At 33.6% G+C, this 72,089-nt stretch overlaps 7 protein-coding genes and 3 pseudogenes across 7 annotated transcripts in view; 3 read left to right on the plus strand and 7 right to left on the minus strand.

Annotated features, from left to right (window-relative positions):
- Positions 1–2,086: 2,086 nt before the first annotated feature.
- LOC149056867 (uncharacterized) lies at positions 2,087–4,449 on the minus strand. The gene is made up of 2 exons (XM_089223211.1): positions 4,299–4,449; positions 2,087–3,462 (listed from the first exon to the last, which is right to left on the minus strand). Exons 1-2 carry the CDS (start codon positions 4,447–4,449, stop codon positions 2,087–2,089), a joined length of 1,527 nt encoding a protein of 508 aa, XP_089079337.1.
- Positions 4,450–4,651: 202 nt separating this feature from the next.
- On the minus strand, positions 4,652–9,955 carry LOC149056868 (uncharacterized). Its single transcript, XM_089223212.1, has one exon. It carries the CDS (start codon positions 9,953–9,955, stop codon positions 4,652–4,654), a length of 5,304 nt encoding a protein of 1,767 aa, XP_089079338.1.
- A 1,269-nt stretch (positions 9,956–11,224) lies between these two features.
- On the minus strand, positions 11,225–15,163 carry LOC149056869 (uncharacterized). Its single transcript, XM_089223213.1, has one exon. The coding sequence runs from the start codon at positions 15,161–15,163 to the stop codon at positions 11,225–11,227; it is 3,939 nt and encodes a 1,312-aa protein (XP_089079339.1).
- An 18,882-nt stretch (positions 15,164–34,045) lies between these two features.
- On the minus strand, positions 34,046–36,855 carry LOC149056870 (uncharacterized; annotated as a pseudogene).
- Positions 36,856–38,874: 2,019 nt separating this feature from the next.
- On the minus strand, positions 38,875–39,896 carry LOC107167544 (uncharacterized). Its single transcript, XM_015516637.2, has 3 exons — positions 39,569–39,896; positions 39,409–39,513; positions 38,875–39,353 (listed from the first exon to the last, which is right to left on the minus strand). Exons 1-3 carry the CDS (start codon positions 39,810–39,812, stop codon positions 38,875–38,877), a joined length of 828 nt encoding a protein of 275 aa, XP_015372123.2. The 5' UTR covers positions 39,813–39,896.
- Positions 39,897–39,898: 2 nt separating this feature from the next.
- LOC149056871 (uncharacterized) lies at positions 39,899–40,574 on the minus strand (annotated as a pseudogene).
- Positions 40,575–40,653: 79 nt separating this feature from the next.
- Positions 40,654–43,437, minus strand: LOC149056872 (uncharacterized; annotated as a pseudogene).
- Positions 43,438–50,457: 7,020 nt separating this feature from the next.
- LOC107167543 (cationic amino acid transporter 2-like) lies at positions 50,458–52,622 on the plus strand. Its single transcript, XM_089223321.1, has 5 exons — positions 50,458–50,743; positions 50,855–50,995; positions 51,355–51,586; positions 52,146–52,274; positions 52,403–52,622. Exons 3-5 carry the CDS (start codon positions 51,361–51,363, stop codon positions 52,585–52,587), a joined length of 540 nt encoding a protein of 179 aa, XP_089079447.1. The 5' UTR covers positions 50,458–50,743; positions 50,855–50,995; positions 51,355–51,360; the 3' UTR covers positions 52,588–52,622.
- A 5,827-nt stretch (positions 52,623–58,449) lies between these two features.
- On the plus strand, positions 58,450–58,924 carry LOC149056873 (52 kDa repressor of the inhibitor of the protein kinase-like; the record flags this gene model as incomplete). The annotated part of the gene is made up of 1 exon (XM_089223214.1): positions 58,450–58,924. A coding segment is annotated over one exon (468 nt), but the record flags the coding sequence as incomplete, so codon positions are not given.
- A 12,840-nt stretch (positions 58,925–71,764) lies between these two features.
- The window catches only part of LOC149056874 (uncharacterized), a 715-nt gene continuing 390 nt past the window's right edge, over positions 71,765–72,089 (plus strand). The window contains exon 1 of the mRNA XM_089223215.1: positions 71,765–72,089. This exon is cut by the window's right edge and continues 390 nt beyond it. Within this exon, the coding sequence (XP_089079341.1) occupies positions 71,862–72,089 (228 nt within the window). The 5' untranslated portion in view covers positions 71,765–71,861.

The following is a 72,089-nucleotide window of genomic DNA, read 5'->3' on the forward strand; positions in this document are numbered from 1 at the left end:
TCTATCCTAATTATTTTGTTTCGAAATTTATATTCTACCGAAAACCTTGAAAATTCATTGCAAAAATTTCAAAATAATCACTAGATTTTCCACTTTAATCATAACATATTATGATGAATATTTTATAATTATAAAATATATAATAAATTTATTTATTATTATCGGGTATTCTCTGTCTATTATAGTATTCCGTAAGTTGATTTAATTTTAAATAATTATTTAATTTTACACAATTTATATTAATATGCATCTTAAATATATTTAAAGTTTAATCTTATTTTTATATTATATCCAACATGATTGAAATAAGTACCTAGTGTGATTTTTTTGTTGTTGAATAACTGCATTCAATTTTCCGAGTGTCTAAAAAAAAAAAACTGTTAGTTATAATCCATTATAATTAAATATTAACCTTAAACTACGTGTTTATAAATTATAATGTTTAATTCTATGCAAGGCCTGATAGTAAAGACATATAAGTATGAATATGTTGTAACTTGTAACTAAGAACTCTACTTCAAATTAAGTTCAAATTATTTTTCTACCCTAATTATTATATTTCGAAATTTATATTCTACCGAAATCCTTGAAAATTCATTCCAAACTTTTCAAGTAAATTACTTGTTTTTCTAGTTTAATAATAACATTTGATGAATATTTTATAGTTATAAAATATAATATACACTTATTAATTATTATCGGATATTCTCTGTCGAATTAGGACTACGTAAGCTGATTTAATTTTAAATAATTATTTAATTTTACACGATTTATAATATGCATCTTAAATATGTATTAAGTTTAATCATATGTTTATATTATATCCAACATGATTTAAATAAGTAGTATGATTTTTTTTTTAAATCACTACATTCAATTTTCCGAGTGTCTAAAAAAAAAGGCTGTTAGTTATACTCTATTATAATTAAATATTAACTGTGCGCGCCCATACGGGAGCTGGGCAAAATGAAGGACCACTCGGTAATGCCCGAGAACAATTATTTGAAAAGCGACTCCTATTAAAAGTCGAATAGGCAACCAAATGTGACAACTCCTGATTCTGAGTGGGTCGGCAACCAAAGATACACGACGACGACGATGTCAGGACGGGAACTTGCCTATCATGGGAGGTAGGATGATGCAATTTAGTTTTGGGGGAGGGGGTCTCTGTGATCGATCCGGTCTGGTGCAATGATCACAGAGCTCACAACAAAAAACGGGACAAACTTAAAATTATCTTAACGTAGTGAGGTCTTGAGGGGGTGGCTGGACGCAGTACTCAGCAATTGTTGAACCTGGACGACCGGGGCGGCCTCACACACAACACAATGTTGCTGGCGGACTTACGCGGATCGCAATTGATCTGGACGACCGGGGCGGCCTCACACACAACACAGTGTTGCTGGCGGACTTACGCGGATCGCAATTGATCTGGACGACCGGGGCGGCCTCACACACAACACAATGTTGCTGGCGGACTTACGCGGACCCGTTTGCAGCAATTGTGACCACTCGCAGTATTGCCGAGTGTACTGAGTCATAGGAGTTATATAAAATGACAAACTTACTACGGTGTTTCAAGGTAATGAAGATTGTCCATATATTGTTGAAAATTATGTGTACACTGTGCATCCAAATGATAATAGGCACAACCGATTTATTTTTTTAATACACAATTTAGAAGTGAGACTAAATGTGGTCGCTTTAATAGCTGACCGGAACAAAACAAAATAAAAATGTCGCTGTAATAGCGGAAAAAAAAGGTAACAACTATATTTGGTGCCGAACGACCAGACAAGACGTCGTCGACAACAAGTGATAACAAAAAAGAATAATAATTCATAACAAGGGCGTTGGCCGAGCAAAGACAGTATAAAGAACAAATCACAAAGAGAACATACAATAACTCGGCGAACCCATAATAATAATAATTATAATAATTAACATAATTAAACAATACATTGACTGAGGTGATTAGGAGTGATACGGAACAAAAACGGTCGTCGTCGCCGTACAACGTTGCGTAACATGATAACGGTTTATTGCTTGGCGCGAACATCACCGCCCACGTTGAAGGAATATCCCTTCAAGATATTGGGAGTGGACAGAGCTTGACAGCTGGGCGTGTCAACGGTCCAGAATTAGTTTCTAAAGTGGCCACTCTGGACGTCCCATCGGAGCCAGGATGGAGTTCACGTATTCGTCCAATCCGCCAACGAAGAGGATGCGTCGCTTCTTTCACGAGGACAAGGTCACCAACGCGTAATGCTTGACCTGGGTCCGTCCATTTTCGACGAAGTTGAAGACTACTGAGGTACTCGTTCTTCCATCTGGACCAGAAATGGCGATGTAAATCAGTAATGAGGCGCCATCGCTGATACCTTGACATAGGTTGATTGACAAGATTTGGTTCTGGAAGTGAGGTGGAAGGTTCAAGAGTCAAAAAATGACTGGGCGTCAACGCTTCTAAGTCACCAGGATCATTGCTGAGAGCACACAATGGACGAGAATTCAGTGTTGCCTCTATTTGAGTGAGAAGTGTCAAAAATTCCTCGCTCGTCAATTTATGCAATCCAATGGACCGAAGAATTAATGACTTTGTGGATTTCACTCCGGCTTCCCACAGACCCCCAAAATGGGGAGATGCGGGAGGATTGAAGTGCCAAGTTATTTGGTGTTCAGCAAGGTGATGATGAACACTATCTTGAAAGCTTTTTGAATGAGTGAATTCATGTAGGGGGGTCAATAATCGTGACGCTCCGACGAAGTTAGTCCCGCAGTCGCTGTGTAGTTCCTTGATGGGTCCGCGTCTGGCGGAGAATCGAGTAAATGCCATAAAAAAACATTCTGTGGACAAATCCGAACTCAGCTCTAAATGGAGCGCTTTTGTTGCGGTACAGACGAACAAGCAAATGTAAGCTGTCTTTGGAACTGATCTTCGTCCACGTGCTTCTTTCAACGTGACTGGTCCAGCATAATCCACTCCGGTTATTGAAAACGGTTTCACTTGCTGCACCCGAAAACTCGGCAGACTGGCCATCTTCGGCTGAACTGCACGCGGCCTGGTGCGGAAACAGGATATACAGAGCCGTATCCGAGATCGAATAATCTTCTGGACAGACGGTATCCAAAATTCACGTTGTAGATATGCTTGAAGGGAGACGCATCCGGGGTGCTTCAGTCGCTGATGATGATAGTCAATGAGTAACAACGTTAATCGATGTTGGCATGGCAAGAGAAGTGGATGTTTGTGAGAGTACGGGAGATCAGCATTTGTGAGACGCCCACCCACTCTAAGAAGTCCATTTTCATCAATGAAAGGATCTAATTTCCGAATGGCAGGAGAGCAACGCAATCCGTTTTTTAACGAGGATATGTCTTCGGAATATGATGTTTGTTGGACGGTGTGCGGCTGCGGATTCCCCTGATGGCACGTGAATGGCGCGGGATATTGCCGGCAACCTGTAAGGCCGGATAATTACAAGGTGGTGGATGGATTTGTAAGGAAAAAGACTCGGATATTATAATTTTAGTGGACTGTATTGAAACTAAAGATTATTACTAAATTTACAGATAACGGGACGGGGGGGGTCCTTAAATCTAAGACTATATTAACAGAATGAATTTTACAAAACATCGATATTTTTAATAATGACATAAATACAAAATGAACATCACCGGATTTATCCCTGGTTGACCTGACGATGTCCGACGATGTAGTTCATGAATAAGCATGGAGAGCAGGCGGCGAGGGCACACACGAGACGCGAGTACAAATGGCGACGGGCCGTGGACGTCGGTGACGGCGAGTGGCGCACACACGACGATAGTACAAAACGGCGATGGGCCGTGGACGTCGGTGACGGCGAGTGGCGCACACACGACGGTAGTACAAACGGCGATGGGCCGTGGACGTCGATGGCGGCGATGGCGCACACACGACGTGAATACAAACGGCGATGGGCCGTGGACGTCGGTGGCGGCGAATGGCGCACACACGACGTGAATACAAACGGCGATGGGCCGTGGACGTCGGTGGCGGCGAATGGCGCACACACGACGATAGTAAACGCGACGTTTTTAATAATACGACAACGCGAGGTCGATGGCGGCGAGGGCACACATTACGACGACAGTAAACGCGACGTTTTTAATAATACGACAACGCGAGGTCGATGGCGAAAACGTAAAACGAAAATTAAAAAGTAACGTTTCACATTTTAACAACAGAAAAAAACACGAGAGCGAACGAACGCACACACGAAAAACAAAAACGATATCTTATCATAAGATAAGACTATTGTTAAGAAGAGGCAACGCCGGGTGCACGGTAATGATCAACGGGTGAAACGACGTAAGCGCGACCGGTTCGTTGACATAAACATCGCGGGGCGGGATCACAAGTTCACCGCGACACTCGTCAAGCGCTGATATTACCGTACCCAACATTTCTCCCCCAGTTGGAAGACCCAGCAACGTCTTCCAAAAGGAAAGTAGATGGCTAGAAGCTTCGTCTCGTCCTGGTGATCAAATTAAACAAACAACAAAAAAAATAACCTAGATGACAACAAATTTAAAAATAACAAATCGTGAAGAAAAAAGAAAGAAAAGTGAAAAGGAAAAGGTTTGCGTTTCATGAGTATGTTTGGACTTAAGATGAGACGGGAAGCCGGACTAGTTTTACCACTGGGCGTTTGAGGAATCCATCCTGGGTGCGCACGGTAACGACTCGTACTATCTCGTCCTGTCCCGGATGGACCATTGTAACTCGACCCATACGCCAGTCGGAGGGTTGAAGAGCAGGAGCATCAACAAGAACCATATCTCCTATCTTCAAGTTTGTGTCTGGTTTCGACCACTTTTGACGGCCTTGTAACGTGGTGAGGTATTCGCGTGTCCATCTTTTCCAAAAAGATTGATGCAACTGTTTGATCAGTTGCCACCTCGTCAAACGGTTGATCGGTGTAGCAGTGATGTCCACCTCTGGAATGCTGAGAATTGGCTGGCCAATTATAAAATGTCCTGGTGTTAGCGCTTCAAGATCGTGTGGATCCGTTGATGCGGGTGTTAGAGGTCGAGAATTTAAGACTCCCTCAATCCGTGTAGTTAAGGTCTGGAACTCTTCATAAGTTAGCAACTGTGTACCAATTACCCGTTTAAGGTGGAATTTCACACTTTTGATGGCGGCTTCCCACAAACCACCAAAGTGTGGTGCTGCGGGCGGGTTAAAATGCCACTTACAGGGGAACCGTGAGGAGACTAGGTTCCGGGTGCCTTCATTCTGGAACAATAACTTTAGTTGACGAGCAGCGCCCACGTAATTTGTACCATTGTCCGAGAACACGCTCTCAGGGATGCCACGGCGAGCGACAAATCGATCGAAGGCGGCAAGGAAGGCACTAGCTGTTAAATCCGACACAATATCAATGTGAACAGCCTTGGTGGCCATGCAAATAAATAGAGCAATATATACTTTGGTCGTTTTTGTGTTGCGTCTCTTGCATTCCTTCACCAGATAAGGTCCACCATAGTCCATGCCAATTTGGGAAAACACACGGTGATTTTGAACGCGAGATACCGGCAGATTACCCATGATGGGTGTTGGATGTTGGGCCCTGTATCGAGTACATGTGACGCATGAGAAAATACTGCGGCGAATCGCATCACGAGCCGAAACAATCCAAAACCTCTGTCGAATCATAGAAATAATGAGTTTGGGCCCGGCATGCAAGAATGTCAGATGGTAATATCTTATTATTAATGCTGTCAAGTGCGATGATTTGGGCAAGAGTAACGGGTTTTTAGTCTCTTCATTTAATAGGGAGGTTTTGAGGCGACCTCCTACACGAATGAACCCCTTCGGATCCAGAAACGGAGCCAGCTGAGCCATTGTTGGTGGCGTTATAATACAATTCTCTCTCGACAATTGTCTGAGTAAATTGGGGAAATGTGATTTTTGAGTCAGACGAACAGCAAACATTGTGGCTCGATTTCGTTCAGCTAACGTGAGTGAACCTGTGATACCCGATTGGTTTAGAAAGGTAGCGTAGACAAAACGAAGCGCGTACCCAAGTGACCGTTGCATATGAGACCATGTTGAAAATCGGTTCAAAACATAATCTTCAGCTAGAAATTTCTGAGCTGCGAGGGCATTGATGTTTATTGGTTTGACTTCGGGTAAGTCACCTGGTTGAATGGTAGTGAAATTCGATACAGGCCAATCAGTCTCAGGAAGATGAAGGAAAGCAGGACCGTCCCAATGTAATGAACACGCTATCAAAGCAACTGGCAGTAATCCACGAGACGACGGATCGGCAGGGTTCTCATTCGTTGATATATGTGACCAAATGCAAGTAGGGATTAAGGCACGTATTTTTGCAATACGGTTGGTGACAAAAATCTTAAAGAATTTCTGATCGGTGGTGAGCCATGACAATACTATGGACGAATCGGTCCAAGCTTGCATTTTCGTGATATTGACGATGGGTGAGATTACGGAATGAATATTATGCATTAGCTGTGCCAACAACAATGCCGCACATAGTTCAAGACGCGGTATCGTTAGTGAAGCGTCCGTGGCACTGATTTTAAGTGGTGCTACTTTGGTTTTACAGGTCAATAAATACGTTTGGATTACACCTGATGAACGAATGACACGGAGATAAACTGTTCCCGCATACCCTTTCTGTGACGCATCACAAAAACCAAGTAGCTGTACCTCCTTGTAATCGCAAACGTTTATGTGACGGACAAATTGAATTTGGTTTAGTGATGGCATCTCAGAGACATAATTGTTCCACATTGTCGCAAGTTCAGTAGGGAGTTGAGTGTCCCAATCCAATTGGTTTTGCCATAATCGCTGCATGAGGACCTTAGCGTACAGGAGCGTGGGTCCAAGAGTGCCGATTGGATCGAACAGTTTAGCAATAGCAGATAATATGCCTCGTTTAGTGGGCCTAGAGTTGTCGGTGCCTGTGTGGTAACCGAATGTGTCTGTGTGAGGGTCCCAATGGAGACCTAGAATTTTCAGAGAAGGTTCATCCTTTGGGTCGAATGAAAGGCAGTTAGCTCGGTCCTCAAGAGGCACGCTGTCTATTATTTTTTCACTGTTGCTACTCCACTTCTTGAGCACGCAACCTGCGGACTTAAGAAGACCAACGATATCTTCCTTCATGCTGAATAATTCTTCCTCTGTATTGCTGCCAACAAGTATGTCATCCACATATGTGTGGTGTTTAAGAATTCCCTTTGCAGCGGGAAATTGCGGCTCGGAGACAGCATCCAAGGCATGCAACACACGTATCGCAAGAAACGGTGCAGAATTGAGTCCGTAGGTAACTGTCAGTAATTCGAACTCTTGTACCTCATGGTCAGGCGACCGACGCCACAAAATGTGTTGATAAATGCAATCTTCATCCCGAACAGAAATCTGTCGATACATCTTGACAATATCGGCAATGAAGATGAATTTGTATAAGCGGCAAGTCAGTAGTAGTTCACCTATCTCCGTTTGCAATTTTGGTCCAATGCACAAGGAATCGTTAAGAGAAGTACCGGAGGATGATTTTGCCGAAGCGTCGAAGACCACTCGCAACTTCGATACATCACCATCACGTTTTACTACCGCATGATGAGGTATGAAATACTTTCCTGGTCGTGTCGCAATCTTCATATGGCCCAATGACACGTATTCGTCCATGAATGACCGGTAAGCATCGTATAGAGCCTGGTCTTTACTCAGTCGTTGTTCCAAATTAAATAACCGTTTGAGGGCCATCGATCGTGAGGAGCCGAGCCCATGGGACGACGACAAGTCGGAGACGGTAGTGACAGGCTGTGAACCTGTCTCGGCAAAGACGACGTCTCGGAAGGGTAATGCAACGCAAAACCTACCCGACGCGTTCCGCGATACAGTCTGCTTAAACCATTTTTCACAAAGTTCGTCCTCTGTGGTAGGGATGGATGGCGTTGCAGGCTCTTCGACGGACCAAAATCGGTGCAACAATGTATCCAGAGATGGATTTAACGTGATCGATAAGGAATTGGATGAAGCCAAATTACCGCTTGATGAAGAATTGACCACTGTACCAACCAAAACCCAACCAAGATATGTATCTAACGCTGACGGTAAGCTATCTGAATGTATGATTTTCGAACAAGGGCGAATTAAATAAGGAAAAACATCACAACCAAGAAGCATGTCGATCCGGGCAGGTCTATCAAAGTCCGGATCCGCGAATTGGAGGTTTTGATACTGCGCACGTACGCTTAATGGTAAAGGTCTGGCTGGCATGAATGATGTAATTCGTGGAAGGACCAACACTTCCTTGCAACTGATAACTGGTTCCATGGATTGACCTGGAATGAACGAGCATTCAGTTCGACCCTTGACCGGTATGACTTGATTCTGGCCTAGGCCTGATATCTCAGTGTGACATTTTTGACGACCCAAGCCGATACGGTTGGCACACTCAGAAGTTATGGCTGATATCTGTGATCCACTGTCTAATAATACTCTCACCGAATGATAGCTACCGCAGCGGTCCTGAATACGGACACACGCCGTCCCGAGTACGACAGTATTATTAGTGTAAGACGTGCCAGCAAACTGAGTTTTTGGTTCGATGGAATCGGATTGATTCGTTGTGATCACATGATTCGACGACGGACCAGGCTGAGAATGCTTGTTTTCAGATTTTAAATGCAGAAGGGTGTTGTGACGTTCACCACAAGTCTTGCAGTTATACTTTGACGTGCAGACTGACACCGAGTGCGAGGGATTCATGCATGAGAAGCAAAGTTTATTTGACGATACAAATTCACGTCGTTTGACTACCGTAAGTTTCGAAAAAGCTTGACATCGATAAATGACATGATCCTGTTTGCAATACGCACAACTGCGTTGAAACTTTCGTCCTTGATTAGGCTCGGAAACGGTACCCGGCGACGTAACATTCGCGTTAGCAATAGTCAACACCGCACGAGAACTTGGGTTGTATTTGATTTTTGTTGAGTGGGTAACCAATCTTTCCGAACTTCTAATATTTTCCAATACCTTACACCGTTGTTGTACAAATTTAAGCAATACATCAAATACGGGAATGGAATCTTGTGACACGGTGCTCTCAAAAAGATTACGGGTGACGGGGTCTAACGCGCGAGAACCGATAAAAAATAACATAAATCCCGCAAGATCATTCACTCCGAGAACTTTGATAGCTGCGATGTTCTCTTGAAAAGTGCTCACAAACGCTGAAAGTGAAGAAAGGGACTCCGTACTAATTGGACGAAAGGAGAATAACTTCTCTAAATGGGCAGTAGCCAGTAAGCGCTGATTATCATAACGGTCAATTAGAGCCTCCCATGCAATGTCATAATTGGCCGCAGATAAAGGTATGGCCTTGACGACAGTAAGCGCTGAACCGGAAACACAAATCAATAAATAATGGAACTTTTCTAACTTTCCAATATTTAAGTTGTCGTGTACCAAAGAAATAAACGTGTCCCGAAATGATATCCAGTTAATTAGAATGCCGTCAAATTTTGGTAAGTCAATCTTGGGAAGTTGTATGTTTGAGCTACTGTTAATGTTGGATTCGATCGTGGAAGAGGACGTAGGTGACTCATTAAGAACGGCGTCAGCGATAGCCATAATACTAAAATAAAGTTCCGACATGCTGTTTGCAATGGGCACATGAACGTTGTCATACTCTTCTTCGCGTAGGAGTTGTATGAGTATGTCAAAAATAGCATCCTGCTCAACATGAAATTGTGTACGGAGAGAACCGATGTCCTTTTTACGAGCGCGGAACAATGGAAGGACCTCACTATTCACTTCCAGCTTTTTAGATAGATCGCAGAGAAATTGCATTTGTGACACTAACGAGTCGCGTTTTGCGATTGTACGTTTAAGCAATCGCTCCGCCCGTTCCTTTTCTGCGCTCCCCAGGGTCATTATTGTGATAAAAAGGTTGTGGAGAGGACTTACATCCGGCCCGAAGGACCAAATGTGCGGCTGCGGATTCCCCTGATGGCACGTGAATGGCGCGGGATATTGCCGGCAACCTGTAAGGCCGGATAATTACAAGGTGGTGGATGGATTTGTAAGGAAAAAGACTCGGATATTATAATTTTAGTGGACTGTATTGAAACTAAAGATTATTACTAAATTTACAGATAACGGGACGGGGGGGGTCCTTAAATCTAAGACTATATTAACAGAATGAATTTTACAAAACATCGATATTTTTAATAATGACATAAATACAAAATGAACATCACCGGATTTATCCCTGGTTGACCTGACGATGTCCGACGATGTAGTTCATGAATAAGCATGGAGAGCAGGCGGCGAGGGCACACACGAGACGCGAGTACAAATGGCGACGGGCCGTGGACGTCGGTGACGGCGAGTGGCGCACACACGACGATAGTACAAAACGGCGATGGGCCGTGGACGTCGGTGACGGCGAGTGGCGCACACACGACGGTAGTACAAACGGCGATGGGCCGTGGACGTCGATGGCGGCGATGGCGCACACACGACGTGAATACAAACGGCGATGGGCCGTGGACGTCGGTGGCGGCGAATGGCGCACACACGACGTGAATACAAACGGCGATGGGCCGTGGACGTCGGTGGCGGCGAATGGCGCACACACGACGTGAATACAAACGGCGATGGGCCGTGGACGTCGGTGGCGGCGAATGGCGCACACACGACGTGAATACAAACGGCGATGGGCCGTGGACGTCGGTGGCGGCGAATGGCGCACACACGACGATAGTAAACGCGACGTTTTTAATAATACGACAACGCGAGGTCGATGGCGGCGAGGGCACACATTACGACGACAGTAAACGCGACGTTTTTAATAATACGACAACGCGAGGTCGATGGCGGCGAGGGCACACATTACGACGACAGTAAACGCGACGTTTTTAATAATACGACAACGCGAGGTCGATGGCGAAAACGTAAAACGAAAATTAAAAAGTAACGTTTCACATTTTAACAACAGAAAAAAACACGAGAGCGAACGAACGCACACACGAAAAACAAAAACGATATCTTATCATAAGATAAGACTATTGTTAAGAAGAGGCAACGCCGGGTGCACGGTAATGATCAACGGGTGAAACGACGTAAGCGCGACCGGTTCGTTGACATAAACATCGCGGGGCGGGATCACAAGTTCACCGCGACACTCGTCAAGCGCTGATATTACCGTACCCAACAGACGGAATACACTAAGCTCAACAAGGCTCGTTCTCGTTCACTCGCAGTAACAATCTGTGTAAATGCAAAAGGACGTACTTTCGAGAATCGTAGACAGTAGGCGATAATGTGAAGAATTTTATCGAACGACGAGAAACGATGCAGAACATCAGTAATTGAGCATGTAGTCTTAATTTGGAGAACAGTACATTTTCGAGCTTCAGTGGAAACATGAGCACCTGTGTTGTCTGAACGAGTAACAACAGATGGCCAATTTTCCGGTGATTCTACCAGAAACGCAGGGCCAGTCCACCACAACAGGTGATCAACAAGTTCCGACGGGAATAGGCCACGGGAAGCACAATCGACCGGGTTTTGCTGAGTGGGGACGTGATGCCAAATGTCTGGTGAGGTGAGTTCATGAATTTGACTTGTTCGATTTGCCACGAACGTGGCCCAACGATGTGGTGAGGATTGTATCCAGGCTAACGCAGTTGTTGAGTCCGTCCAAGCATGCAACTCATCAATTTGAAGACTCTTTGAGTAAGTGTCAGCAACGAAACGTAATAGTTTGGCGGCTAATACAGCTCCACACAGCTCAAGACGTGGGATAGTAGACTTTTTTAGAGGTGCGACTTTGGATTTACCTGTTACAAGGTGACAATAAGCTGAAGTAGCTGTTTCTGTTCGAAGGTAAACTGCCGCCGCGTACCCTTTCTCTGAGCTATCCGAGAAAGCGTGAAGTTGCATTGTGGTTGCCTCGTCAACCGTTATACGACGAGGGATAGAGATCGATTCAATCAATTTCAGTTCGGATTGATATCGGGTCCACAATTGAGCAAGATCTGTGGGTATTTTGTCATCCCATTTGAGACCAGCGGTCCAGAGCAATTGCATGACGTGTTTTGTCCAGAACGTGATGGGAGACAGCAAGCCTAACGGATCGAAAACTCTGGCAATGTCAGAGAGAACTGACCGCTTTGTCGGATCCGTTTCCGATGGTTTTGTATCAAATGAAAACACGTCAGCTCTCGGATCCCATTTCAAACCAAGTATTTTTAATTCACATTCATTTTTGTCATTGTACAGAAGTGCTGGAGACATTGCTTGAGCTTCTGCGGGAACAGCGTGTAAGATATTACTATTATTGCTGGCCCATTTTCGGAGCTCAAACTTGGCTAATGAGCACAATTGTATAAGTTGCGACTGATATTCAAGGGCATCCTTTTCGGTGTTAGCTCCAGTGAGAATATCATCCACGAAGGTGTCGTTCAGGAGAATTGACGCAGCGATCGGAAATAATTTTCCATCAACGATTGCCAATTCCTGAATTGTACGAAGAGCTTGATATGGTGCCGCTGATGTGCCGTAAGTGACCGTACAGAGACGGTATTCCTGCACTGTGGTATTTTTCGAAAATCTCCAGAAAATTCGCAGGTAATCTCGATCCGCAGGCCGCACCACAATTTGCCGATACATCTGTTTGATGTCTGTCATAAATACATATTTCCACAACCGTGCACGAAGAAGAACAATTTGAATGTCGGGCTGAAGTTTCGGACCCGTATACATGCTCTCATTCAAGGAACACCCAGCACTGGTACGAGACGAAGCATTGAACACAACACGAAGCTTGGTGGTGCTACTGCCCGGCCTAAGTACACAATGATGTGGAATATAATAATGAAACACATTGTCTGTGTGTTCGAGTGGAACTAGCTCCATGTGACCAGCGTCCAGGTAATCTTGCATGAAGTCTGCGTACTGGCGTTGAAGGTTTGGATCATTACTCAGTCGGTTTTCGAGTGCCTGGAAGCGGCGAAGGGCAACAGATTTTGAATCACCCAACAGAGGTGATGCTTTCCGAAATGGAAGAGATACCATAAATCGTCCTGTACTCAGCCGAGTTGTTGTCTTTTTATAAATTTCCTCGGCAGCACGCTCATCTGGACTGAGGTGGCGAACAACAGGTAACTCTTCAAGTTCCCAGAACCGCCTGATCGACAAATCAAAAGTTTCAGAAACAGATAAACACATAGCCGTGACAGTTGACTGAGCATTTTTGTCGACAGGTCCCATCAAAATCCAACCGAAAACAGTCTCGAAGGCAATGGGCTCGCCAGGTTTGCCTGTGGCTTTTCCATTGAGAAGTAGCATTGGCAAGATATCGGCCCCCAACAACAGATCGACTGCCTGAGGACGATGGTATAACGGATCAGCGAGGGAGAGGTTTTGAATATGCCTCCATTGTCCCGGCACGATAGGAGCTTGAGGAGTTGGCCCTGTGATTTGTGGGACGATGTAAGTGTCCACACAAAACGACGGTGCCTGTTGGCCACGTGGCATCACAGTGATGGTTGTTTGACCACGGACTGGGGAAGTTGTACTACTGGCAAACGTGTTAATTGCTACTGTCGAATGATGTCGCTTTAGCATCAACACACACGCAGTGTGTTCAGTTATAAAACTCGCTTGAGTACCACTGTCGAACAGGGCTCGAATTGAATGACGGGTGCCATCAGCAGCGACCACATCGAGTAGGACAGTGGAGAGTAAAACTACATTCTGAGGCTGTCCTCTGACAATCATTGCTTTGGCACTCTGACCAGCCTCGGGTTGGTCTGCTGAGGGAACCGTAGACGAGGAGGGAAGGTTCTCCTTTAAGTCAAAGTGAAGCAAACTATTATGAGACCGATCACAAGTTGGGCATTTATATTTTGAAGGGCATAATGAAGTAGCATGTCCTGTGAACAGACAATTTATGCACAAACGATGCTTCTTGGCTAACTGAAAACGATCAGTCGGTGATTTTGACAGAAACGTTGGACACTTTCGGATCGTATGTGGTTTTGTACATAATGGACAGGTAACCACGGTGGACGAGGTGGTAGTAGCAGCTAAAACCTTTGGTGCAATTGGGTGACGAGATTTGGAAGTTACCGATTTTTGCAGAGGTTTTTGCTGAGACGTGAACGACGTCAAACTCGATGTGTACTGTCCAGCACGTGCTTCCGCTGATCGTACATGACTTCTTAGAAATTCAAGAAAATCGGCAATCGATGGTTGATGGCGGTCACCCACAGTGATTTCCCAACGTGCTCGAAGGTCATAGTCCAAATGATTTTCGAAAATGTGGACCAAAATTGGGCTCCACTGCCGAGTGATAAAGTCCAAATTATCCAAAGCAGCAGTGTGCTCTTGAATAGACGTGATAAGAGTTTTAATTGAAGACGCGTCGTTTGCTTTGACTGTATGTGGGGATAACAGAGCGTCCAGATGGATACGAGCTAAGTCACGCTTATTTCCGTATCGCGAACGTAATACTTCCCAAGCCTTTTGATAGTTTGCCGATGTCAACGGAATATGTGCGATAAGCGTCAAGGCCTCACCTTCTAGCGAAGTTTTCAAAATCTCGAATCGTTCGACGTCCGAAAGATCAGCTGGGGCGTGGGATAGAATTGATGTAAACAAGTCTTCGAAACCCTGCCATTCAGTCAGAAGTCCAGAAAATGTAGGGAACTTCCGTGTTGGAAATTTGTAAGTTGAAAGGTTTCCGAAACTAGCTGAATGATTTTGTACTGACTGAGAAGAGGATGAGTCGACAATTTGAGACAATGAAAGGCCATAAACATCTGCGAACGCAACCAACTCGTAGTACAAATTATCAAACTCAGCAGAGAGCTTGAGACTTATGGAGTTATCTACCACGTCCACTGGTGCTAATTTCTTTCCAACAGAAATCTCCATAACTTGGATATCGGATTCTGCAGTCAAACGAATTTCTTTCAGCTCTAGTAGCATGGCTATGATTTTGGCTCGTTTACCAGGACTATTTTTGTCAGCTGAAAACTCGCCCGCAGCCTTGACAAAGGTGGTGACTTTTGCAATGGCACGGACCATCCGTGCCTTTGCATCGACATACGTCATCGAAGCTTCAACAACCATGATGACAGAAGGACAATTGGGTCGATACTTAGGTTGAACGAAAATGAAACACAATGGTTCAATTCGATATGCAATAGTTGTGTGATAAACAAAGAAAATATAATGAACGTGTATTTTCTTTTCGGTCACGGTTTGTAGTTACATCCGGTTCGAAGGACCAAAATGTGCGCGCCCATACGGGAGCTGGGCAAAATGAAGGACCACTCGGTAATGCCCGAGAACAATTATTTGAAAAGCGACTCCTATTAAAAGTCGAATAGGCAACCAAATGTGACAACTCCTGATTCTGAGTGGGTCGGCAACCAAAGATACACGACGACGACGATGTCAGGACGGGAACTTGCCTATCATGGGAGGTAGGATGATGCAATTTAGTTTTGGGGGAGGGGGTCTCTGTGATCGATCCGGTCTGGTGCAATGATCACAGAGCTCACAACAAAAAACGGGACAAACTTAAAATTATCTTAACGTAGTGAGGTCTTGAGGGGGTGGCTGGACGCAGTACTCAGCAATTGTTGAACCTGGACGACCGGGGCGGCCTCACACACAACACAATGTTGCTGGCGGACTTACGCGGATCGCAATTGATCTGGACGACCGGGGCGGCCTCACACACAACACAGTGTTGCTGGCGGACTTACGCGGATCGCAATTGATCTGGACGACCGGGGCGGCCTCACACACAACACAATGTTGCTGGCGGACTTACGCGGACCCGTTTGCAGCAATTGTGACCACTCGCAGTATTGCCGAGTGTACTGAGTCATAGGAGTTATATAAAATGACAAACTTACTACGGTGTTTCAAGGTAATGAAGATTGTCCATATATTGTTGAAAATTATGTGTACACTGTGCATCCAAATGATAATAGGCACAACCGATTTATTTTTTTAATACACAATTTAGAAGTGAGACCAAATGTGGTCGCTTTAATAGCTGACCGGAACAAAACAAAATAAAAATGTCGCTGTAATAGCGGAAAAAAAAGGTAACAACTATATTTGGTGCCGAACGACCAGACAAGACGTCGTCGACAACAAGTGATAACAAAAAAGAATAATAATTCATAACAAGGGCATTGGCCGAGCAAAGACAGTATAAAGAACAAATCACAAAGAGAACATACAATAACTCGGCGAACCCATAATAATAATAATTATAATAATTAACATAATTAAACAATACATTGACTGAGGTGATTAGGAGTGATACGGAACAAAAACGGTCGTCGTCGCCGTACAACGTTGCGTAACATGATAACGGTTTATTGCTTGGCGCGAACATTAACCTTAAACTACGTGTTTATAATGTTTAATTCAATGCATGATCTGATAGTAGACATAATACAAGTAAGAATATGTTATAACCAAGGCTGGGTAAGTCAATGATTTTTTTTATCTCAGTTAAGTTAAGTTATATATTTTATGTTCATTTAAATTAAATGTTATGTTAATATATTTTTTAATACATCAATTAAATTTAAAGGTAATAGTTAACAAATTTTGTTAACTTAACTAATTAACGTCAACTAATAAGTGAAGTTATTAAAAAAAAAAATCATTGAAGGTTTTAAAATAAGTGAAAATCACTAATGTATAATATATACCACTATTTTATAGGTAGGTAGGTATTTTTGTAATAAAATGGTCACAATTCGTGATAATCGACAATCATATAAATTATAAAATAAGATACTAATAAATATTAAATAATAATAATAATAATAATAAATGAGTACCTATCAGACCTGGTATTATTAAACGTGACTTCGTGAGCTTGTAGCTATTGAATAATATGATATATCTTTATGTATAATAATATGGTCTTACGGGCGACTTAACGTCACATTGTTACAATATTATCCCTATATTATAAATTATTATTTTATATTTTATTAGTACATACATAATGAATATAACATATTACTTGTTATTCATAAAAATAATTACGAAGATATCCTCTTTTTTTCCAACAATATTTTCTAATATTCTACGAATTTAAAATTGACGAACCGTTATAGACTAAAATATATTCTAGATAAAACAAAAATTTAAAATTAACTTAATCGGTAATAATAAAAAGGCGGGTAAGTCGTGGATATCGCTCTACGCTCTACTGTACAGTAGGTTACAAGTCCATTACGGATGGAATTAAATTTGAATCCAATGATATTATATCATTGTAAACAAAAAACGATTCTGAGCGAAGACGGTTTATCTTTCTAGGATATATTAAAGATAATTAAAAATTTTCAAATCTTAGATTTAAAACGAAAAATTATTATGAATTTCTAGTTTGAAATAATTTGCGAATTTTCATGATTTTCGTGATTTTTACAAATGTTGTCAAAATTCAAACTTTGAATGCTTGTATTTTGAAATCGTTATATAATAATTTTATTTTTCAACTGCTATTGTTAAAATGTGTTAGAAGCCTTGTATTAAATTTTCAAGCTTTTCTACCGAACAAATAAATTTTTATCGATATTTATAGAAAAAAAATCTAAAAAGGTTGAAAAATTAAAATGTCAGTAAACAGCTCAAAACAAATCTAAATATTTTGAAAATTTTATCATATATAAACAATGCCTATATAAACATTCAGTGAAAATTTCAAGTATCTGCGGTCATTTGTTTTAGACTTTTAGAGTTACACCAAAATAAGAAAATCACTAAATGTGAAATCCAGTGAAAATCCAATGATGTAAAAATTTAAATTTCAAATGCTCATAAAAATTTAATTTTAATTTCCGTTGGACTTTTTATTTGTGATAAAGATTTAAAAACTTGTAAGGAATCTTGTATTAAATTTTCAAATCTTAGATTTAAAAAGAAATTTTTTTATGAATTTCTAGCTTAAAATAATTTGTGAATTTTCGTGATTTTTACATAATATCTTGTCAAAATTCAAACTTTGAATGCTTATAAACAAAAAATTGTGACTATGTATTTCTTTTATTTTTCAACTGCTATTGTAAAAATATGTCAGGAGCCTTGTATTAAATTTTCAAATCTTAGAATTAAAAAGAAAAACTTTTATGAATTTCTATCCAAAATAATTTGAACATTGCCTTAATTTTTACGTATTTAGTCAAAATTTGAAATTTAAATGCTTATAAAAAAAATTCGTGCCTGCGTATTTTTAATATTTTTTAAATACTATTGTAACAATGTGTTAGAAGCCTTGTATTAAATTTTCAAGCTTTTCTACCCAACAAATACATTTTTATCAATATTAATTTAAAAAAAACTAATAATGATCGAAAATTGCATATATCTATGAATAGTTCATTTTAAGTCGAAAATTTGTTGAAAATTGCACGGTGGATAGAATATATTTATATAAACGTTCGGTGAAAATTTCATGTATCTATGGTCATTTGTTTTAAAATTACATCAAAAACCAAAATCGATTTTGTCGAAAAATGAGTGTGCGTAAAATTTCCGTTTTTCCCTTAATTTTTAGTTTGTTTTTCTCAATTATTTTGATAAGTATTTTCACTTTTGACCCCCCAAAGTACCAACTAGATTCACTTTCTGATCGAACGAGGTACTGAAGTCAAAAATCAAAGCACTTTTACTGCCCCAAAACGTGATGACAGACACAAAAAAAAAAAAAAATAAATAAAAACACACATCATGGTAAAATCGATACATTCATCGCTCCGCTCAGAATCTAAAAACTAGAAGTTGATTTTAAGATAACGTAGATAAAAATAAGTTAATTAAAATTATTACGTTAATAAAAACAGCGAACTAGTAAGTTTAGTTAATAAGTTAAAATTAACTTAACTTTTAACTTATTAACTCGTTAATGACCAGCCTTGGTTATAACTATGAACTTTATTTCAAATTAAGTTCAAATGATTTTTCTACCATAATTATTATGTTTCGAAATTTATATTCTACCGAAAACCTTGAAAATTCATTGCAAACATTTCAAGGAAATCACTTGATTTTCCAGTTTAATAATAACATTTGATGAATATTTTATAATTATAAAATATAATATACACTTATTAATTATTATCGGATATTTTCTGTCGATTATAGGACTAAGTAAGTTATATATATATATTACGTTTATTTTGACATTTACTTATTATAAATATTATTATATTTTAAAATTATTAATTGATATTTATTTATTATACATACCTATTATTATATTTTACCCTTATTAATTGATATTTATTTACTATACATGTTATAATATTTTACATAGGTATTATCAAAGAAATCTGTTATTTTTTTTTGTGAAAAATTGTTGCCACAATCTGTTCCATAGCGTTGTCTTACTTACTGATAGCATTGAAAATTGTATTGCATCTTTTTTCGTACATTTCAGATTGATCAAAAAATTGACATATTTCTGACATAAAAAATTTTGATTCTTTTAACGAACTATTTTTCCAATCTTGTGAAATGCACGGGTCAACACTTGCACTCTCTCCACATACTTTTTTGAAAGTTAAATCACGACGTTTTTTAAATTTTTCCAACCAACCCTCACTAGCCTTGAAAATTTGTGATACCTAAGTTGGTAGCAAACAACTTAGATTTTTCTTTTACAATAGGTCCTGATATTGGAATGTTATTTACGTACGTGTCCCCAGCCCCCCCCCCCACATCGGATATTTCAAATTTTTTTTTGGCAAACAATTAGCATGTAATTAGCATGTATTTGCATGCTAACTTTTGTAATTTGCATGCGCTTTAATTAGGAGTGGGATCAACAAATAGGTGGGGGGGGGGCTGTAGACACGTGTCTCCGACCCCCCCCCCCACCCATAAAAAAAAATCACTTATTTCCAAATTTTTTTCTAGGCCAATATTTAGCATGTAATTAGCATGTATTTGCACGCTTGGTCCCAAAACTCTACCGTCATTCGTTGGTTCGCAAAATCCGTTTTTCTAATTTGCACGTGTCCCCAGCCCCCCCACTACTCGAAATAACTGGAACGGCATAATCGCTTCTACGCCAATATTTAGCATGTAATTAGCATGTATTTGCACGCTTGGTCCCGAAACTCTACCGTCATTCGTTGGTTCGCAAAATCCGTTTTTCTAATTTGCACGTGTCCCCAGCCCCCCCCACTACTCGAAATAACTGGATCTGCAAAATATTAAAAAATATCAAAAATATTATTTTGAATATTAGTTTTTATTACGAGTACGTTAAATAGATTGTAAATAATTTTTATACATATGAACTTACATATAATCGTGTTTAAAGAAATTCGAATTATAAAGGTTCGTTGAAAAAAATTTTAATTGTAGAGTGTGCCTCACCGACAGACATTTCGAATTATCGAGGGGACTATAGAGTGACTAATGTATATATATAATGCTACATTATGCTCACTTTAATAAATTGTAAAAGTTATGCATATCCTTTGCTCTCAACAATGATGTAATGTAATTATTTACATTACAATCATATATTAATTATATTATATATTGTTATTGCTACTTAATTAACGTACCTAAGCGTCCTAAGCAAATATAAGCAAATATTATATTTATTATATAATATGTAATATATGTAATGTAATGTACAGTAAATATAGGTTAGGTTAGGTTAGGTTAGGTTTATATTACTCTGTTATGAGAATGCACACCATTTCATTTTTTAATATAGGTATTATTTTATTATTCAACCAGGCTTATAAATGATATATATATATATATGTATATATAATAAATAGGTATCATTTTACTACTTTATAACTTTTTTTAATTTTATTGTGTTTAATGTTATATTAAAATTTAAAATATAATAAAATTAATTGATACCTATGTTTAATTAATAAGTACAATTGGCAAATTACATTTTTTTCTTACTTATTTTATTGCAATACCTTAAGGCTACCCTTACTTAAAATAAGCCATTGGTTACACTAAATAAATTCCAATTCCTTAAAACATACAATATGTAGTCTTCAGTATTATTCAATAACCTATAGGCTACAAAACTACCAGCAGTAATTTGTTCGAACTTATGATGACATGTGTGATGTGTTATATATTGTATATAATTGTAATAAAAGTTAGGCTCGGTATGTAACAGAAACACAATAAAAAAAATCATCATTGTACCTATTAATATACTTATTACTAATTTGTGACTAAACCATACTCTGTTATCATAAGAATTTCTACACGGCATGCACACCATTTTATTTGTGATATTCATTAATTTCTTAATTCACTTAATACTTTATTATTATTCGTTGTGAATTTCTAACTGATGCCACACATGCATATATATATATATATATTTAAATTGATTAAATAATTAATTTTTGTTATCTTAAAATATAGTAAGTTTCATACCCAAATTATTATAATTTCAAAAGCACATACCTACTATGGCCAATGTTTGTAACTGGTTTTCAATTTCGTTGTATATGTATAATATTATGTTTAATTTCTATGTATTGCTATCAACGCACAAATTGGTTAATTGATTAGAATTATTAGGTATTTTTTTTAAATATAACTAATGACTATAAGAATTTCAACGTTAAGTACAGCGTTTAATTTATGTATTTTAATATTATTCAAAATGTCTATCAAATCATCAATGATCATATTTATCATTATTATTATTATTATTATTATTATTATTATTATTATTATTCTATTAAGTAGGTACTACTTATTAAAACTATAATTGTAAAAGATTGTGATTGATAATATTAAAACCAAATACTATGTGTACAACACACATATATTATATATAATAGGATACATTACATTTAATTGATGTTTTATATTTATAACCATGTGTCTATATAAATAATGTATAGCATTTATTATCAAGTTTATGGAACATTTTAATTTCACTTACTACGCACACGTCGTTCGCAACTAGACGTCTACATACTTTGCGCCAACTTAGCCCCCCCAAAAGAAATTAATCAATTGATTCTTAAAATATTAATAAACTTTTAAAAATTCAGCTGTATCTATTTTTTTTTTTTTTTTGGAAAGTTTTTAAAGTTTAAAATTATTTTATATTGCCTACCTTTCTATAAATAGTGGCTAATATACCAGAGTCCTATACTCGACATATTTCATCTTTTCTATGATACAAGTTTTTATCGTTCGTATTATGTACGCACTGGTTAATTGGCGATTATCACTGAAAATCTGTTACGACTTACGGGTACACTGTATATAGCGAATAAATACGTACTTAAGATCTACAATGGAGCAAGATAGATTTTGTAATTTATCGATATTAAATATTGAAAAAGATATAGAAATTGATCCCGAGTTCATTTTGGAACAATTCACAGCCATCAACAAAAGAAAAATGAATCTTATATAATATGTCAAATGTCAATAATTATTTCACGATGCATATAAAATATATAATTAAAAGTAAATGTTGGTATTAATGGTGTTTAAATTTTAAGATGGTGTTGGGGGGCATAGCCCCCACGGGTTACTTTTGGTATAATATTGAGGTGGGGCTATAGCCCCCCCTAAGATTTTGTACTAGTTGCGCCACTGCTGGTTGCCTTAACCTTTTTATTCACTTGAGATTCGGCTTTAACATTTTCTTCTACAATAATACAATATCAGACTATCGACGTTAGGAGGCATGCCTAGCAAACGTATAAATTTGTACCGGTTTAAAACTGAAAGCTAGATACACAATATTATAGTTTTTATTTTGTATTTATTCTTTTTGCACGCACAAAAGAACCGGGCATGCGATGTTACATGCATCCAATCCACCATACGCGGATGTTCTATCCCGCACAGATTTGCATACATTGATGATTGATAGCTAGACATTCGGTTACAATTATTCGTATTTCCTTATTGTATATACATTCAAAAAAGAACCGGGCATGCAGCAGGACACGGTATTACACCAGATGAGGAAAGGCCGCTAGACACTCAAAGTCACAGTTTTCGGTATGACTTAATTTTTAAATTTCCGGTGAAACGATTTTTACTTGACCACCACGACTATATTCGCAGTCAGATTGTCTTCCTTAGTGATTTAATGACTGATAGCTAGACAATTAAATACACCTATCAACTCTAAACTTTTTAACAACCAAAAGCAGCAGACAAACGTAACAAATTTTCAGTATATCCATTTAGAACGTTAATGACGGATTGCTAGACTCTCAAATTTTAAACATTCCCGCCAAGCTATATCTATAATCATTATCACAAATAACTTGCACCGATTTCGTACCCACTCAAAGCCACAGGCCCCGATTTTAACCGGGCATGCGGCAGGACACGGTATTAGTGTATTACAACAGAAGAGGAAAGACCGCTAGACACTCAAAGTCACAGTTTTCGGTTTGGCTTAATTTATTTTTGAATTTCCGGTGAAAAGATTTTCGCTTGACCACCACGAAGGCGACGGAGCCGGCTTCGACAATGCCCGGAATCGAGTTACACAAGCAGCTAGTCTATTATAATAAAATATTAACCTTACCTTAAACTACGTGTTTATAAAGTTTAATTATATGCAATGCCTGAAGGTAGACATATAATTATAAATATGTCATAACTAAGAATTCTATTTCAAATTAAGTGCAAATGATTTTTCTAAACTAATTATTATGTTTCAAAATATATATTCTACCAAAAAAACTTGAAAATTCATTGCAAACATCTCTTATAAATCACTTGATTTTCCGCTTTAATCATAATATTTGATGAATATTTCATAATTATAAAATATATTACTTATACACTTATTAATTATTATCGTATATTCTCTGTCTATAATAGAGGGAAGTAAGTTGATTAAATTTAATATAATTATATAATCTTACGCGATTTACTATATGTTTCTTAAAAATTTTTAAATATTGAATTTTATGCTTATATAATATTCAACATAATTTATATAGGAAGTGTGATTTTATTTTTTAAATATCTGCATTCAATTTTCCGAGGTTATAAAAAAAAAAAAGCTGTTACTTATAATCTATTATAATTAAATATTAACCTTAAACTTCGTGTTTATAAAGTTTAATTCTATGCAATGCCTGATAGTAGACATATAAGTATGAATTTTTTGAAATTAAGAACTCTATTTCAAATTAAGTTCAAATGATTTTTCTACCCTAATTATTATGTTTCAAAATTTATATTCTACCGAAAAACTTGAAAGTTAATTGCAAATATTTCAAATAAATCACTTGATTTTACAGTTTAATCTTAACATTTGATGAATATTTTATAATTATAAAATATAATATATCTACACTTATTAATTATTATCGGGTATTCTCTGTCTATAATAGAGAAAAGTAAGTTGATTTAATTTCAAACAGTTATTTAATATTAAACGATTTATAATTTGCATTTTAAATATGTTAAAGTTTAATTTTATGTTTATATTATATCCAAAATGATTTAAATAAGTAGTGAGATTTATTTTTTATTTTTAATGTCTGCATTCAATTTTCCGAATTTCTAAAAAAAAAGCTTTTAGTTATAATATAATATAATTAAATATTAACCTTAAATTACGGTTTATAATGTTTAATTCTATGCATGGCATGATAGTAGACATTAAGAATATGTTATAACTAAGAACTATATTTCAAATACGGTCCTAATGATTTTTCAACCCTAATTATTATTTTTCGATATATATTCTACCTAAAACCTTGAAAATTCATTGCAAACATTTCAAATAAACAACTAGATTTTCCTTTTTAATCATAACATTTGATGAATAAGTTATAATTATAAAATATATTATACACTTATTTATTATTATCGGGTATTCTCTGTCTATTATAGAGCAACGTAAGTTGATTTAGTTTTAAATAATTATTTAATTTTACACGATTTATAATATGCATCTTATATATGTATAAAGTTTAATCATATGTTTATATTATATCCAACATGATTGAAATAAGTAGTGTGATTTTATTTTTTAAATTTCTGCATTCAATTTTCGAGTGTCTAAAAAAAAAGCTGTTAGTTATACCCTATTATAATTAAATAATAATCTTAAACTACGTGTTTATAATGTTTAATTCAATGCATGCCCCATAGAATTAAGATTATGTTATAACTATGAACTATATTTCAAATTAAGTTCAAATGATTTTTCTACATTAATTATTATGTTTCGAAATTTATATTTTACCGAAAAACTTCAATATCCATTTGTATAAGTGTAATGAAATGCTTATAAAATTAAGTACACCTCCTAATTATAAAGAGCACAAACATCAAAAAATTAGTAGGTACAGAATTTCAGTAGCAAATTATTAAAGAAAGACTCATTTTGAGTCGTTTTGCTGGCTCCCCCAATAAAGATTCCTTGTAGTTTATTAGGGGCTGTAACATAAAATATGATCCATGAACACATATCCGCACAGACGAAATCTTTAGTAGTTTGAATTTTTAGTCTAGAGGTGCAGGGATGCTACAAAATATCATTTTTTTAAATTATTATTTTGTAAACTATGTGCTACCAACCGGTACTACAGCTGTTGAAATCTGTTACTGTTACAGTCAGTTTTGGAAATGAACCCATATCATTATATGTTATATAGTGGCCATTGATGTTGATCTTCTAATTGAATATGAGTTTTAGTGAAACAAATACTATTATGAACTAAGTATTTTAATTTTGTTCATATTTATTTGCTGTAATTAACTCATAAATTATGAATAACCTAATCTTAAATTGTTTATATCTAAGAATACTTATACCGTAAACCTAAATTTAAATTATGCGTTTGCTTGACTTCCATCGTTTGATCGTTGTAAAATTCTACGGAATTAAATGTTTTGTAGAAGGTCATATTAGGTCATCCATATAATATATTTCTTGGTAGACTGTGAATCATAAGGTACCTGTATTATGATTTATAAAATAATATGTTTATTATTTTCTTTCTAGCACCTCAAAATGTAATAGATGGTAAGTGAATATTGTGGTATTTTTTTTAAATTTTAATTCTGATATTCAATTTATGTGATTTGTGTCTCATAGCTTTTGTAAAGATACCACCCTCAAATCTTTACTTACTTGATGTGTACTACTGTAGTTATGAATCCATATTCAGTTAGGCTATTCACCTTTTTTAACATTATTTTGACTCTGGATTTATGAAATATAAAAAAACTATGTTTCGTTTGATTTCAAATAAATCAATTAACTTTATATTTTAAAAGCGTTTATATGTTTTAATCAATCCGTATCTAAGATATTACGGTAGGTCAATTAATAATATCTCATAAATAATAAATAATAATTTATTTTTATTTTTTAGAGATCATTAATCGTACGTTTTACATATTTAATTTAAATTATATGTAAAATGTATTTATAGTATGAGTTAAATTTTTAAATTTTATTAATGTTTAGTGAACTTATCTATGATTTATTTAGGTTTTTACATTTATTAAAAACCAATATAAAATATAATTTCTAATATATAATAGTAGATTATATAGTTTATTATAATACAATACAGCTTAATATCGGTATGATTATTTTTACAATCTAATATTTCACTAGAGAATATTTACCTCCCGGCAAAAAATTCTGGGGGTAAAATATCACTAGTGAATATTTACCCACCGGTAAAATTTTCCTAGAAAATATTTACCCCCCCCCCCCCCCCCGGTAAAATGTTCGGGGGTAAAATTTCACTAGATATATTATTTTAATAGTTTTACATGAATATTTGTACAGATTGCAGGTTAATTTATTATTAGCAGGAATTATGTTAAATTTGTTTATTTATTTCTCAAATTAACTATACTAATGAACTATATTAATTAGTTTTTTTTTAAGTTTTGACACGTGTATAAAATATAAAAAAAAATTAAATTATATAAATAATAAAGTATTTTGTATAAAAAGAAAAAAATTTTGAATTATATAAATAATCAAAATAATCAAAACAATGAAAAATACAAAGTAAAAGTAATAAACATATAAATTAATAATTTGTGATTGTCAGGTAAATATCATCATCCTGGAAGCAAATAATATTATTAGATAACTGAAATGTAGTAATAGTGTTCTTATAAGTTTATAATACTTTACTTGTTTATCAAAACCAGCTATTTTTTTCACTTTCAACACAACTTCAAAGTGGTTAGAATTTTTATGGTTGAGGTATATTGCCATTTTGTTGTAGTCTGGTTTAGTTGATAATTGCAACGAATGTGAAAATCGTAACCATTGATTTGCCGTGAAGGAATATATATCTGCACTAAGAAATGCAGCAGTAAAGTGCATTTCTACTTCAGTTGCCCAAACTTTGTCACTTTCCATGTTACTTTTAGTTATATAATTCTGGGTGTTGGAAAAATCATCTACTTTTTTGTTATGATTTTTCATAAACTGTATTATTAGTTTCCTAATTTCAGAGTGTTGCACTTCAGTTCCTGTGAGACACAACGAAATTGCTCTGAAAAAACCTAACCATCAGGTATAGTTGAAGCACATACATTGGGAAAATGAAGAATACTATTTCTTGTCGTTTTAAAATCATCGCTTTGAACATAAGCCAGGTTCATTATTTTGCACTGTTCTTTTTGCCACTTATTATTTATAGGATGAAAACGAAATTTTAATCCATCTGAAAAAAAATTACGTATTTTGTTGTCTTGTAGTTGTATTGTTTCTGCAGATATTTGTAAATTCGGTTCTTCTATTGCCACTATTGGTTTATCTGCATCCGATGTGTATCTATCTTGTTTTTTTTTTTAAAGTTTTTTCATGGATCCTTTAGTCGAATAATGTTTTAAATTTGAAATAGGATGTTGCTTTTGAATTAATTTTCCTTTCATTGTTTTTAAAATGCAGTTGTTATTTTTTTGAATTTTTATAATTGTGTAAGGTCCTGTAAAAGGAGCTTTAGACCACCCACCTTTTCGATCGTCTCTGATACAATTACGAAGCAGTACTGTTTGGGCAGCAGCACTGTTGCTCCGCTGTACCTCGCGTCGGGTGTCGAACATTCGCGAACCCCGTCCCCCTCCACCACCCGTGACCGCGCTGGTGGCGTGCTTCCAGCCGCGGGCCACCGCCGTCAACCAGTTCTGCCCGCACATCCGTGCTTGACCGATCGTTTTTTGTTGTTGCTTCCGTACCCGTGCCATTTTTGTGGTTGTCGTTGCGCTAGTGTTTTTGGATCCGTTTGATCTTGTTGTTGTGTTCGGGATCGGCCGTTTTGACCTCTCCGTTTGCGTCAACGCGCCAGTCCGTTACTGTGGTTGGGCAACGTCGACTCCGAGTACATCATTCTCCGTAGTGCGGGTCGGATCCACTCGACGTCCATCACCGTACGCGTGAATTAATCCGTAAATGTGCCCGTGTGTTATACCAGCCACGCTTGTCGCCTTGTTAAGTGCGCTCCCCCCGTTCGTTGATCCATCGACCCATCGTAGTTCGCGATCGGCCGATTTTGGGTTTCCACGTGGTTTCCCATTGCTGTAAGCCGCTACACCACGAGTGCCGCATTAGTCAGGGGTGCCAATTGGCATCTTCGTCGGTGTACCAGTCCCGATCGCTGTTCGTCGGCATCACTGTTTCCATCATCTTGTCCAGGAGTCAGCTGTTGTCAGTCCAGGCCCTTATCACCCTCGGTGTTCAGATAAGAATTGTTTTTGTCTTTGTTATTGTTTATATTTACATATCATTTTGTACTTCGCCATTCCCGATGCGTAGGTCATTGTAAAGGTATGATCATACCCCCCGTTTGTAACACTATTGTTAAGTATATGTATTGATAATAATAAGTTTGTCTTAGTGCCATAAGAGCACAACTTTCAATTTGTATACAATTTATGGCTAGTACCTATCATAATTGGTTAAAGGTACCTACTCCTCCTTGACACACAGGTTAAAACCAGATACAAATATCCGCCGCGAGTGTCGTGCGGCCAGCTAACGATATTATTTCAATAGCTCCGTGACGGTGCGCATTCAAGTACTAAGTTACCAATTTTAAAATTTGGTTTATTAGAATGACGTGTGTCATATGCTTTTTTTTGTTTTATTTGACTTTTTTTAATGTTATTTGCTGCTTGAGTAAAAACAGAATTTTTAATTTGCAAAATTTGTGCTAATCGTTTTTCAAACAAATTTTGATCCACTTCATTGCATAAAATATTTGTATCTCCTTCTTTTAAAATTCCATCTTCCTTCATTTCATTTGAAGTGATTTCTTCCAAAGTAATGTCCATGGGTAATGTTGGTTCTCGATTATATAACAAAAAAAATGGTGAATATTTTGTACTTTCGTGACGAACTGTACGGTGAGCAAAAAGAACACCGTCAATTATGTCTGGCCATCTAGAAACATAATTTTCATTATATAATGTTTTTAAGATCATGTTATTTATTGTTCGGTTCTGTCGTTCGACAAGCCCATTGCTTTGAGGGTGGTAAGCTGATGTCAGTCGCTGTTTTGTACCAGTGAATACATGAAGGCGATCTGATACCTGGTTAACAAATTCCTTACCTTGGTCATTTATTTGTATTGACATGCAGGAATGTCTACAAATAAGTTCAAATAAAAATCTAGCAACAGTTTCAGCAGTTTTATTTTGAACAGCTTTAATTTCTGACCACTTACTGAAATAATCAATTGCCACAATAATATATTTATTTTGGTTTACTTCAGGTAATGTGGCTATATCTATACCTATTTGTTTCATAACAGCAGTTGGCACAGATACTGGCTGCAGTTTTGGAACAGCTTTTAAAACTGCTGGATTAACTTTCTGGCAAATATCGCATTCTTTTATAAAATCACATACGTCAGAATAAATATTAGGCCAAAACATACGCGATTCTATTAAAGATATACACGCATCTCTGCCACGGTGAGCAGATAAGGATATTGATTCTACACTAGATTCTGTACCTCGATGAGCCATTGATATTAGTTCGTTTTGTTTTTTTTTTGTCTAAAATAACTGGTAAAAACTTTTCTTCATTTTGATTGGTTAATCTATTCTTAATTTTTTTTTTATAGAGTAATGTTTTTGAATCGTCTATTGTAAATGGCTTACATTGTCTACGGAAATTAGCTTTTTGATTTTTGGTGGTAATATATGACGGATAAATTTTGTCTAATAAATATTGATGGACTGATGATAAGTTTAATGCTGAATAAGTAGATGAACGCACTACAGGTGCTTTATCCTTCTCAGCTAAGTTATTCTCATTTGAAATATCAGAATTTTCCCACGGCCGAAACATATTGTCCAAATTAAAAAGAACTCAGTCACTATTTATATGATCTGTAAAGTAAAGCCGCAATGATAAGAATATAGCGAACTACTGTAAAAAAAACTACTCTAACTAGTCGCGTCGACTGTTGAAGACACCTAAATGTGTCGTCAATTGCCAAATCTAAAATTACATATATATGACCCAACTCAATAAATATTTTAATTATAAAATAATAAAATATATAGTTATATATATATATAATTTTAAAATGTATGATATATTACATTTAATATACATACATATATATGTATACATCTTGTTTGTAAACTATTATAAATATTATTTATATATATATTTATTAAAAGTTCTTGACTTACCTGTAAAATATTGCAGCAGCAATATGAGTGGCAAAATGATTGGTCTCACCAATAACCAAAATTCTGGACTGTATAGGTAATTGCTGTATGTAGTTCAAAATTTGTTCAATATTTTAAAACACTACACACGGATACGGTACACGGTAGAAACTAGAAAGAAATAACTTTTATTGACGACATGAACACACACACACACACACACACACACACACACACACACACACACACACACACACACACACACACACACACACACACACACACACACACACACACACACACACACACACACACACACACACACACACACACACACACACACACACACACACACACACACACACACACACACACACACACACACACACACACACACACACACACACACACACACACACACACACACACACACACACACACACGCGCGAAAGAAAAACGAGCCTCGCGAACACGATAAGCAATAAGATAAAAGAGATTAGGTAGATACTAGATACCTAATTATCAATGCTATTACACTATATCATTATTTACATTGTAGGTATTATTGTAATAAAATAGCCTAATTTGGGTTAACCGGAACATACTATTACTGTTTCAGTGGCTTCATTTTGTGAAAAAAACATGTATGATTGTGAGGTACCCATATTATTATTTAAGACGTTGGGTAATTAAGAAATTGGAAAAATATAAAAAAAGTAAATATCCTATAACAGCTGTACAAATACTCATATAAAATTATAAAAAAAATATATCTAGTGAAATTTTACCCCCCAAAATTTTACCGGTAGGTAAATATTCACTAGTGATATTTTACCCCCGGAATTTTTTGCCGGGAGGTAAATATTCTCTAGTGAAATATTACCGGGGGAGTAAAATTTCACTAGTGAATATTTACCGGAGAAGGTCAAATTTCACGCGGTAAATAATCACGGGTACAACGGTACAACAATTGAATACGTCGTCGATAGCCCTGTAAAGGAGTGAGAGAGTGGACTGTATAAATTAGGGATGGTTCAGAATACGACGAGTTTGATTTCTGAGATGACGAGTATTAGGGTGACCCGTAACAACAACAATATTATTATAGGTAAGATGTGCAGAACGATTTATTTACGTGTTCTGCAGAAAAACGACTTATGCATAGGTTAGTATACATGAATGCTAATCACATACGATCGGCCGAGACAATCAAATAATACAATATTATTAACAATGTACAATAGAAGTCACGTCGAACGAATGACGAATAAAATCATTAAAAAAAAATAATAACAAACAAGTGATAAAATGATAATGTGTGTACGACCTGATACCGGATGCTGATAGCAGATTATAGTGTGGCGACGGTGCTGTTGTCCCGGAACGACGGTGATAAGGCTGTTCGCGTAATTGAGGCATGCGACACTGACGCTTCCACCGAAGATGACGAAAAGGTCAACGACATGGCATACTGACGTCCGATGGTCGACGATGGCGTGGAGACGTGGGAATTGAATTGTAACTGGTCGGCGTGGCCAAAGTACGTTCGGCGTTGAGGCGCCCATGGTTGCGATGTAGCACTCGGCACCTCCGTTAATACGTTCAACACGTCATGGCCGGTACGTTCACACGCTGTAAGGCGGACGAGTGGAAAGACACGTGTAAGTCGGTTAGATGACGACACATTAACAATAGATCGCGGGAGCGATGGACGGGTTCGCACGACGTCGAACGGACGGACGAAAACTAACACGCAGACACGTGGATGACCGCGGCCGGGGTCGCACAGCGGTATTCGGACGGGCGACGGAAACAGGAACTTAAACCGTGGTACGGTACCGATGACCGGAGCTCGGATCGCGCCAACGATTACGATTACGAGGCTCGGGTGCACGAACACTTATATTATATTATGGAGACACTAACGGCGGCGGCACACCGGGTCGCGTGGGTTAAAACATGTGGTTTACAACGATAAAAATGCCTAGACGGCTGACACACGACAGTTTGCCAAGACGGCTCAAAAACGACGACGAGCAAGCAGGCAGGTACCGCTAGCTGGAAGTTCGACTGCGGCGAGACAGTCCCCACCCCGGAGGTACAAAGTTCGACTTCACGGAACGCTCCAGAATAGCGAACATTACGGCACGTTACATATCAGTATCACAGACATATCGCGCGAAATACAAAATACACGATTTTGTATCCAACAAAGTCTATTGATATATTCTCCGACGATGCATATACCAGAATATTACGACATGATAAATTTTACTATTGAAGCAAACCTTGTTGTTTTTATGGGCATGTGCAGAAGATAATTCCACACATGTGCGTGCAACACACTCTATTTTTCCCGCAAGAATTACCATCATGCTCCGTCTATGAGTAGAACTAGTATCTACCTTCATAATTTTCAAGGTTAGGTTAGGTATGGCCAAACAACATAATTTAATATGTTGGATTAAATAATGGTGACTAGTTAATACATGCTTGTGGTGTATTAAATATTGAAGTAGGTAAATTAAGGATAGTTAAAATAAATACAATTAAATTCCATTGAAAAAAGTTACCTTGCTATGTTAAAAAACAAAACTGTCTAGTTTGTTGATGAAATGTAGAAGCATATTTTTTTCTATTGTTCATTATTAGCATCTTATTTATACTTGAATATTAAGAAAGTATACGTAGCTTATTAAAATAAGCTCTGTAGGATTCAAATAGATATGGAGATTTAATTAAAATGTTTCATAAATAATGAATAAATTGTTAAATTTATTGAATAGATTAAATTCTAAATAGTTACTAATGTATATGATGTAGAATTGGAAATTGTCACAATCTTTATTATTACAGATCTAGGAAATGAATACCTTAGGTTTATAAAAGGTATGTACCATTTGTGAAAAATAATCTGGTGTTAGACTGATGTTTTAATTTTTCTTGTATAATACAATATATATACGATAATAAATAAATAAGTATGGGAGTGTTCAGTGTAGTGGCCGGGCGGATTAAGGCATCGGTTGCGATGCGCACCGTCACTGATTCGAATCCTGATCAAGGGCGTCATCGCTTTCCAGGCAGTTCACGCTGTTTGGAAAAAGAGGCCACCGTCCCCAACCCGGGCATGTCAGAAACCTACGAGTGCCCATTTGAAATTTTGCCAAAAACATTCACGAGTTCCAAACCAACAGTTCTACAGTCTAATGACCCTTGCTTTCAAAGCCTCAACACCAATAAAAAAAAAAATTAATAACAAATAATTATAAATAGTAAATAAATAATTAAAAAAGTACTAACAAATTTGGATAAGTGATGCTAGTTCAAGTTACCAATAGAAGGCATCAATCCAGTAAAAACTTTGCCGGGATGGGCCATACCTTGCAATTATTGAAATAAAAGTGTAATGTTTTAACATAAAAGAAAAAAATTGAGAAAAATCTTCTCAGTTTTTGCAGCTCAATTAAATGTATTAAATTTAACAGGTTACCCCGTGGGATATAATATACTGATTACCAAATACAAAGTGTTATATTATGAGTAGAGTGAAAAAGACAGTTCTGGAACCTGAACCTGCTGGCAGATTCCTATGCTCTCGAGCTAAACCCTGACACACGGCAGCAGAGCAAGCCGTCGATGGCAGAACCCACCACCGGTCGCGCACGTGCGCGACATACCCCCACACGCGGGCACCCTTACCCATATGGTTCCGAACCCGAGCCTGTAGCTTAATGAGCGACCACCGTACCACTGCGTCACCCCGTCACATATACTTTTTAGTAATAACTAGCCCTATTTAACTATTACAGCAAATGTACATAATATGTACATATGAATTATTAGAATATATGTTATCATATTTGTGTTATCATTTAATGAAAATTATTTATAAGATATATATTATCACATTTGTAATAAAATATACCACGAACGTGTTTGTATATACGTTATCACGCACCCGTTAACATATTTGTGTTCTGCAGTTTTTATTTAAAATATTATATTTGTACACGTATAAATAATAATTCAGGTATGTATGTCAATAAAAATATTATTTATTATGTATAAAGCAACTCATTAATTTCGTCATAATCACTATCCCACCCCTCATACTTGTCCATAACACACAGTAGACCTGATAGGTAGTGTTGTGCAGTGTAGCGTTTTTGTGCTCCGTTATCTTCTTTTTTAGTATCGCAAACCAGCTTATACTTTTTTTCGGTGCGTACATTTAAAAAACGAGAAACTATGGCTAAATTACGACAAGAACTAGTTCAACGGCGTGAAAAAGGTGAAAATGACATTATTATTAAATATGTTAGAGGTGATCCTACCATTATCAAATCAAAAAACATATAAGATATGCACCGCTCAAAAATAATCTTATTAATAACTCTCAGTTAGATGTACATATTTATTATCAAAATGCTCGAAGTCTAAACAACAAAATCTGATAGAGTCGATCATCAATTATTAATAAAAAAATTAGAATCAGTCGGTTTTATTAATCCATTGCTCTCTTGGGTAAATTCTTTTTTAACTGATCGTACACAAATTGTTAAATATGCAAATTTCACTTCTAATATAATTAAGGTTGTATCTGGTCTCCCCCAAGGAGATCATTTATCACCATTACTATTTTCTCATTTCATAAATGACATTGTTAAGATTTTAAAACATTCGGATTGTTTATTACTTGCTGATGACACTAAGCTTTTCAAAATAATTAATTGTATTGATGATTCTAACAACTTTCAAATTGATTTAGATAAATTTTATAAATGGTGCCACAAGAATGGTATATGTACACATTTAATACCGTAAAATGAAATCAGTCACTTTTCACCCGCCCGAGTATACGTGCGTTAGTATCGTATTCAGTGTTTAAAAATATATTTATTTCTCAGTTTTTAAAATAAAAACCGACCGGACCGGACCAGTCGAAAATATGGCTAATATTTTAAAGACAAGTGTCCACAGTTTGTAGTATTATATTTCTGTTCTCTGCTATAATTGAAATTTATATTGCATCCGTGAAAATATTTTTGTACTTCTAATGGAGGTGGTAGATTTCCAAAACTGTCATAATATTGAACTTGATTTCCGATTTTTTTATACGCTACCCAGTGAGTACCTATACCGTTTTCCGTATCTAAGTTAACAATCGCTGATTCTATTCGTTTACGACGAGCAGGCAACCTATCTCGAGTAAACACGCCGACGAAATGAGGTATTTTAATCAAACAAGCCATTTTTATAAGTTCGAAATCGTATAAGGCTCTTCTGGGCAATTTAGTTATTAGTTTTTTTTATTTTTTCTAGTTTTTTTTAGTTTTTGAACCCCCCCCCCCCCACACTTTTATATGGTGTGGAACCTGATCCGATTTTATACGAATTGCCTTTATACGGTGCGATGTATAATCCGCCGCCCAAATGAGATTTTGAATCTCTTTTAAATTCACGGGCCATCTTAACCACGTTGGCAACTCCGCCAGTTAGCGCTCCAAGTGCTGACAAACCGGCGAAAATCGGGATGAGAGGTAACACTCCGCCCTTTTCCGGAATTGATATAATCCTTGGAACTTTAGTTTTTTTATTTTTGAATGTTGTTCGTGCGACGGTTACACATTTTTTACTTTATTTCATCATATTTTTTTCACCGATATTTTTCTTTATAGCGTTTTTAGCTGCTTTGACGGCCGCTTTAAACCCACATCCAGCCCCGATTTTACGTTTTGCTTTCATGGCGGTAGTTACGCCCCAAGCGACAGCCTTTTCTTTTAAACTAGAATCTTTAGACTTGAACCCATCCCAGGCTCACTGCTCTAATATATAGTCAGCCTGGTTGCGATCTGTGATAGAGTTATTATTATCGTATGCAATATCGTGATCTCTACACGCAGCGTCTAAAGGGTTTATTTCTTTATCTCCAAGGGCTAAACGTTTATTTAAATTTGTACCAGGACCACAATATTGATAATCTAAAGAGAGAAATATTATTATTATTATTATTACTAATATGCTCATATTATGATCTCACCAGGCACGTGAAGCTCTAGCGGTAATATATTTATAAGCGTGTTTATAAGACCAACATCATTCTTGGACCTCCTTCTAACGAGTGACATGGTGTACTGATCACGTTCCGAGTGTTACAGAGATATTTATTTAAAAATGAAATTCGTTAAACAAGATGTACAACTCACAGTTGAAAATGTGGATCCACCCACTTCGTATAAAAAACAAAGACATGGATCGCTTCTACCTAATACGATAAGATCACTTATCGTAGGTCCTTCAGGTTGTGGGAAAATTAATTTAACTTTCACATTATTAACACATATAAACGGTATACGATTTCACATCGTCTAAATATATTCAAAAACATTGGATCAACCAAAGTATGAATTGTTGAGTGATATTTTATCAGACATTGATCGAATACAATTATTTAAGTTCTACGAAAACGTTCAAGTTATTGAACCTGAAAAAGCTTTACCAAACTCGGTGTTTAATTTCGATGATATTATTACTGAAAACCAAAAGAGTTAGTTCCCAAGCAACTTTTGCGCGATAACGCTAATTTTATTATACTATTTAATCAAGACGAGACAAATTTAAAACACGTCTACATGGAACATTGCTCCGGTGATATGACATATCCACAATTTAAAGACTTTTGTACTTCATGCTGGCGTAAACGGAGATTTGAGTTTATCGTTATAAACAAAGACTGTGAACGCGATAATGGTCGATATCGTTACGGATTCGATACGTTCGCCGTTAATAAACTAATGTTTTTTTTAAAAAACACTTCATTCGCAAAAATGTCGTCTAACGATGAAGTACTAGGAGAATTGATTAAAGCTAAAGAAAATATAATACGCAAGTATGCCGCATTAAAACACGGAAAAGCTGATATATATTCGTTAGTAACAGAAACATTAAAACCAATTATCGAACCATTAAACGAGATTCATAATTCGGCATCACAACCTCAAGACAAAAGTGTGCAAAAAGTTGAATAAAATAATACAGAAAATTTTAGAGTTTTAATAAACGAGTTGCTGGATTCATACAACATAGATAAAACGTATGGTCCTACATTACAATCAAACGGAGACGCATATTTGGGTAAAAAAGAAATTAAACTTTCCGGAGATATATTAATTATCGAAGATACGTCGTACCCGCTAACACAAGGACTTATTAGTTTAATAATTTTGAAAACTCCGAAAATCTATACCACAGACGATTTAAACGTATATAAGCGCATATTAATTCAAACATCAGCTCATCTGACATCAAACGGGAAAAAAATTAAAAAAGTGGAATTAAATACACTGATATAATCAAGCCATTGTTCCCATCTTCAGGTAGTGGGTTGTCTATGAAATTACAAAATAAAAGTCTAGTGCACTGGAATGACCATAATGAGTTAGTCGAACGTTTACGACTACTTTTAGCTTCTCAAGCTGCGGGTAATACAGGTCTTTCCGAAATACTTTCAATTTACGAAGAATTGTATGAAGCGGGTTTGATAAAACGAATTCCAAATGTCTAAACGTGATATCGCTTTCAAACTACACAAACCAGCCAGAAAAAATTATACAAGGCGGAGAGTTAATGTGTATGGAGAAAACGATCTCTGGCAGGCGGATTTGGTCGAGATGATTCCTTACTCAAAGATTAATGGTGGTTACAAATATTTCCTAGTTGTCAAATATGTGATGAAGAAACTCTACCATTTCGCATTTTCCATTTGGAGATTAACCCTAACCAATGTACATTTTATAAAGTATTTAGTCTAAGAAAATGGTTTGTAAATAATTGTTGAAATGTTTTGTAAATAAAAATCATTTTTATTTTTTTACTATAGAGTTTTTTCTTTATCCTAACCTTTCCAAACTTAATATCAACAGGAATACCTTAAAAGAAATAAAAAATAATATCACTAAACATATTTTACAAATAATAAATATCTACAAAGGTATTTTACAAAGGTATTTTACAATTTAATATCTATTTTAGAATAAAAACTATCTGTCCGGCTCTGTTTGATATCTTACTCAGCTATCGTATCAGGTTGCCTATAAAATTAAAAAAAAATATTATAAGTAAAATATTACAAGTATGAAATTATTAACTTACTCTGTGGAGTAGTGTCCGTGAGCCAGGGTATGTATTTTATCCTCAAGTACAATCCTCTTGTCATCGAAACTATTATAAGTCACTTTGTTTGACTTGATGGTCTTCAATTGATGTTTGAATGAACGTATAGAGACATTTTCTGTCATAGTTTCCAAGGTTGCATCTCCAAACAGACAACGATAATGATCGTTAAAGTTCATGTGGTTTTTCACTACATGTCCAAGGATTCCTTTCGCCCTGATCTTCTCTTTCCCATTGATCTTATATGTATAAGACTTTGCACGGAGAGCACAAAAATGTATCATTACCTCTGAGTTGGTTTCATCAGAAAAGAGTCCTGGTATCTTCTTTCGTTCGGCAATGTAGCAAGGGTGATCTGGTGGCAAGTCTGATGTATCCATTCGATCAAGTAAATTGGAATTATTCTTAAGGTCTTTGTAAAAATCATCGGTCTGGACATAGTATACCAGTGAATCTGGAAAACAATATAATTTAATATATGAAAATTAGTATAGCTTGAAAACATTCACCTGTATCGGTATACATGAGCTCAATTTTATCTCCATAATTGGCTTTCATAACGTTGTAGTGATAATCATACATGACGGTCTTAGAAATTTCCAACACTGCAAAACCTGTTGAAAATAATATATTAAAATTCAGCTACTATAAGAAGTATATTATATTTACCTATATAAATAGGCTTGCAAAAATCAATGATTTTATTTTCCAACGATATGGCATTGAGAGTTTCATTGTATGTAGTGCAGTGTTTAAACGTACACTTATTTATAAGCTTTTGTAAACGTTTTTCACTACAAACCAGCTCCATTTGAATTCTCTTCCTACTGGATTCCATCGTCTTTCCAAAAACAGCATTGTTTAAAAGTTTAAAAAAGTCCTTCTCAAACGCGTTCCTCGCCTTCTTTCTCATCTCAGTGTTTAATTCTATGTGTTTCTTAAGCCAGTCTGACTGATTAAACTGAATAACTCTGTGAACCTACAATAAAACAAAATATGTTATAAATTAAATAAATATGTTACTTTTTCCACTACTATTCCGTTTTTAGTGGCCTGCTGCATGTTGCAATAATGGATTACATATTTTTTTTTTTGAATAGAGTGTCGCCATAAGTTTCTTAACTTTTGATCCAGGTGGGATATCATTTTTTGGTAGGAATGGTAAGTCATTGTGCTTGTCATGAAGTTCATTCGGATATGATAAATCAACCTCATATATCCGTCCTATTGGTGATGTGTCGTTCAAATCATTTAACCCATCTAGTTTGGGTTCAACCCACTTAAAACCTCCGTATGGCATGTAATGTGACATTGCGAACCCGTACAAGTTGTTACCTGCAAGTTAATTAATATATCATATTAAAGAAAATTAAATATTAAATTGATCTTACAATCCTGATAAACAAGCCATGATTTCGGTTGTGCTGGATCATAATCTGGTGTCTTTTCATTATTAGCCTTTGTATATCTCATGCTCGCCAGAGTTAAGCCACCACGAATTCCTATAATAAAATCAAGTATTATTTCACATAATATAACTTTACCTTTTTCAATCATTAACAACATATCATAATCTGTCAGCAACTCCAGCTTCATTGAGGTATATTTCAACATACAGTCAAATGAGAATCCAGGTGCCGTGTAGTAAAATGATAGGTCCAGATGGTATGTGTTTAAACAGAGGTCTCGGAAATTTTCAAACACATCAGCCAACAGTAGTACATCAATTTTTAAATAAAGATCGGAGTATTCCCCTAGTGTTTTACAGTTGAAATGACTCCAAACCGTCTTCGCATGATCATAATGTTTATCTTTTATATGTGATTTGTACAGTGAACTGTAAAAATCTTCTTTCCGAGGCAAAGCCGTTTCTTCCAACTTGTCCCAACTATCTGTATACTCATAAGGGTAGACTCCCTTACGAGTAACAAGTGGTAAATCTTCAGATGAAAAATATTTTTCTGTCTCTCTAAACTTTTCAAATCCGGGTGTAATTAAATTTTTTGATAGTTTTGATAAGCTTGCGGGCATAAATCTTAATGTGTCTATAAATCTTATTGTGAAATTGTTGCTAATATATTTTGAAAACGTTATAAACTTTTCGTCACTGTTTGGTATCACCGAAATTGAATGTGCGTCATAACCAAGACGAGTGACAATAAAATGTGAATCATAATTCGATAAATTATAAAAAAATACCGGTACAAAGCTAGGTGTTTGGAGTTTAAGATTACACGTATTACATAATGACTGTCTAAATTTCCCTGATAAATGGTAGTGATCTGTCACCTTATGATTTTCTAGGGAAAACTTAACCTTACATATATTAAAATTATTACATAATGCATGTGTTCCCCGTTGTTCGTCTGTGAAAATTATAGGAATGTTTGTTTTGAGGAATTCTTCAATTTGTTTGGCTATTTCGACAATACTATCCACAAAATGTCCAGCTACGTCCTTATTATTTTCATTTCCACGGTAAATTACAGGTTATGTTGGAATACCAAATTTTTCAAGCAGTTGTACTGGTATGTCTTCATTTGCTTTAACCACATGTCATGGGCTCGTGTTGTTGAAAAGCAACTGTTTTTCTCCAATTTTCTCTTCAGTTTTTTTGAGAATTGCTTCGAAATCTGCATAAATTACTATAGGATGACGTTGCGTTTTATTCCATGCAGTAAACTCGAGCATTGTACCAGGTTCAGGCATCTGAGCTAGTATAGGTTTATGTTCTCCACATATTAATTTATGTTGCTCTAGCCCTGCCTCACCGTTTAATTTATATTTGTACTGTTGTTTGTCGAATGATGTGAAGCACCGTTTGCAAAATATTGATTGCCCATCATGTCTGGTTTTTTGTGACCTGATGAGCCGTGAAAAATTAGATATGTAGCTATAATGACTGTTATCCTCGTCTGATGTTATAAGTAGATCAAAATGGTCTGGTTTTTCTTAATCTACTACTTTAAGAGGAAAAACTTTATATTCTGCGAATTTCGGTGGTTGAAATTTCTTGTCGATACCGTAAACATTGACAGACATGTTTGGACTATTTTTTTCAAAAATTTTAACTTTATGTAGTGGTTTTGGGAATTTAAATCAGAAAAATTATATTTTTTTTCGTGTTTCAAATAATTATCACCAACACGATATTTATTTTCTCCTGTAACATGTTTTGCTAGGATTGCACACTTGAAGCATTGCATGTCTAAGTTTTGAGGGTTAATGACAGCTTTTTTATTTTATGTTGGGTCTGGTAGTGGCATGTAGGATGATCCACCCAAAGGTGTATATTTATATACGCCTAACTTTAAACCGTCTATACATTGTAATGTGAAACCACTACCCTTGCTTGCATACTCGTCTTGCTCTTTCATTAATTTAGTAAATGCCTCTTCAACAATCTCCTGTACTCCAGTATCACAGAAAACCGCTTTAGCCGAAGTTTTAAAAGCACGGGTTTCCGACGAATATTCAACATTTGGTATATATTATATGTCACTTCAAGCATTAAATTAAACTTGATTGGATTTTTACTTACAATTGATTTTAGTAAATTGACTAGTTCAGATATAGTTTTGAATATTATTGGTGTTTTTTACGTAATACCAGGCGATAGTATTGTTTGCTGATGTAGATATTGGTTGAAATCCGGGGGACTTTACGAGATTCAAACGTAACTTTTTTGCGCTAACTGCTGATCTAGTGTTGGCACTGGAAACGCGTTTTCCATTATCAAGCGTAGTGTATGAATCTTTAAAAAAAAAAAAACCTAATTAGTCTATGCCACGTTTATAACAATTAAATTACTAACCTTCTTTTTCACAGTATCCAAGATCCTCCATAATATCTGCGACTTGAGCGTAATCTTCATCATCAATGTCGTTGTAAAATGTGTTCGTTATATTATCTCGTACTGTTGGCACGTGGGTATTTTGTTTATCTCGTACTGATAATACGTTATCATTTTGGGTGGGTGGATCCGCCAAACAATCTCACACGGTTGATGCGCGGTCATTTCGGCTTGGTAGCACTGTTGGAGTGGTATGTCGTCTGCCGGAATATCGGGAACGATTATATGTGGTGCGATCTGTATATTTCCCTGCTGTACGGTGCCTAGTAAAAATATAATATAAATAAATATTTAAATTGATAGTCAACAATACTCACCACGAACATTATCGGGGGTGGGTACATGTGGTTTGATTCTGATATTTCTTTGCTGAATCGGGGCTTGTACGATACCTATTAAAAAAAAATATATATAATATAAATATTTAAAGTGCTAAACAGAAATTCTTTCCGTGAATATTTTTTAAATGTTTTTTGAGGCTGGTCTTGTAACTGAATGTTACAGCACAAATTGTACACGGGTAACGCAGACGCTCGTGCGTTTTTTGGTGAGCCGCCAAATTACGTTTTGCCGTGAACTCTGAAGTATATTGGTCACATTTAAACAATTTTAAATGTGTTTTTCGGTGAGCAGCCAGATTGGTGTTGCATACGAATTCCAAATCACATTGATCGCATTTAAACATTTTTTAATGTGGAGCGAACGTTATAACACAACAACAGTGTGGAATGTACTAACTGACCATCCCTAACATACACGTAATAAAACGACATTCCCCGCTACCACTCACCTCATCATGCTAACAATCTTAACCAAATGTGACGTATAACAAAAGATTTTATTTCGACCTTTTTTCACTAAGTAATATAATATTTAAAAACTAAAATGTATATATATATATATATATATATATAGGATATTTAAAACTAAAATACATGCATAATATTACCAAGTCTCCTCCTCAGCGGATAGTCGTTCACGAACGCGGTCTGGTCTATATTGATCTCCGAAAGTATACGCTCGATCATTATATAATTCACTAACTTTTGTTTCATAAATTTCAATACCTAATTGGAATAATACATTTTTCTGATTTTTTGTTTCAGGGCCTAGTTTATTATGTAAATCTAAATATTTTAAATCCGAACGATCACATGACTAGAGGAAAATTCTGAACATTAGATTGTGCCAATAATTCCCTCCTATCTGAACGTTCTTCAATTCCAGGTCCTCGTAATGTAAACGTTTAGATTTAAAAGTTTTAGAAACTAGATTATTAAAATATCTGGGTCCTGAAACATGATCGAAAACCAGACTATTACACGTCAAATAAAAGTTCCAGTTAGCATGACCCCTATCACATCCCAATTGATATATAAACTGGTATATTTTTCTAAAAAATATTCAAAGTCATAGCTAGAATACCTTGCTAATAGAGGTATCAGCCATTCAGGTTTTCCCCAAAACTTTTATGAGACGAATTCAACCCATAACGGCTGACCCTCTAAATGGTATAAAAACCAGAACATAGGCATTTTATTTTTACAATCTATGCAATTTTTTTTTTTATGAGTCTGTGTACCGCATGAGGGATAAAGCATGTATTCTAACGTGCTTCCGAAATAATCATGCACTACTTCTAAAACTGTAAATAAAAAAAATCGCACTGATATTAAAAATCGCACTAATATTAAATATTAAATTTATTTACTTGAATTGACGTCCATAATATTTTAACAGAGTAGCAGAGGAATAAAAATTTGAGGTACATAGGCTTCGAAAGCATAAATACAACTAAATCGGTAATATCGGGAGATTTTTATAAGAAAAAAAGGGATGATATACATTTTCAAAGCTAAACAATAAGAAACCCCGTTATAACCCCCGTTGACTCTGTCAATACTATACATAAAAATGTTATATGAGGTTTATATATTCGGCAGCGCCGGACAAAATACAAACCGTGTGTGGTAAAGTTTGACGCCACTGGATAATATATTATATAAGAGTAGGTATTTTGACAAAAAAGGTGCCGCGCGTTTACGCGTTTACCGAGCTTGACGCCGGATAATAGTGACAATAGACGTCATCCACAGCCTATGGAACAGTATCAAAATCCGATATATAGTCTGGATGCACAGCCCTTTGAACATTAATAGAGGGTTATAATAACAGGCACAGAAATCGCGCCCTGGTAAGTTTATATTTTTTAAAAGAACGAAACATAAAATACAAATCCCAATATTATTTAGAACTGAACTTGAGATAGCGGCTATTTAAAAAGTCCGGAGTCACCCATAATAATAATGGATAATTGGCAGCGATATTTTCCGAGCCCAATTCATGAACCATCGGTACCTCAAAATACACCGTCAAAAAATACACCTCCACCGCCGCAGTACAATGTAATATCGTCGCCAGATTTATTTCCAGAACCTGAATCACCTATAGATTCACCGAATATGTTAATTCCTCATGCGCCTATAAGATTACACACGACGCAGCCTTCAGACCAGCCATCAGTCGAAATGGATTGGAGTGATGATGGAAATAACGAGCAACTGTATAGACTTATGGACAAGTATGAGGGGTGGGGTAGTGATTATGACGAAATTAATGAGTTGCTTTATACATAATAAATAATATTTTTATTAACATACATACCTGAATTATTATTTATACGTGTACAAATATAATATTTTAAATAAAAATTGAACACAAATATGTTAACGGGTGCGTGATACGTATATACAAACACGTTCGTGATATACTTATATTTTATTACAAATGTGATAATATATATCTAATAAATAATTTTCATTAAATGATAACACAAATATGATAATAATATATATTCTAATATGTAGATTTGCTGTAATAGTTAAATAGGGCTAGTTATTACTAATAAATATATGTGACGGGGTGGCGCAGTGGTACGGTGGTCACTCACCAAAATACAGGTTCGAAACCCGGTTGGACGAAAAAAATTTTTTAACTTATTTTCCCCAGGCGGTGGCCATATTGGTAAGGGTGCCCGCGGGGGAACGGCGGCGGCGTTGGCTGGTGGGAGTACGTCACGCACGTGCGCAACCGGTGGTGGGTTCTGCCATCGGCGGCGGGCTCTGCTGCCGTGTGTTAGGGTTCAGATCGAGAGCATAGGAATCTGCCAGCAGGTTCAGGTTCCAGAACTGTCTTTTTCACTCTATTTATATGGTATGCATAATATATTTTTTTCTTTTTTCAATTTTTTTTTCATAAAATTATTCTGTCTTGATAAAATGTGTTGACAGGATTTAACAAAATCAGGCCATAAAATATATTTTATAATTATTAATAATTAAATTTTTTTAGATGAAGCTCGTACGTATCATTTATTTATTTTATTTTGTAAAATGTATGTTGATTGTTTTATGATTTTTATTCTTATAAAATGTTACATTTTAAGAAGTGTAGGTAATAGGTATCCAATACAAGCTCCAAGGAACCTACCTAATCAAACATTAGTGTGAATTTGTGTGACTAATTTCAGAATTTGTGCGAAACCCGCTGTACCCGAAAAATTTAATTTTTCGATTTTGGTATTTCTCCAGCCCCCCTTCATGGAAAAAATTACAATTTTTAAGTTTTTTTTTTCCCAAACATTAGTGCGCCATTAGTGTGAATTTGTGCGAATATTTCCAGAATTTATGCGAAACACGCTGTACCCGAAAAATTCAATTTTTCGATTTTGGCATTTCCCCCCCCCCCTACCACTCATGGAAAAAATTACATTTTTTTCGTAAATCATTAATTGAAATACTTACAGAATTTTAATTTATTTTTATTTCTCATTAAAAAAAACATATCGTTACTTTATATAGTAACTGTCAACAAGGCACGTTTGTAGGTAGTTTCAATGATGTGCTATTATTTTACGTTCGGTTATCACCAAAATTGTATCTAGTATTTAGGGTTAAATCTATTTATGTACATTATCAATCATAAATTATTTTGTTTAAGATAAGCTAAATTAATTTTTTTAGAGCAAAATACTTTTTTGACATATAGTAAAAATATTTCTGGTTTAGTGGTTTAGTGGACCTGGGCTCGAGTAATTAAAGTCGGTGATACACGACTGCGGACGGATCTTATCAGGGCTACCTTTTTAATAACACGATTGCGGACGATTATACTTTAATGATGGACACCCAAAAATGACACGATTGCGGACACATGTTGCCAAATTTATAAATAATACTTCGATAATGTGGGAATATGGGAATTCTGAGCGTATTAAAATAGCAAATGTAGTTTGCAGTTACAAGTCATTTCTGTTAAATAGGTACTGCAGTAATAGCTGCACACTCGTAGACCGTAGTTAAAGTGTTCTATTATATAGTGTTATTTAAGAACTACTAATGGAGCAGAAAGTTTTCACCGAACATACAATACCCAGTTTCATAATACCCATCCTCCGATTCATTTAGTTATATCGGTTTTAAAAGAAACTCAAGCAGACACTGAGACAATAATTTCATAAATTAACAAAGGTTGAGAAAAATTGGTGGCTAAAAAGATTTAGATAGAATTAAATTAACGATTCAGAGCTGTGATGATTATAAAAATCACAAAAACATATTAAAATATTTAAAAACAATTAGTTATAATTACGTAGGGAAAAAAATATAAATATAAATTTTGCTTTTCGAGCGCTTGTTTTTTGCTTTTTTTGATTTTTAACTAATTTGTCAATTATCATCATTAATATTTGTATTATTATTATTCCTATTATTAGCTATATAATATAATATTATCTAATATCTTAAACCGCATTGTAGTCGGTGCTCACTAGCCATTTAAACGATAGTCGATAAGCGTATCATTAAATTGATAATCGTTGGGCTCGTTAGACTGCATTGCACAACTTGGCAACGTTTCAATAAATTTCGTCCGGAGTCGTATCATTTTTTGGGTGCAATATAAAAGCTTTTGTCATACAGTGGCCGTCCACAGTCGTGTTGCAAAAAAGGTAGAGCGTCCGCAATCGTGTTTCACCCATTAAAGTGTGCCCGCGTATTCCGACATTGTTTTCAAATTAATATAAATCTAATAACATCAAAATGTACCTTGTTTTCAAATTTATTTGTATGTGGGAATTCATCATTGATACGTTTCACATTTTCACAGGTCATATGAGTAAATTTAGTGTAATACTAATGGTTTAGTTTTGTCGACTTGAATTTATTAAACATTTTAGTGTACCTAATATTTGTATTCTGTATTTTTAATAAACATTCAATTAAAACAAACTCTTTTATTATTATTTATTGTATAAATATACAAAGCACAACTTTAGTTTTAAATTGTATATAATAAAAACTCACAAAATACATTTACGATTCATGAATAGGTTTTTTATTTAAATCGTCAAATAACTGCCAATTCCTATTTCCTCTTTTGACATATGCTTGATAATGTCCTAATGAATTTTTTAGAGATGTCCGTCCTTTTTTAAAACTAACGACTCCTCTAAGTTCGTATGTTTTTGAACCATTTATCAACAGCTGAGGAATTTCAGCTAATTTTATTTGTACGTGCGCAGCACTCTCAGACGAACGGTTGGTGGAAAAACAATAAATTTAATTCAACATAAAATTATACATGTTAGTATTTATAAAGTACAAAATAAAATTAATTTCTATAGGTGAGTTAAATATTTCATGACTAACAACTAAATTTACCTTCCCAATATAGAATATCGATGAATATATGCATTTCGGATGTTTCAGAAATTTTTTTTTTTTTTTATTAAATTTTAAATATTAATCCAATTTAGATTTTTTTTTTAATTTGTGTTTTTGTTCATAAAAAAATAAATAGTAAAATATACTAGTAAATCTAATTTTATTAGAATTTTGTCTGTTTATAGGTTTTTTTTTTTTTATCAATATTATTATTACATAAAAAAAAATGTTTATATTATAAAAATATATATTGAATACAAAATGTTTAAATTAATTTTAAAACTAAATTTGAATAAAAGAAACGTATATAAATAACTTAAAAATTGTTAAAATATTTTGAACATTTTATCAAGTATAGGAATTAATGAAATAAATATTTGGTGTAAATTTCAAGTTTCTACAATTATTAGTTTTTATTCAACAACAATATAAGAATATCGGAACACATTTTAAAACCTTAGATTTAAATAGAAAAATTTTTATGAATTTCTAACTCAAAATAAATTGCAAATTTTCGTGATTTTTACGTATTTTGTCAAAATTTGAACTTTCATTGTTTATTAAAAAAATTGTGACAATGTATTTTTAATATTTTTTAACTACTATTGCAACAATATATTAGAAGTCTTGTATCAAACTTTGAAGCATTTTTACCTAACCAATAAAATTTTATTGTCATTTATAAAAAAAAAAAAACTAAAAAGATTTAAAATTTCTAATGACTATAAATAACTTGAAAAGATTTGAAATTTTTTGAAAATTTTATCGTGTATAGAAAATGCCTGTATACACATTCAGTGAAAATTTCATGTTTATAGAGTAATTAGTTTTAGAATTACATCAATATCTAAAATCGATTTTTTCAAAATTTGATTTTTGAAAATTACTTCCCCAATGCACTAAATAGATTTGATTTCAAGCGGAAAAGCTACTGATGTTGAAAATCGAAGCATTATTTTGACGAGTTCTCGTATACAGACAAAAAAAAAATTTTTAAAAAGGAGGGTCAGTCGTGGATGTGGCTCTGCTGATTATTTTATCCTAGAAATTCATAAAAAATTTTCCTTTTATACCTAAGATTTGAAAATTTAATACAAGGCTCCTAAAATAGTTTTACAATAGCATTTGAAAAATAAAAGAAATATATAGTCACAAATTTTTTTTATAAGCATTTACAGTTCAAATTTTGACTAAATACATAAAAATTACGGCAATGTTCAAATCATCTTAGATCGAAATTCATAAAAGTTTTTCTTTTTAATTCTAAGATTTGAGAATTTAATAAAAGGCTCATAATATAGTTTTGCAATAGCAGTTGAAAAATAAAAGAAATATATAGCCACATTTTTTTTTTACATGCATTCAAATTTTAATTTTGAAAATATACGTAAAAATCACGAAAATTCGCAAATTATTATAAGCTAGAAATTCATAAAAAATTTTCTTTTTAAATCTAAGATTTGAAAATTTAATACAAGATTCCTTACAAATTTGTCAATCTTAATCACAAAAAAAATGTCCACCGGAAATTCAAATTAAATTTTTATTAGCATTTGAATTTCAAATATTGACAAAAATTTGTCAAAACCATGAATATTTGCAAATTATTTTGTAGTTCAAAATACATAATATTGTTTGTATATATATCTAAGGTTATAAAATTTAACACCAATTTTTCCACAAGTTTTGCTTCAAATAGCTATAGAGAAAATTTGAAGCGTCATTATAGGAAAAATGTTTTGAGCGTTTGAGTTTTAAATTTCTATGAAATCGCGTAATGATAACGATTTATCCTCAAACCAGGTGTTTGTATATATAAGGTATTATGAATTATGATAACTACATGATAACTACACTAATTGATTAACCATGCCATATGCAAAATGCGTATTAATTGAAAAATAAAATATTTGTTTCAAAATAGAATATATGACAATATTTAAATATAATATATCCTAGACTGAAAAATCATCTCCGTTCAGAATCGTTTTTCGTATACAATGATACCTATCATTGCATTCAAATTTAATCCCATCCATTACAGTAACCTACAGTACAGCAGAGCGACATCCACGACTTACCCGCTTTTTAATTGGTTAAGTTAATAACGAAATAAGCATTATTGCGGCTGTTTTGGATTGTAACCTTTAATTGAAAAGTATAAGAAAAGAAGGAGAATGTACAGAACCAGTTCGAAAGGTCGAATGGAGTTTAAAAGAATAGAGAAAGTAAATACTATGACTGACGCTGGTGAACTAAGGAGGATAGGTAAATGTATATTTGGGAATAATTACTTTTTTTTTTTTTACAAAACATAATATTTACAATCTGTATTTACAAGTTATATAATAAGTAAATGTGATGGTGATTGATTTACAGGAGGGGGAAGTCACCCAGTGACGGCACCCCGTGGAAAGTGAATTAATGAGAGAGTAGGTCCCTACACCAGTTCCTTTTCAGACGCCTGTGTGGATTACCTGGAATTTTATTAGATGAAAATTGGATGCTTATAGGATTAGAGTAAGTACTGAATGTTTTATGTGTTTTTTTGTAGGTGATTTTGGCAAGGCTGTTTAAGGTCGGAATGTAGACGTCTTTATGACGTTTACTTATGCATGTTTATTATCATTGTCTATTTAAATATTTCATTACAACGTCCTTGCCCGCTTGCCGTCACCCAAAGATTTTTCTATTTTTAGAACGTATAATTTATTAATTTATAATCTATATAATTTTTTTCTATGACGTGAAGCCAAAAATTGTAAACAAATTCACGAGACCGAAACCTTGTCCCGCTGTCCCATATTTAAAGCTGCTTCTGATTTTACTGTTGCATTATAATATTATTGGCTCATCGGGTTCTATCTTTATTGTTACAGTGCAAAATGTTTTATCAAACGCTGAGCAGAAAAAAATCGTTCACGGCAGAAACTAAACAGGAAAGAGACAAGTTGAAACGAGTGTTGACCATTTTTGACTTAACCGCTTTGGGCATTGGCGCCACGTTAGGGAGTGGCGTGTATGTGTTGGCAGGGACGGTGGCTAAGTCTATCGCTGGACCAGCAGTGGTATTGTCCTTCATTGTAGCTGCTATCGTCTCATCGTTTGCTGGTATTGAGTCAATACCTTTCAATTTCGTTTCGTTTTCAGTGCTTATATAAAAATAATGATTTAATATTTAAAACGAGTTAAAATGTAAATGATATAATACGTATGTACATTTTACTATACTGAAAAGGTTTGAGGGGATTACCGATGTTTTTAGCAAAATAGCGTAATATAGTAAATTAAAATTAAAATTAAAAAGCGTTTATAGTAAAAACCTATACGTGATCCAACGTACAGACTTTAGTTTTACTTTGATAAAAATGTTGAAAATACATATGAATTTATTATGAAGTTTTTAAAGTATTTAAATTATTAATGCAGGTCAGAATTATTTAAATTAAAAATAATTAAAAACGTATTTTAGTCCGTTGAAATTTCTGAAAATACGATATTTTTTCTGAACTTAAAGCGACATTTCTTTTTTAAGAATAATAATCATTAAATGGCCACTTCAAACAATCCTTCTATCTGAAATGTAGTAAACTTAATTAATTTTATAGTATTAATACAGCGCTACTATCAGAAAAATAGCCAATGATTGATTTTGAATTTTGAATTTCAGGAGTTTGTTATGCTGAATTCGCGGGCCGTGTACCCAAAGCAGGATCTGCTTATATTTACAGTTATGTGGCCGTCGGAGAATTCATCGCTTTTATTATTGGTTGGAACATGTTTATTGAGCACACGATAGGTATAGCTACATCAATTTTGACGACATCATATTTTGTCTAAACTAAAATTAAAACGATTTCATTTCATTTCAACATTTTAGTTATAACCACTTTAATCTGATAGTGACTTGTTTTATTATAATTATAGGTACAGCATCCGCCGCCAAAGCCATGACAAATTATTTAGATTCTCTGCTCGATGATCCTCAAAAAAAGTACATGAAAGTACATTTTCCAATACACATGAAGTTTATGGGCGAATATCCGGACGTCGCATCGTTTGTGTTCCTCATGTTTATTGCATGTATTTATCAACATTTATTTATAGTATAAACCTTGATAATTTAAAGCTGTAATTATTAATCAATTCTGCCAAAATATATTAAAAATTATTTAGGAACTCAAGAAATAAAAAAGCGGGTAATTCGTGTATGTCGCTCTGCTGTACAGTAGGTTACAAGTGGGTTACTGTAATGGATGGAATTAAATTTGAATCCAATGATATTATATCATTATATACGAAAAACGATTCTGAGCGAAGACGGTTTATCTCATTATCTGTCTAGGATATATTATAGATTATTAAAAATTTTCAAATCTTAGATTTAAAAAGAAAAATTTTTATGAATTTCTAGTTTGAAATAATTTGCGATTTTTCGTGATTTTTACATATGTTGTCAAAATTCAAACTTTGAATGCTTATAAATAAGAATTGTGACTATGAATTTCTTTTATTTTTCAACTGCTATTGTAACAATATGTTAAGATCCTTGAATTAAATTTTCAAGCTTATATAATTTTGTGTTTAAAAAGTAAAATTGCATCAAAAGTCACTGATGGTGGAAGGGCTGGCTTTCTTCCACCCATGTTCACGATTGGTCACAATTAAAAATATAAAATGTAATTGATGTAAAATCACTTCAGACAACAATAGTTAACGATGACAATCAAAACGTTACTAAAATATAATATTATTTAGAAATTATTTGTATGATATCAATACAAGCATTAGTACATATGATTTAAATACGATAATGCTGATAATAAATTATAAATAAACGGTGCCTAAAATTATCCATCTATATTGTGTTTATTATTAGACGCATAATCGTATACACATTAGTAATAGTACCAACTTACTTATTAATAACAAGTACCGAGACAAAAATAATATAATGGAGTGTTTTTAATCAGGACAATATTTGTTGAATATAATTTATGATACTGGAGATATCTGCGTATAATAATAACATAAAAATGTCAACGGATCAGTAACTCAAACGTTTATCAATCTAAACGACTATACACCATGCATATGTAGGGTGGCCAGACGTTCGTATTGTACGGGAATGCATCGTACTTCAAACGTCTGTCTAGTGTCCAGTTGTCCCGACTCCCGACTCCCGACATAACTTCGGGAATGCCAAATTGTCTGTTTTTTTTTTTAAATATAATGATTTGCATATGTATACAAATGAGTAAAGCCAATTACGTAATAATAAAAATATAATCATCATCAATCTATCTTAAATGTCAAAAAAGTATAATTATTTTCATACTAATACGTTTTTTTACTATATTATTATAATAACCAATTTGTAACGAGTCAAAGCTCGAATAGAGGCGACAGCGATCACGACGTAGGGGAATTATATTCCCGGAATAGGTACAATGGTTAATGAATCGAAAAATGTATTTTATGAGTTTTTATTATATACAATTTAAAACTAAAGTTGTGCTTTGTATATTTATACAATAAATAATAATAAAAGAGTTTGTTTTAATTGAATGTTTATTAAAAATACAGAATACAAATATTAGGTACACTAAAATGTTTAATAAATTCAAGTAGACAAAACTAAACCTTTAGTATTACACTAAATTTACTCATATGACCTGTGAAAATGTGAAACGTATCAATGATGAATTCCCACATACAAATAAATTTGAAAACAAGGTACATTTTGATGTTCTTAGATTTATATTAATTTGAAAACAATGTCGGAATACGCGGGCACACTTTAATTACTTGAGTCCAGGGCCACTCAACCGCTAAACCAGAAATATTTTTACTATATGTCAAAAAAGTAATTTACTCTAAAAAAATTAATTTAGCTTATCTTAAACAAAATAATTTATGATTGATAATGTACATAAATAGATTTAACCCTAAATACTAGATACAATTTTGGTGATAACCGAACGTAAAATAATAGCACATCATTGAAACTAAGGATATGTTTTTTTTTAATGAGAGAATAAAAATAAATTAAAATTCTGTAAGTATTTCAATTAATGGTTTCACACAAATTCACATTAATGGCACACTAATGTTTGGCCGAAAAAAAATTAATAAAAAATTAAAAAAGGGGGGCTGGCGAAATGTTACTTCTCTGCCTGTAATCGAACCCGTTCCCTAATCTGTTAATCCCTCGAACTATATCTGAACTTAGTTTGTAAATAGGACGGTGCCTTTGGCCCGTTATGGAATTACGCCGAACGCTACAGTTCACCTCCCGGCCTGACTGTCGGTCCTAGTGGGAAGTACACTAGGTACCAAACCTATAAATGAAAATATCTACAGAGATAAACATATGGAATGATTACCAGAAAGTCAATATTATCATTTCAAAATACGAAATAAGCTTAGAAGCAACTGTTTCAAAGTATAAACGAAAATTAATTACATTTTAAGAGGAATTGATAATTTGAGCGAAGGGCTATGTGTATACCTACAAAGTTTTCCGTTATGAAAATAATAGGTGGTGACACATAAAATTTTAAGGAAATCTAAAATAGTTAACACGCACCCAATTTCAAATTAAGTTCAAATGATTTTTCTACCCTAATTATTATGTTTCGAAATTTATATTCTACCGAAAACCTTGAGAATTCATTGCAAACAATTCAAGTAAATCACTTGATATTCCGGTTTAATAATGACAGTGGATGAAGATTTTATAATTATAAAATATAATATTCACTTATTAATTAGTATCGGATATTCTCTGTCGATTATAGGAAAAGGTAAGTTGATTTAATTTCTAATAATTATTTAATTTTACTCGATTTATAATATGCATCAATAGGTATGTTTAAAGTTTAATCTTATGTTTATATTATATCCAACATGATTTCAATAAAGTAGTGTGATTTTTCTTTTTAAATAACTGCATTCAATTTTCCAAATTTCCAAAAAAAAATCTGTTAGTTATAATATATTATAATTAAATATTAACCTTAAACTACGTGTTTATAATGTTTAATTCTACGCATGGCCTGATAGTAGACATATAAGTAAGAATATGTTATAACTAAGAACTCTATTTCAAATTAAGTTCAAATGATTTTTCTACCCTAATTATTATGTTTCGAAATTTAAATTCTACCGAAAACCTTGAAAATTCATTGCAAACATTTCAAGTAAATCGCTTGATTTACCACTTTGATTATAACATTTGATGAATATTTTATAATTATTATAAAATATATTATACACCTATTAATTATTATCGGATATTCTCTGTCGATTATAGAGGAAAGTAAGTTGATTTAATTTTAAACGATTTATATTAATATGCATCTTAACTATATTAAAATTGTAATCTTATGTTTATATAATATTCAACATTGTAACGAGAAAAACAGAGTGACCAATTAAGTGGCGCACTCTAGTTGTTATTGTTACCCACAGTCAATATCGACCGTCACCTCGAGGCACGGCTCCACCGACGAAATGTGACCGCCGTCAGAAAGCATAGATAGCGCCGATCGACGTCCTATTATCTTAACGCGCGCCGCCCACAGGGAAATCGAGTTTTCTTTATGAAAGAACTAAGTTACCAGCACAAAAAGTTCATATTCGGAATCAGTGCATGTCAAACTATAAATTTGTTACTATCAAACATTTAAAACCTGTAACGGTGCAACCGAACACAGAAAAGTACAACACAATATTTTAATCGGGACCGGCAAGCATTTAACTGCATAAGTACAGGCTGCTGGCCGCCGTATACTACACACTTCTCCCCGCTGAGAAAAGGTGATTAGTGAGCTGGACGGTTATTCAGATCGAGACGAACGGACACTAATCCCAGATCGATAAAACAGCATCTGCCTCAGACTGAGTGAGCCGGATGGTATTTTGATACCATCACTAACGGACATTCGAATAGTCTGCCCCGGCACTTCCATACACTCCACCACCGCCGCCGTGAGTCGTGAGTTGTATTTAAATCGTCACGTGTCCAGTCACTGAGCGCCGCCGTCCGAGCTGAGAAGCCAATTGCAGTCAGATCCACGTACGACAACCTTTGCCGGGAAGACCGAGGAATATCCATAACATTCGCCGTCAGCCATAGTTATGTTATTTGTCAACACACCGCCGTCCGAGCAGAGCACTGTTTTTTATATCAACTATTCAAGGTATTGATTGTGAGTATATGCCGTCACGAGCCGAGACAATCACCGCGAAAACCCGACAGAAAACCGTGAGTTTTATTTTTCACGGCCACATTTTTCGCCATACTTAATGTGATTACCCATTAAATTATATTTTGATTGTACACTCGTAAGAGTATAAGTAATTTAAAAAACCAAATATTGTACAACCAATGATTAACTTGTACTTATGCGAAAAACAATAAGTTTTGGAAATAAACGTTTAGTGAAACCAGCAAAACAAACCAAGCGTTGAATTTTCATTACAACATAATTAAGATAAGAAGTGTGATCATTTTTAGAAAAAAAATATTAGTTATAATCTATTATAATTAAATATTAACTTTAAACTATGTATTTATAATGTTTAATTCTATGCATGGCCTGATAGTAGACATATAAGTATGAATTTGTTGAAATTAAGAACTCTATTTCAAATTAAGTTTTCAAATTATTTTTCTACTCTAATTATTAAGTTTCGAAATTTATATTCTACCGAATAACTTGAAAATTTATTGCAAACATTTCAAATAAATCACTTGATTTCCCACTTGGATTTAACATTTGATGAATATTTTATAATTATTATAAAATATATTATACACTTATTAATTATTATCGGGTATCTTCTGTCGATTATAGTAGAAAGTAAGTTGATTTAATTTATAATAATTATTTAATTTTACATGAAGTATATTAATATGCATCTTAAATACTTATTTTAAAGTTTAATCTCATTTTTATATTATATCCAACATGATTGAAATAAGTAGTCTGATTTTTTTTTTAAATATCTGCATTCAATTTTCCGAGTTTCTATAATAAAAAAAGCTGTTAGTTATAATCTATTACAATTGAATATTAACCTTAAACTACGTATTTATAATAATTTAAACACCGTTATTGCCGTGAACACAACAATGTTAGAGTCAACCTCAAACTAGCTGACAATCTCTACGAAGCTCTTGGTCCTGACCCCGACAACACTCAGAAGATATTTACCTTTTTAAAATTAACTAAATTATATAACCTAATCTAAACACACCTTCACACCCCAAGCTTGAATTGTATAAATATCCCTCCTTTATCACCATATGTTAAATTTAACTTCAGCCAATAATCTTTGTTGTTGCGGCTTAATTTTAAATAAAAAAAAAAATTAAATATTAACCTTAAACTACACGTTTTTAATGTTTAAGTCTATGCATGGCCTGATAGTAGACATAAAAGTAAAAATATGTTATAACTATGAACTCTATTTCAAATTAAGTTCAAATTATTTTTCTACTCTAATTATTATGTTTCGAAATTTATATTCTACCGAATAACTTGAAAATTCATTGCAAACAATTTCAAATAAATCACTTGATTTCCCACTTGGATTATAACATTTGATGAATATTTTATAATTATTATAAAGTATATTATACACCTATTAATTATTATCGTATATTCTCTGTCTATTATAGAGAAAAGTAAGTTGAATTAATTTTACACGCTTTATATCAGTGCCGTATCCAGGAGGTGGGCTTTTGGGCTTAAGCCCCCCCCCCCCTGAAATCTCAGGAAAGATATTTTTTTAGTAATGCGTAATGGGTTCATATCACAGAACAATATAATAATATTATGGTTCATATCATAGTAATAATGTTGACGACCTTTTAGTATGTTAAGGTCTATGGTTTTCACCCATGACAATATATTGGTAACAATAATCTTATTCGTGATATCACAGATTACATAATCTTTTTTTAAATTAACTCTAATATTTTTATTTCTTTATCTTCTTTATTACCAAGCAAAATTGGTAATTTATCATTTAGTGATATACAGCCAGCTATTGATTTTTATGAAGAAGATTTAAGATCTAATAATCAAAACATTCACATGGACTTATTAAAAAATGAATTTGAATTTTGGAAGCAAAAATGGTCTAATGAAGAAAATGATTTACCAAAAAATGCATTAGACACATTATCAAAATGCCCCGAAGATTTATTCCCACATATAAATATTTTATTAAAACTTCTTGCTATTTTGCCTGTATCAACGGCATCGGTTGAAAGAAGTTTTTCTTCTTTAAAAAGAATCAAGACCTATTTAAGAAACTCTACGGGTGAGGCAAGATTAAGCGGGTTAGCTCTTATGAATATCCACAAAGACATACAAATTGATACAGATGCTATTTTAAATATGCTTGCGTCTAAAAAGGAAAGGCTTTAGATTTTAAATTATGACATTTTACATTAATATATTGAATGAATAATACATTAAATAGTATGTGTATATATATGTTTTAAATTATTTCCTATTTTCCTAGACATATAAGTAAGAATATGTTATAACTAAGAACTCTATTTCAAATTAATCACATTAATATTCAAATATGATTATGATTTTTCTACCCTAATTATTATGTTTCGAAATTTATATTCTACCGAAAACCTCGAGAATTCATTGCAAACATTTCAAATAAATCACTTGATTTTCCAATTTAATCATAACATTTGATGAATATTTTATAATTGTTATGAAATATAATATACACTTATTAATTATTATCGGTTATCCTCTGTCTATTATAGTACAAGGTAAGTTGATTTAATTTATAATAATTATTTAATTTTACACGAAGTACGAGTATATTAATATGCATCTTAAATACATTTAAAGTTTAATCTTATTTTTATATTATATCCAACACGATTGAAATAAGTAGTGTGATTTTTTTTTAAATATCTGCATTCAATTTTCCGAGTTTCTAAAATAAAAAAAGCTGTTAGTTATAATATATTATAATTAAAGATTAAGCTTAAATTAAGGGTTTATAATGTTTAATTCTATGCATTGCCTGATAGTAAATATATCAGTAAGAATATGTTATAACTTACTATGAACTCAATTTCAAATTAAGTTCAAATGATTTTTTTTACCTTAATTTTATTATTTTGTTTCGAAATTTATATTCTACCGAAAACCTTGAAAATTCATTGCAAACATTTGAAGTAAATCAATTGATTTTCCAGTTTAATAATAACATTTAATGAATATTTTATAGTTATTAAATATATTATACACCTATTAATTATTATCGGATATTCTCTGTCGATTATAGAGGAAAGTAAGTTGATTTAATTTTACACGAAGTATATTAATATGCATCTTAAATATATTTAAAGTTTAATCTTATGTTTATATTATATCCAACATGATTGAAATAAGTAGTGCAATTTTTTTTTAAATATCTGCATTCAATTTTCAGAATTTCTAAAATAAATAAAGCTGTTAGTTATAATCTATTATAATTAAATATTAAGCATAAATTAAGGGTTCCCACCAGTCAAACTTTGTAACCAATTATTACCCCAAACAAAAAAAGTTAAATACTTAAGATTCATTTTCGACAAAAGGTTAACTTGGAAAGACCATATTATATTTGACAAAAGAAAGAAACTAAACTCCAGATTACATTTCCTACGTCCTTTCTTACGATTAAAATTATACTTTAAACTCAAAATCCTTATTTACAAAATGTTGATCTTTCCTCTATGGTATTAAGGTATTCAAATTTGGGGTAACGCTGCCCCAAGTAACATTCAAAAAATACAATCATTCCAATTCATGTTCCTTCGCACTATTACAAAATCCCCCTGGTATGTAAGTAACAAAACCCTTCACTCTGACCTGAGAATAAATTACGTAAATTGTTATAATTTAAATTAACAATAATTACCATCGGTCTAAATAGATAATAAGTAATGATAAATAAATAAATAAAGATATAATGCTTACGTATATACGGTAGTGACATGAACAACACTTCACACAAGACGGCCTTCTCCTCGAAATCGTTCACATTCTTCAATACGGTCCCAGAGAGTAGGGTCATGTGTGTTACTCGCATGGCTATAAGTAGTGCATCGCTTTGACAATTATGCTGATCTATGTCTTTATAATTGACGAGTCGCTACTTATTTTGTGCTAGTTGTGATATCCCCATTCACGGTTGTTTATTAAATGTCGTACATTTATAGATGTAATATTAGGTATTACAACAAAACCAAGTCACTAAAAAGTAAAATTGCTTACCAAAAACTCCACAAAGAATTTAGCTCCCATAGAAACCCCATCATTAGTTATCTTGCTTCACAACACCCCACGAAGGCTCAAACGTAAATGGGTTAGAGACCTCCTCCATTAATTAACAAAATACCCAAGTAGGTAGCTCCATTGGGAGCTCTCCTACATCGTGCCATTTTTCATGTTATGTAATCCTCTTCATCATTATTACTTGTTGTGCTTAATTGTATAGTTGTATATTTTGTTATTAAAAAAAAAAAATTAAGGGTTTATAATGTTTAATTCTAACCATGGCCTGATAGTAGACATATAAGTATGAATATGTTGTAACCACTATGTAGAGAAGTAAGGTGACACCACTTGTACATATTCCGGTCGCAAATTTTCTCGGCAGTATGGTAGGTAGCGCCACCATTCGCCTGAAGGTCGGTTTTTATATTACGATTACATTGTTTTTAAAGTAAAATGATAAAAATTATATATATTTTTGTCGTTTTCGATACTATTAGTTAAGAATTTAGGATATTAACCAAGTAAGAATTATTTGTAAGTAATTATTCTATTCAATTATGTACAATGGAATATAGATTATATGAAGGAAGTTTAATTTTAAAAGTATTATATTTTAACAATTATATGTTACATTGTTAGGTATAATATGAGTTTAGACTGCTTAGTGCTTAGCTAAGTTTTTTTGTTTTTAATTTTTTCTCACATACAAAATACATTCTGGTATGTAAATAAAATGTTATTATATTTTTGGTTAATGCATTTACATGTTCATCACACTCGAGTCATTTTATATAAAATTTGTCTGTCTTAAGGACAGTGTCCTTAGCTCATCTAATATTAGAAATAATACATTTTTTTTGTATTTTAGTTTTTGCAATAATTGAGCAAATGGCATCTTCGAGCTAAAACTAATAATTATTATTATTAATAAATATACAAATACATAATACATAAAATATGTAAATTGTTTGCATATTTATATTTATTATATATTTATATATTATTATATTACTTGGTAAATAATGTCATAAAGTTTTTTAGATGGTACAAGTAAATACCAATAAGTATACCAATTAGGTACCTAAATGAGAATTAAAAATAGAATATTATTAATTTATAAGTATTATTAATTATTATTATCTATACTCTATTCAAAATGAGATCATTACTCGGCGGCGACCAGTTTTCGTCCGGCGGCGCGGCGGTCAGACTCCGCCTACAAGCATCGATCACGTGACCAAGGCTACGGTGGCCTGTCCTGTGCGTGCGTGCGTCATGCGTTGTCAGGGTGTATGTGCGTGCGCGCGTCATGCGTCGCCTGTAAAAAATAATTTGTCCAGAAATGTGGGTATACTCATATAATGGCGGGTTACCTACTCTGGAATGTGTCCTTTAAATCTACATCTGGATGTGCATCGCCATATGTTGCTGTACATTTCACATATCTTTGCATTTGTGCTCCACTCTCTACGTCGACACCAGCTCCGTAGTTCCTCCGTTATTATTATCTCCACGAAAACACCAATTGTTTTTTATCGTTTTTCTTACATTTTTAACGTTAATATCTACAATGAGTGCTCGTTCAGATGATGTTCTTGAACCAGAAAACATGAACGATACTATTTCTCCAAAAAGAAGGAATGTTCAAGGAAAAGTGAGTAAAATATTATAAATTTTCATTTTATTAATTGTTTATTTAACATTTGCCTCTTGTATCCGCTGTATTAAAATATAATAAATATTATCATAATTTTCTACTTTTAAAAGGGAATTTTTCTAAATTATCAATGGTTTTTGCAATCGTGTAATGCGATTATAAAATTATCAACAGTCGATTAATTTTATAATATAATCGAATAATTGATTAATCAATACGCAAATGATTATTTAAAAAAATAATAATCGCGCACACCTAACTATTAAAATTTACAATAATGACATTTAAAAAAAAAATATTTTAGTAGATAATGAGTCGTCAAAAAACCATGATAGTTAATTTATATAAGGATTTAAAATCAAAAAACCCAAATATGCCGTATAAAGAGTTAATGAATGACATTTCTCGAACGTTGGGTATTGGCTATAATTCTGTTTGTACTACAATTTCCGAATACAAAACTACCGGAACTGTTTCATCTCCTAACAAGATACGTAGCAAAAAGAGTCTGTTCGATAAAATTGATGACTTGGACAGAAATGCACTACGCCAAAAAGTTCATGGTTTTTGGATGAAAAAATAATTGCTGACAATCGATAAAATTTCGGAAGCAGTGAACAGTGATCCGGCTCTTCCAGACTTCAAACAGACAACATTGTATACTACGATAAAAAAAATTGGACTTTGTATTCACAAAAAGGAAGAGATGCAGTGTATTAACAGAGAGGGAAGATTTACTTGTTTGGCGTCAGAACTTTTTGTATGATATTCGAAAATATCGAGAAGAAGGTCGTACCGTGTATTATTTCGATGAAACCTGGATTAATGCAGGCAACTGTGTAGAAAAACTGTGGGTCGACAAAACTATTCAATCAAAACACAACGCCTTTAATAGAGGTTTAACAACTGGCGCAACAAACCCGACTGGTAAGGGTCAACGGCTCATTGTATTACATATTGGGTCACATAACGGCTTCTTAGAAGGCGGTTTGTTGTGTTTTGTGTCCAAGAAGAACAGTGCTGACTACCACGACGAGATGAACGGCGACAATTTCCATGAATGGTTCGAGTCCATAATTCCTCGTCTCGATCCAAATTCGGTGATTGTGTTAGACAATGCCCCGTACCACTCAGTAAGGACAGAAAGAATACCAACGAGCTCTTCAAAAAAACAAGACATTTTGTCATGGCTAATATCAAAAGGCGTTGTCATTGATAGACCTATGTTTAAGCCACAACTACTCGCGAAGGTAAAGGAGATCAAGGGGAGATATGTTTCTTACGTTGTCGACAATATGGCTAAAGATGCAGATCATACTGTATTAAGGTTACCTCCGTACCACTGTGAATTGAATCCAATAGAATTGGCATGGGCAATGGTGAAGAGTTATGTCAAGAAAAACAACACGACATTCAAAATTGATGACGTTAGGGTACTTTTGAACACGGCAATTGAACGTGTCAGTAGCGAGAATTGGCAAAATTTTATCCAACACGTCAAGACGGAAGAAGACAAATTGACCCAAATTGAACCCTGCATCCTCACAATAACTGGTGATACTTCAGATTCTTCAGATGATTAACTGTAAATTATATATTTTTCAATTTAAGTTGTTATAATGATATTGAAGATATTTTTTATATTTGACATTTGTATTTGTATATATTTTTAAATTTAAATTGTAATAATGATATTGATGATAATTTTTAATTTATGCATAGCATGTTAATAAACAAATTAATATTATAAATTATATTTACTTCATAATTCATATGGCCTAAGCATAGGCGTGCGCACAGGGGGGGGCGGGGGGCGGCGGCCCCCTCTGCGGCCTCTGGCTTTTTCTTTAATAAATGCATAGATATGTATATTATACTAGACAGCGAAAGTTTTAGATTTTACAAAAAAAAAGTGAAGCCAGTTTTAATCTAATAGTATAAATAAAATATAAATGTGATTAAGTTATTATATTATTAATTAATCAATTATCATCACACAAGAATCTTTAGTTCGGACCTTTTTAAGGGCCCCCCTTGCGGTCAAAGTCTACGCACGCCTATGGGCCTAAGTATATAAAACAAAACATAATATTATTAGTGTGGGTAAGTAAACCACGTCGCGTGACGGAGTGGCTTATAATAATATACGCCAATGCATTTTAAATTATTTGAACTTATCGACGATTGATACTAAACTAATGCGACGCTCCCGTCAGCGGCGGCGCGTCAGGCGCTGCCACGGGACAAAGCCACGCCCATGCGCACAACTAGGCCGCCGAGTAATGATCAGTGTTGGGAAAGATAACCAATATTTTTATCTAGATTAAAGATAAAGATAATGACTAAAGATTTATCTAAGATAAAGATAAAAGATAATCTTTCAGTTATCTAGATGAAATAAAATGATAAAAGATAATTATTTAAAATAAAATTTAAGGTCTAACTCTTGGCTATCTTTTTAAAACAACTCTTTTATTTAATGGTTTAAGGTTCGATGGAATATTCTTTAAAGTTAATAGGTAAATAAATGATTAACAGCTGATGTAGATTAATTTAAATTGCCTATTATTTATTAATACCTACCTATATTATCTTAATATCTGTACAATTGATTCTTACTAAGTGGCCTTGCATTATTCATAATTTTTTAACTGAATTTAATTTGGTTGTTTAAGTTAACATTAAGTTGTATGAAGATAATAACATTCGTATTTACAAAAATCCGTCTGGTTCAACGAATTTAATATTCTGGCTGTACTAGTGGTTTTTCCAATGATCGATTGAAGACATACATCGTTATCGAATTCGTTTATAATAAGCAATATTCAATTATTGCTATTATTAGTACCCCGTCACAGTTCACATATTTCAATTATTATTCTATTATTAAGATGATTATGATAAATGGCTAATAAAATAATGAAATCTTATTATTCTCATTTAAACGAAAAAAAAAAACTAAAATTAAAAAATAAATCACCAATTTGCTTGATTTAATATCTGTTATCTATCGACAGAAATAATTCAAAAAGATAAGTATAAGATAAAGATACTTTGGATTTATCTAGATAAAAGATTAAAGATAATTTTGACGTTATCTAGATTATCTTTTAGATAATTTTATCTAGATAGTCCCAACACTGGTAATGATCTCATTTTGAATAGAGTATATATTATATAATTATTTTAATTGATAATATATTCAATTCTCTATTGTAGATCTATCTTCTCTACATCATACTTAATATTTAATTTTTTTTCCTTATATTTTATAATATGGGTACCTATATAAATATAATAAAGTTTTTTTGTTTGGGTACTTGGGACTTGGGCGTACCTACTTGGCCCAACTGGCCCAAGTAACTTGGGACTTGGGTTAGTAGGTAGTAGCAGTATATTTGAGCTTTTATTAGCAGTTTGAACTAGTACCAGTACCTTTTACCTATTGTACTAAATTGTACCTATTTACTAATTCCATTTTTGTACATATATGTATCAATTAAGAAATGAATATATAAATATCATACATTTTATTTAAATCAATATATTTGTACGATATGGCTGAATAGTGAATACCATATATTATTACAATTTTTGCATAATAATTGGTACACGATTCCAAAACAATTATGTATTTTAATAACCTATACAATATAACATAAAATATATTATATTGGCATGCACATTATTGACATTTGAATAACAATTAAAATAAATAAAATTTAAATATAAATAATCTACATTACGATTACGACTCGTATAAAAGTCGGCCTTCGTGCGAATGGTAGCGTACTCTGGTGATCAATTCTGAACTACCATACTGCCGCGATTTTTTGCGTCGATATTGTAACATTGAGAGATACGAGATTGGCGTCACCTTATCTTCTCTAAATCGTGGTTGTAACTAAGAACTCTACTTCAAATTAAGTTCAAATTATTTTTCGAAATATTCTACCGAAAAACTTGAAAATTCATTGCAAACATTTCAAGTAAATCACTTGATTCTCCAGTTTAATCATAAAATTTGATGAATATTTTATAATTATAAAATATATTATACACTTATTAATTATTATCGGGTATTTTCTGTCTATTATAGATACACGTAAGTCTATTTATTTATCTTAGATAAAAATTTCAGTCATCTGCTAAAATTTATCTAGATATTTTATGTAGAAAAAATTATTTTTAATATATTTTATTTTTGTGTCTGATAATTACTTATTACTATATTGTACTATTTTCGATCGCATGGGTAGTTAACAATTTATAGGTATTTTATAAATTATAATATTGTGATTCTATTAATAATTTTGTTTACCACGAGTTTTACCAAGAGTGCTTTCAGACGATACAGTTTTTCGCCTCTAGTTGCCGGATACTGTGTGACTGTGTCTGAGCCACTAAAATTACAAGAACAACAAATACAGAAACAATAATATTTCTATTACTAACGATTAGGGTTGGGATACGTCGCGATTTGGCGGGACATTCCCGATTTTTAATATACATACTTGTCCCGCGTCCCTTTTCAATGTTTCGCGGGATGCGTATGTCATGATTTTTATGAATTTTTTAAGTTTTTGTCCCGTGTCCTGTCTTACAAGCCAGCGGGACAAGAAAGTCCCGATTTTTTTACAACTACTTGGAACAAAATATTTGTAGCATCTAACATTAAAACAATATTGATTTGTTTTTAGATTTTATAACTATAATTACTTTTTAAAGAATAAAGATTATAGGAAATACCTGCCTACGGCTATCGTTTTAGTTTAATCTTATCGTATAGACTATTACTATGTACTAACTATCTTATCGACTTTTACATTTTTGCTATATTACATGGCCAATATAGAAAACTATGCATTACCATGACAAAATAATGGTATGACAGCAATATTTCATTCTGATGATTTTCTGCGCAAATATGGCGTACGTTATTCTCCACTTCTCATAGGTCGAGAATTGATCACAAGACTTATCAAATATGCATAATTCGTTTTGTGATAAAAGTGATATATTTTGAAAAATTAAAAGTGTCTTTCGAAATTCATCATTACTCTTCGAATTCTTATTTAATATTTTTACTAAAGACTTGTACCTAGTAATTTTATAAATTAGATTTCGCACTTATTTATAAAATGCCGATGAGTTCGTTCGAAGGGGTTTGTGAATTGTGAATGATAACAAACGTACTGATAAGGAGCAAAGCGTCAGCCATTTTGTGCGTATCACAAAGTTGCTGTCATACCTGTTTATTTTGTCATGTGCATTACTGTTAGTATAGTCTTTTCGCGCGTATCGTCAATATCTAGCCGTATAAGGTGTAACTGTATAAGTAATACCTATAGGTGAAAAAATGTCTGAATCTAGCTGTGATGACAACGATGTAAATAAAAATATGTCACCACCTAAGAAAAAATTTAAAAGGTTAGTGAAATTTAATAATAATTGGCTTAAAAATTATGCATGGATAATAACTGCCCAAAATGAATATCAAGCCCATTGTAAATTTTGTCGTTGTAATATCTCAATATCGCATGGAGGTGAAAATGATTTAAAAAAACATGAACAAACAATAAAACACTCCCAATTTGTAAAAAATCAATCAAAACGTATTTCTACCATAACTTCATATATTCCATTATCCACGGAAGAAGATCAAGTATCTGCTGCTGAAACCGCTTTAATTTACCATACTGTTAAACACGCACATAGTTATAACTCGGCCGAATATGCTGGAACATTATTTCATTCATTATTTCCTGATTCAAAATTAACTCCAAAATATCGATGTTGTAGAAAAAAGGCCACCAAAATTGTTAGTAATGTTTTATCACCATATAGTATAGAACACGTTATTATATACATTTACCTATGTCAGTATTATGAATTTGTATTATATAATATTGTTATTAATTTGTATCAGTTGTATTAATTTAAGAATATCCATAATTTTTCATAATTGTTTTACTTTATTATAGATACTAAGATAGATACCTAATCAATTTACAATTTTTTTTTTTTGTCCCGATTCCTGTTTTTTTAATAAAGCGGGACGTCAATATCCCGATTTTTTACAATATTACATTTAAAAAAATTGTGTGTCCCGCGAGTTAAAAAAAATAAAATCCCAACCCTACTAACGATGGACATAACATTAGAGTATATTATATTAATATATTATCCAATATAAAATATGTTCATAATAATATCACATAATATAAATAAAATAAAACTTATATTATTATAAAATAGTATTTGTATAAACGCAGACGTCCGACAACTAGCATGTCAGGTTATGATTATTAATTTGAGCAATACCTAATGGTTATATAACAATACATATATATTTTTTTTTTGTGCATCTTATATTGTCTTGTTAATAGAGATCAAACATAGTTAAAATTGAATATATTAAGTTATAAAATTAAAAACTTTTATGAGATTTAAAAATAAACTGTATGTAGATAGCAAAATGTACCTATGTTTTTTTTTTATTCTAAACAAAAAAATAATTTTTAAATTATAGAAGCTACACTACAATATTAGGCATTTGCCTTAAACAAATACTATAAATGTTATATTTGTTATAAGTCTGTTAAATTTTACTAGACTTCTAGTACAATTTTAATTTGAAATAATTGTTATTTAATAATTTATCTGCTTTTTCTCAAGATAAATTATGTTTATCTTTTATCTATTAAATAGATAATTTTGGATTTCTTCATTTTTATCTTTATCTGGATAGATTTGTAGTTTTTTATCTTTATCTTTATCTTGATAAAACCGTGTTTTTCTGGGCTCAACACTGATTATAAATAACTATTAACCTTAAATGGCTTAAACTATGTATTTATAATGTTTAACTCTACGCAAGGCCCAATAGTAGACATAAAAGTATGAATATTTTATAACTAAGAACTCTATTTCAAATTAAGTTCAAATGATTTTTCTACCCCAATTATTATGTTTCGAAATTAATATTCTACCGAAAACTTGAAAATGCATTGCAGACATTTCAAATAAATCACTTGATTTTCCACTTTGATTATAACATTTGATGAATATTTTATAATTATTATAAAATATATTATGCACTTATTAATTATTATCGGATATCCTTTGTCGATTATAGGAAAAGGTAAGTTGATTTAATTTTTAATAATTATTTAATTTGGGGTACAGTCAATTGGTCGTTTGGTGAATTGGTTGATTGGTAAATTAGTCGTTTTCAAAATAATATGTGTAAATAATAATATGTAACAAATATGTAAATAATATGTGTAAAAATAATGTATATGAAAATAAGTTTTAGTTTTAAAAAATCTTATGTGTAAAAATAATATATGTGACAATAATTATAAGTTTTAAAAAATAATATGCGTAAAAATAATCCCAACAAAAACACTTCGTCGACTCCGTGTAAAAAATTGCTAAGTAAAAAAAACTAGTCATCTATAAGACTTCAGCATTATAAATATGTGATATCATAAATAAATGCTAAGATAACTTCAATTTGAAAAAAACTAGTAATTTATAATACTTAAACATTATAAAGCTGTGATATCAAGAATAAATGCTAAGTAAATTAAATTTTAAATTAATTGATTCTATCTCAATCACTTGGCTAGAATTTATTTTCTTTATAAATTAATAACTAAGACTTTTTTATAAAACAAATTTAGTATCATTTGTCATTGAAATTTTTTAAATATTCTAGTTATGAATAGACATGTTTATTTGTCGAAATATATAAATTCTAGCCAAGTAAATAAATGATTGAGATAGAACAATTAATTTAAAATTTAATTTACTAAGCATTTATTCTTGATATCACAGCTTTATAATGCTGAAGTCTTATAGATGACTAGTTTTTTTTTACTTAGCAATTTTTTACACGGAGTCGACGAAGTGTTTTTGTTGGGATATCAGTAGTTTTTTTATAACATATTACGTAATAATTAAAAACGGTCGAGCACAATATCTTTTTGCTTCAAAAATACTTGACTTTTTGCTAATATATTCGTTATTATTCAACAATTTTTTTCGAAAATGACAAAGGTATAATCTACAAATCGTGCCCGATCTATTGATACAACAAACAGACCAATCCGTTCATTCATTAGGTCTGTAGCCCTGGCTAAAGAAAACGGGAAAATTTACACACATTCAATGGGCAAACTCTGGCTCGTGTAATGTACTACGGTAGACTCTACCGGGTAGAGACCGCTTCGGGGTTTTTTTACTTAGCTTCGCGCCACTGCCGTCGCTCTGGATATATGTGACAATAATTATAAGTTATGAGCTATCCCAGATTTAGAGGCATATTAATTATTATTTTAGATTCTGAACGAAGTGATGAATGTATTGATTTTACAATGATGTGTGTTTTGTTTTTGTGTCTGTGTACAGCATAACTATTCGAAATAATGCTTCGATTTCAAACTTTGGGGGTGGTTTATGATGTAAAAGTGAATATCCTTGGTGCATTATAGAGGTCAAAAGTAAACATTTTCCAACAGTTTTAAAAAAAATCGAGAAAAACAACAAAAAAATGACAGAAAAGCGGGAATTTTTACGCAAAACCAGTTTTCGACCAAATCGATTTTTTTATATGGTAGTAATTCAAAAACTAATCACTGTAAATACTTGAAATTTTCACCAAATGTTTATGTTAGTTATATCTATATACGGTTTAATTTTTAAAAAGGGTATTCGTTTAGTATGTGACCTACCGGATGAAAATCGAATTTAGTATGTGACCTACCTGTATTACTGGGTTTAGTGTGTGACCTACCTAGACGATTATCTATATTATAGATATAGACAATCTATGCTTGCTTATCTTTATAGTTATATTATATTATATTTACTGGTTTTTACCAATAGATATTTTGTCATTTTAACATTATCGACAATATTGTCAGTACCTGTTCTGTCGTCAATCCGATATCGCGTGTTTAAAACTTTAAAATGTTGGCAGTCGAATTGTATGCGATTATTTCTTCCGAAAAAACAGTATTAGAATTTTTACAAAATAATAAACTATTACCACAAAATAACGAAACTAATTTATGCCATAAATGTCATGGTGAAACAAAGATGTACATGAGGAAAAAAAGATTGGCTACGGGTGAAATTCGAGAGATCAGCACTATACGATGTATCACAAAAGGATGTCAGACATATAAATCAATTCGATTAACAAATGGATTTTTTACATACACTGATCTTAATGCACGATGCAATTCTAATCTCAGTTTGGGCCAAATACTAGAACTTATTTATTATTGGTTTACAAGATTTACCCATAAAAACTGTTTCTGATTTGACGGGCCGTTCAAATGCAACCATTGTTGACTGGTTTAATTTGTGTAGAGACGTGTGTTGTTCATTATTTGAAAAACGTGAAAAGATGGGAGGACAAAATATAGTGGTACAAATTGATGAATCGTTATTGAGAGGAAGAAGAAAGTATAACCGAGGAAGACTGCTGCTAGGTGATCTGCGTCATGAACAAGTACAAGATAACTCAGCAGACTTCCATTCTGACAGTGATCAAGAAAATCAAATAAACCTAGCTAATTCACCTACATCAAACAGAAATTATGGTCGTCGACTAGAAGGACCCTGGGTATTCGGA

The sequence above is a fragment of the Diuraphis noxia genome, unplaced genomic scaffold, assembly GCF_037042655.1.
Source record: "Diuraphis noxia isolate RWA-SAM2 unplaced genomic scaffold, SU_Dnox_SAM2 contig0003, whole genome shotgun sequence".
In the NCBI taxonomy this organism is placed as follows: domain Eukaryota; kingdom Metazoa; phylum Arthropoda; class Insecta; order Hemiptera; family Aphididae; genus Diuraphis; species Diuraphis noxia.

Bases quoted from the DNA above. Each gene is read 5' to 3' on its own strand.
- LOC149056867 (XM_089223211.1), bottom strand. From the start codon at position 4,449: ATGTTGGGTACGGTAATATCAGCGCTTGACGAGTGTCGCGGTGAACTT. The intron at 3,463-4,298 runs GTCTTATCTTAT...CCGGCCTTACAG, and splicing joins GTTGCCTCTTCTTAACAATA to GTTGCCGGCAATATCCCGCG.
- LOC149056868 (XM_089223212.1), bottom strand. From the start codon at position 9,955: ATGACCCTGGGGAGCGCAGAAAAGGAACGGGCGGAGCGATTGCTTAAA.
- LOC149056869 (XM_089223213.1), bottom strand. From the start codon at position 15,163: ATGGTTGTTGAAGCTTCGATGACGTATGTCGATGCAAAGGCACGGATG.
- LOC107167544 (XM_015516637.2), bottom strand. From the start codon at position 39,812: ATGAGAAAGAAGGCGAGGAACGCGTTTGAGAAGGACTTTTTTAAACTT. The intron at 39,514-39,568 runs GTAAATATAATA...TATTTTCAACAG, and splicing joins TTGCAAGCCTATTTATATAG to GTTTTGCAGTGTTGGAAATT. The intron at 39,354-39,408 runs GTGAATGTTTTC...ATTGTTTTCCAG, and splicing joins GCTCATGTATACCGATACAG to ATTCACTGGTATACTATGTC.
- LOC107167543 (XM_089223321.1), top strand. From the start codon at position 51,361: ATGTTTTATCAAACGCTGAGCAGAAAAAAATCGTTCACGGCAGAAACT. The intron at 51,587-52,145 runs GTATTGAGTCAA...TTTGAATTTCAG, and splicing joins TATCGTCTCATCGTTTGCTG to GAGTTTGTTATGCTGAATTC. The intron at 52,275-52,402 runs GTATAGCTACAT...TTATAATTATAG, and splicing joins GTTTATTGAGCACACGATAG to GTACAGCATCCGCCGCCAAA.